The sequence below is a fragment of the Rhipicephalus sanguineus genome, chromosome 10 (genome assembly GCF_013339695.2).
Source record: "Rhipicephalus sanguineus isolate Rsan-2018 chromosome 10, BIME_Rsan_1.4, whole genome shotgun sequence".
Lineage (NCBI taxonomy): Eukaryota > Metazoa > Arthropoda > Arachnida > Ixodida > Ixodidae > Rhipicephalus > Rhipicephalus sanguineus.
In genome coordinates, this window is record NC_051185.1 from 22,934,485 (window position 1) to 23,006,573 (window position 72,089).

The 72,089-nt window shown below is 45.9% G+C and overlaps 2 protein-coding genes and 1 long non-coding RNA gene across 3 annotated transcripts; 2 read left to right on the plus strand and 1 right to left on the minus strand.

Moving 5' to 3' along the window:
• The first annotated feature begins 378 nt into the window (after window positions 1–378).
• Window positions 379–3,546, plus strand: LOC125760172 (uncharacterized). The gene is made up of 2 exons (XR_007417809.1): window positions 379–632; window positions 2,524–3,546. It is a non-coding gene; the product is annotated as an uncharacterized LOC125760172 (long non-coding RNA).
• A 5,137-nt stretch (window positions 3,547–8,683) lies between these two features.
• LOC125760171 (uncharacterized) lies at window positions 8,684–18,439 on the minus strand. The gene is made up of 3 exons (XM_049419926.1): window positions 18,147–18,439; window positions 17,894–18,078; window positions 8,684–9,052 (listed from the first exon to the last, which is right to left on the minus strand). The coding sequence occupies exons 1-3, from the start codon at window positions 18,160–18,162 to the stop codon at window positions 8,795–8,797; spliced, it is 459 nt and encodes a 152-aa protein (XP_049275883.1). The 5' UTR covers window positions 18,163–18,439; the 3' UTR covers window positions 8,684–8,794.
• A 1,925-nt stretch (window positions 18,440–20,364) lies between these two features.
• On the plus strand, window positions 20,365–52,786 carry LOC119407246 (transmembrane 9 superfamily member 4). The gene is made up of 11 exons (XM_049420017.1): window positions 20,365–20,454; window positions 28,721–28,792; window positions 29,935–30,032; window positions 40,326–40,567; window positions 42,381–42,451; window positions 42,815–42,947; window positions 43,149–43,230; window positions 44,485–44,548; window positions 47,826–47,975; window positions 50,988–51,199; window positions 52,675–52,786. Exons 1-11 carry the CDS (start codon window positions 20,365–20,367, stop codon window positions 52,784–52,786), a joined length of 1,326 nt encoding a protein of 441 aa, XP_049275974.1.
• Window positions 52,787–72,089: the final 19,303 nt, after the last annotated feature.

The window sequence follows — 72,089 nt, forward strand, 5'->3', positions numbered from 1 at the left end:
ATCACATTCCTTCGATTACGCTTTGCACCCCAACCAACGTTCCGTAGCGCAAAACTACATTGGGACAGCCCGTCGGCGTCTCTCACAGGCGCGCGCGTCGGCTAGAGACGCCGCTCGGCATAGCATGGTCCCTACGGCTATCGCCGTCTGGTGGCCGCCGGTGGAAGGCATCATTCTCCGTGCCACCGCGACGCCCGCGGTCGGCACACTAGTAAGTATATTCTAGGCACTATAGCCAAGCTGACACATGCGTTTCGCCGGAGTAAGGGCTCTCTCGCGAACAATAGATGACGTCACTGCTACGTCACTCACGTGTGACGTCACTTGAAGACTTTCTTTCCCTAAGTTAGTTTTGACTTTTCCCCGTGTCGCCACGGAGTGCCTAGTATGTCACGTGCTTGATGAATTTCGTCCCTAGTGTCCTAGTGTCATCTTCACCTCCGCCGGCGGTCTCCGCGCACGTGTCACGAAGTGTCGTCGGTGTCGTCAAGTAGCCGCAAAAGTCAATACTCCCATGAAATGCGACGTTTGTGGCGTTGGCCTGTCTTCACTGGAAAAATATGTGGAGCATCACATCGCAGCGCACAAATTCGCCGCCGACTACGTGCAGCAGGCGTTCCACAAAGATAAAGGTGAGTACCCATCCTGTTTTCAGTTTATAGTTGTTGGAAAAGACAGTGTCAGTGCATTTTTATCATCTTTTGTGGTGAGGCTGTACAGCACATGACCGCTTCCACGTGCATTTACTGTGCCAGCTAGTTATAATTCGCATGTGCTTGTCGCGTAGAAAAAAAAAAAAAGAAAACAAGTATGCACAGAGGCACTAATTTTCACAATTTGCTCGATCGCACTGCCGCTTGCGTCGCTTTTTTGTTTTCCCTCTAAAAACAAAGCAGAGCAAATATGTCCGGTGGATACATGATGTGTTGAAACAGGTGAGCGCACAAGACAGGGACAGTGAAAACGACACATAGAGCGCTACTTCCAACTAACATTTAATGCACTACACTCATCACGTGGTAACATCGAGTGCTTCAGAACAAGACTATAAAAAAAATGTATTTTTTTTTCTTCCTTACGCTTTTTTTTTCTCGCTAAAGATTACAGGCGGTAACGTGCCCATGGAAACAGGGCGACAAAGCGAAAAAACCCTTGATACCATACAGAAGTTTTTGACCGAGCTCATGAATGCGTTATCAGCGGCAAAAACGGCTGTGTGATAAATGCGACATGAGATGAACATGGGTTTTAACAAAAAGCGGGTCATCCAAATGAAGAAACAATGATGCGGCTGAACAAAGGAGGCTGTAAAAAGGTATTAAAAATGGCCTTGAAAAGGTTAACACTTAAAAAGTGAGAACAACAATAAAAGTTTTGCAAAAACGCAGACTCTTTCTTCGAGAGTGACGCAGCTGGGTCCGAGCTGTTACATGATGCATCATATATTTCTCGAGCTATGACAGCCTGGTCAAGAAAGGGGGTACAACCGCAAGCTGCACAGTGTAAGGCCATGTTGCCGTCAGACTTTTAAATTGTTGGCGTGTTCACGCAAGCGATCGTTAATACATTGGCCAGTTTGGCCGATGTAAACACATCCACAAGAGAGCGGAATCTTATACACGATGCCGCATTTGCAAGACAAAAACTGCGTGGTGTGCTTCTTGCAGCATGTCGGGCTTTTCACTGTTCACGTTTACACGCTTGCACATGCCTCCAAAGTTTGTTGTGGGCGGTAAACACTACACTGACTCCTGCGCACCCTGCAGCCTTCTTAATCCTATGTGACACTTGGTGCACATATGGGATAACAGCAGTTTTTGTCCCATCTCTGTTTTTTGGAGGCACATCACTGGTTTTATTGAGTCTGTGCAACAAGGTCTCCGCAAGGTCACACAAAACTCTGGAAAACGTGTGCTCTCGAAGAAAGATTTTGTGTTTTTGCAAAACCTGTTGACTTTTATTGTTCTTACTTTTTAAGTTTTAACCTTTTAAAGGCCTTTTTTAATACCTTTTGATGACCTCCGCTGTTAAGCCGTACACTTTGTTTCTTCATTTGTACGACCCATTTTTGTTAAAACCCATGTTCATCTCATGTCACATTATCACCCAGTCTTTTTTGCCGTTGATAACACATTCGTAAGCTCGGTCAAAAACTTATGCTTCAGAAGTTGTTCAGAAAGAATATCAGTGCACTGAATGAGATGAAGGGTAACTGAAGGACTTAATTTATTTTGTGAAGCAGAGAGAGTGAGGGAGCAAAATAAAACATTTGACATTAATCTATCAGGGGCGTAGCCAGAAATTTTTTTCGGGGGGGGTTCAACCATACTTTATGTATGTTCGTGCGTGCGTTTGTATGTGTGCGTGCCTATATACGCAAGCAAAATTGAAAAAAATGTCGGGGGGGGGGGGGGTTGAACCCCCCCCCCCTGGCTACGCCCCTGTAATCTATGTCTAAGGCCTTTGAACTATTTTCGTTGGTTTAATGTCTCTCTCTGATACTATGTTGTATTTGTATTACAGAATTCAGTGAATGGAAAGCTCAGGAAGAGGCGAACTGTTGGTTTGTTCTTCACACGGCTCCCAAAAAGCTGGCCAGTGGGGAAACGAGGAGCCACTACTACTCTAATAGATCAGGAGTGGCTAGGCCAAAGGAAGGTCATGGTAATCGTCGAGAAAAAAGTCAGGGTACCTGCAAGTCCGGTAAGATATGTCTTTCATTTATTACTGTGACGAAGAAGGAGAACACTCAGAGCCCGGCGCCTGAAGATATCACCATAAATGTAAGGTACCAAAGAAAGCATTATGGCCATAAAGCAGAAATTCAGCACTTGAGGATGAGTGACAAAGAAAAGGCCAACGGGGTTAACCAACGTAGCAGAGGACCTGGAGCGTGGTGTGCCCATGAAAACCATATTGAATAATATAAGAACATCTGTTGGGGGCATGTGAGCTGAGGCCAGCACATTTGGCAGAACGCATAACTCTGCATAACATCAAACGGTAGTTTCACATTGCTGCTCCTGAACAGTGTCACACCAATGATGCTGTCAGTGTAGATATGTGGGTGAAAGCAATGTAAGACAAAGGTGAAACACTTGTCTGTCTGTATAAGGCACAAGGTGCAGTGGACCCAACTGGTACTTTTGGTGCAACAGATTTTGCCCTTGCTTTGATGACAGAGCCACAAAAAGAGCTGTTAGAAGAATTGGGCACGGGCACTGTGTGTCTTGACTCAACACATGGAACTACAGGGTAACAGTTTGAGCTGACCACTCTTCTAGTGCTAGATGAAGTGGGATAAGGTATACCTATAGCCTATTTCATCTGCAACAGGATGAATGAGGAAAACTTGGCAGCTTTTTCAGGTCTCTTGAGTGTGCCATCAACGAAAAAGTGGCTGCTAAGACATTTATGTCTGATGACGCCTCACAATTTTACAAGGCATGGTCGTCAGTTATGGGTGTCCCTCAGCAGAAACTTCTCTGCACCTGGCATGTGGATAGGAATTGGCAGAAGAAGATACATGAGTTTGTAGAAAAACAACTGAGGCCAGACATGTACCACAACGTGCGACTCCTTTTAGAGTTCCTTGACCAGCAAGAATTTGAAAAGTATCTTCAATCATTCCTTGACACTGAGGAAGAAAAACTGAGGGATTTTCTGAAGTACTTCAAGGACAACTATGCAGTTAGACCTCAAGAGCGGGCCTACTGCTTTAGGACGAGGGCAGGTATCAACACCAACATGCACCTTGAGAGCATGCACAGGACGATGAAGCACAGCATGCTGGAAGGAAAGAATAAGCGTGTTGATAAACTAATTTCTGCACTCATGGACTTGACATATCATTTTTTGATGAAGAGGGCAATCCAGATGATCAAAGGGCAAGAAGTTGAGTGCAGTTGAAAGGTACCACAGATCTGGCACTGAAATGGCAGGTTGTGCCAAATTAAACGAAGACGGCACGTAGACTGTGCCATCTCAGTCTACTAAAGGGCACTCTTATACAGTGACAAAAGTCGGGGATGCTGCTTGCTGTCCCTTGAGATGCAATGAATGTGCAGTGTGTGCGCACCAGATACACTTCAAAGTGTGCAAGCACATTCACTGTGTGGTCATTGCTAACACATTGTCAAGCACTGACAATGACGACTATCAGAGCCCACCTGAAACTGTAACTGAAACGAGTCGGGCATTGCACATAGTGCAAAGCATTGCAAAGCTGGAGGCGGCCACAACAGTGCCGAGCCAAAAGTCATGGATCGATCTCGGCCGCGGCGGTCACATTTCGATGGAGGCGAAATGGTAGAAGCCCGGGTACGTACGATGGCAGTGCACGTTAAAGAACACCAGATGGTCAAAATTTCCGGAGCCCTCGACTACAGCGTGCCTTTACCTACCTCATGGTTTTGGCACGTAAAACCCCAGAAATTATTATTATTATTATTGCCAATGATGACCACATGCCTCAACAAATATGAAAAGTACTATGTGTTGATGTTGGCACTGGACCGAGGTTTCCACTAAATATAAAATTTAAGTCACTCATATGTCTCATCTGCTCTATCTGACACAACTGCTGCTGTAATTAATAATTGACTGGAATGCAAAGTGTTCGATTGGTGAACGTGCTGACCTGCCCATTTCTCACTTATGATTTCTCATTTCAGATATTGTATTACTGATTGTAGAGGTGTTAAATGACATTGATTTCCCAAAGCTATGGAGGAACCAAACCAGCATTTTAATAAAGCCTTATTGTCAAAGCTTAACCTGGTTGTGTCTTCCTGTGTTGATAATGCATACTTGTGCATGCGGTTCCTGCACTACATTCATTACAGTAATGCAATGCAGTTTCCTTTCAAGCCACGAGGACAGAGTCAGAATCGATTTAGATCTGTTTCTTTCTTTATGAATGCTTAGATTGTTGTTGTTATTATTATTATTATTATTATTATTATTATTATTATTATTATTATTATTATTATTATTATATTATTATTATTGCAGCGGTATTTGCACACGTTTTCTGGCTACGGCACGAATCCTTTATTACAGAGGAGAGCTCGATCAACATCGACATCGTCTGCAATGGCGGATTGTTTATTTGCAATTTGCAGCGTTTGCGCGATGTAAATTGTTCTTTCGCTAGTTTCTTGTACGTGGTAATGTTAACATTAACGCTCGCTATCGAGTTTAGGGTATGTTTTCTCACACGTGAAGGTGTGGTGCCTTTTTCACCCGTGGATATTCGTACTCGACTCCGCTCGCCCACCACAGCAGGTGAGGTCATTGGTAAGATACACGTTCCGATGCAACTTCCAATTCAACATTGTGCTTTGTATGAGTGTCATGCTCTGTGCTTTCGATAGGTATCGAGCTCTTTGATCGTTAACTTGCGCTAGATGTGGTATCGAGCCAGTCGAGCTCTGAAAATTCGTTTCCGATGATCTGGACACGATCGTGAACGTGCATGAACGCGCGGGTACCACACAAAATATAAGCTAAAGCTGTGCAGCAAATTCAGATGTACTAGGTATTGCCGCGAACAAATATTGCTTTGCTAATGGGCGTCGATGACTGCCCAGCCCCCCACCCCCTCTTTTTTTTTGTACATACATGTAAACCGTGATTTCAATTTGACAGCTTTGCTTTGAAGGCGCTTTTAGTGCTATAATGGAAGCGATAGCTTGCTTTTGATGACCTCTGCGCTGTCAGTGCATCAGGACATTGCATTATTGATAAGACAGAATTGTTCACGTCCAGCACCCCTCGCAACGTAAAGCTTTTGAAGATTCTTGCGCTACACTTGCTCATTTTCACGAAAGGGGGTGTTTTTGGAAGAGTTCAAGCACCCTTGACCTAAAGACGCTAATTTCTTCTTATCAGTGCTAGAGTTACTGACTACGCTACCTAAAGGTAGCATATGCAGTAACTAATCAGTGCCTGCCAGCAGCGCACCAATTGAGGGTGTGTTCTGTATAAATTCGTGCAAGAAAAAAAATCAGAACTAAACGCACAGTAGAACTTGCTACAACTGAGCTGCAAGTCGGGTTGAACTTTCGATTCAAGTGCGAGCTTTCATTCGACTACATTAAACCCTTTCAGACGCGATCTATGAAGAACTGCCTGTAATTCGTCAGAGTTGCACATTATCTCAAGGGACTCGACGTTGCAACAAAAATATTGTCATGTATGTGCTTTATAGTAACTAATCTTGATTAAACTGCAATTGCATTGAACCTGAAGTCATTCATGTTCTGCTTTTTGCAAAAATAGAATGAAATCTCAGGCTAGAAAATAGTACTAATTTTTCTTTTTTTGGTTATGATCATTTCGAGCAAAGATAAATTATACTTTTTAGGTGACTTGGAAAAAGCGGAACATGAAACATGGTAGTGCCTTCTGCTAATTGACTATATTTAACGGTACACTGCAAAATGAAGTTGAAAACAGATCTATTACACAGGAGGTTCAATTTATCCACTCTTAAATGTATCTTGTTCTTTCTTAGCCACTAGTCAACACGACTAGCAAAAACATGTGATGTAGACAGTTGTATACAAAGCGTCTCAAACAGTTATAGAAAGAATGGTGTGCTAAAAGCTGCAGCAAGACAGAGTACGACTTTGCGAAACTGCAGTCGTAAGTGCCGCCGCTTTAGGTTTACAGGTTGATCCATCCACGGCTTGGATGTAGACCATACTTAGAAACTAACTCGGATGATACCGTTGTCACATGGTGCACTGCTGATCGCAATTAAGCCCAATCAGGGTCAAATTTCTCAACAGTGACTCGTTTCTGCAACTTGCATACAGTAAATAATCACAGTAGAGAAATTCTACCCAGTCAGGTCCCATCGTGATCAAAATTGACAGTATGACACCCATAATACATATTTGTCTGGGAGGCCAACTTTTGGATATACAGGTCTTACTCGAAAAGAAAAACTAGATACATTGTTCGATAGCAGCCTATTAACATGTTGGCTCACGCACTTTTTCAAGCACATTCAAGATGTGGCATGAAACTCTTGCTAAACTCTTCTCACTCAGTTTGTACCAATCAGCTTATTTGCCATGTTATATACAAACAGATGCGGTCTCACCTATAGTGCACACTATGGGCTCACTTTTTTGAGCTAAATTTTCGTGACGTACAGCCTGACACTTAGAAACACCATGTGGCCCTCTTGTTTGCAGTTCATCCGCCTTGGTGCAGTTGGCCTGCCTTGCAAACTCATAAACGGCATTGTGTGTTGCTGCCATGTCTTCCGTTACTTTCTCTCAGTAGCATGAACGAACTATCCGCACCCGTTTTGTCTGCACTACAACGGAGATGCCTCAACTTCAGCCTATGTTAACCCCCACTGCCTTTCAAGGAACTATGTCAACAATGCCAGCACTATGTGCTGCTGGGCCTCATAACATAAGCTTGCTCAGTGGCACAAACTGTCCATATACTTTTGCCCCACAATGCAACTGTGCCATTCTCAGTGGTCCGTATTGGGAAGCACTCCAGATCTACAAACACTATGATGTGCTGTTGGCTGCTAGAAAATGACTCGTTTATAACAGCGGAGTTCTGCACAACATAGAAACGGTTATGAATGTAAAAATAGCCATCCACTCCCATTTGTTGCACAAAGCTACGATAAAATTCATATGGATTTCTCGTAAAGAACAGCATTTTAGTTGGCGAAAAATTTGACATGGTCCACAGTTTAAACTCGAGAACGACTTTTTTTCGGGGTGGTCGCTCTACCATTTAAGCTAACCAGTATGCTAGTAATCAAAGTGCGAGGGCAAATTCAGTTTGAAGCGCATGGACACTGAATATGACAAATGAGTTCTGTGGAAAGCACAGTAGGTATAAGTAGCTTATAACCAGCTGCAAGTAATGTTTTTTCTTTCAAGTTTGATTTTCATAAATAGATATTAACGCAGAATCTTCTGCTAAAAGCTGCTGCACGTTTCCACAGGACCCATTTGCCACATTCTGTGTGCTTTGACTTTTCAACTAATTGGCCCTTACACTGCCCATTGCTAGCCTACTGGCTATCTCAGTTGTAGAGAAACAGCCCTGGAAAGGTGTTGGTTCCAGGCTTGAGCCCAGGAACAGTACGAATTTTTTGTCTTCCTTTCTGAGAAATCAGTATGGATTTCCTGGTAGCCTTGTACAAAACAGGTGGATGGCCATTTTTCAATCCAAAATAACTTGTTCTCTACACAGATGATGTATGCGAACACAACTGTGATGCCTTGAATCATGTCTGGACGAGCTGGGCTTGGAGCATGCAGCCAAATGTGATGGTAGGAGCTCCAAGTGAATGTTCTCAAATGTTCATTGTTCCAGTGCTCCCAGAACGAGGAAAAAGCTGGGACACAGCACTGTGTGCCTTGGCTTCTTTCCTCGCACTGTGACATAATGAAGTAGTACCAACTAGCCCAGTTCATTGCGCTCTAAAATGTGTTTAGCTACTTGTGATGCCGTTCAGACCAATCTGCTTGGCACATTCACAGGTAGCAATAGAACTTAGGGCTGCCAAGATAGCAAAGCCATAAATGCAAGGCCTGCGCGTGCACATCTGAGCTTGCAGAGATAGTGTCCTGCATAGGTCACTTGCTTGATGAATGTGCAATAAATGCAATTTTTTGGGCAATAAAGGTGTGATGACATATGCAATTTCTACATTTATTTGCTGCAATACAGAAACGTTCTCGATTTGTTCGAGTAGTGATTAGCATTTATGAAAGATAATTAATGCAAGGTCATGCTATATGTATTACTTTCAATTGAAAGACCCTGGGGCACAATCTTGCACTCGCAGGACTTCGCGGCCTTTTGTGTTGCAGTGGCTGCACTTCAGCAGCCTGTAGCAGATACCCAGCTCGCTGTGTCCATGTGACTTCACTCCAGGTCTGAAATCACGGGCAAGAGAACTGACGATTTTGGCCAGCTGATCGATCCCTTGGCCTCTGTGCACATGGTACCCATCAATTGCTAAGGGCGCACGTCGTGGCTCTTTCGAGGAATTGAGAAACCGATGCTGTAGGAACAAAAAAAATTAGTGCAATTAGGAAAAATGTGATGCATTGAGACAAGAAAGAACTTGCAGATCAACTGAAGTCACTAAACAAAAAGAAAGGGAAGTGAACAACATGGGACCACAGCCTACAGTTTCATAAGATAATGGAAAAATTTGGCAACATAACGTGTTGCTAGTATGCTGCAATGTGAAAATTTTTCACTGCTAGATGGGGCTCAGCCGGAACTTTTGAAATCAATACACGCTCCTTTGAATGTTTGCATTGCCCCTGTATATGTGGCTTGCACCAATATCACAGCTTGAAATTACATAGCCATTCACCCCGTGTGTCGGAACGGAACTAAAAACAAAAAGATATTTTTGGCTGGAACGAAAATAACAAACGTTATCTATTATTTCGTTCCAGAGTGAAACCGAAATATTTTTTATCAGTTTTCAGTTCCCGGGAAAACTTGGTGACCTGGAACAACCGAGGTCATGCAATGTGAGCAATAATACATATGTCAGGGTATAGTGTTAGCGCTTATCTCATGCAAGAATTCCAAAGTAAAGATGTTCAAATTTTATGAAAAATGAAAAGAGTGGCAACCAGAGCTGTTTATATTAATGCAAGTGGACTTTCGTGTGCCAGTCACACTAGTGTGGAGAGGGCATTCTCGGTGCCGAAGTTTGTTTTATCAGAACAGCGGTCTTGCACCCTCGAGGACGGGCTGCTTCTGAGAAAATGCTCACTCCCTTGACACAAAACATAGGACCTGCTCAGAAAATTCATAATTCACTTTTGAGAAATTTAAATACAGTAACTTGGAAGGGTGCTAGTTTTGGGGTTTTGTGTGGCTGGCCCAGAAGCCCCTCAGGGACGAGACCAAGACAGACCAGCAACCATCTTTACTCTGCCGAGCCTCGGCCGCAACTGCCCGCTGCCAGTGGCTGCTGAGTGCGAGCTGCGAGCGCACCATCGCTCATCATTCTCTTCTTCTACGGCCAGCACGCCCGCAGCCACCGCTTCTATACTGCCCCCTTCCCTCCGGTGAAACTGGGGAGGAGGGCGCAGTAGCCACTATCCTTGGCCACAGCGGACAGCACGTGGCGTGCACGACCACACGTCGGCACGGTTCGTCCACCACGTAACCAAGGTCCCGGTGTTGTCCGTGGCAACTGGGGGCTCCGCATCCATTTTCGGGTTAGCAGTCGTCGTGGCAGCCGCCTTGCTGCCACCGTTTGTGGTTGCCTGCTCTTTCCTGTTGCTGACCTCTGGTTCTTCCTTCCTATAAGTGTATAGAAGCGTATAGACAAGTATAAAAGCGGCGGCTGCAAGCGCGTCGTCCGTAGAAGAAGAAAACGAACGATGGCACGCTCGCAGCTCGCAGTTGTGGCCGAGACTCGGCGGAGTAAAGATGGTTGCTGGTTTGTCTTGGTCTCCTCCCTGACAGGTTTCTGGGCCAGCCACAGCCACGACACCCCACATAGCTCGCGCTAGTCTGTAGCAATTCGTCGTACAGTTACTTGCGCTCCTCTGAAGAATGCGGGAAGAACGTGTTTTACCTGTCCCACGTTCTTAAGAGGAGCGCAAGTTTACCACAAATCCTATGTTTTTATCGTTACTTTACCTTCAAATTTTCGCATAAAAATAAGAACCGTTACAAAACATTATTTTCTTTAGTTCCGGAACAGAAACGGAACTTTTTTCGGTGGAACGAAACTAAAACCGAAACGAAAAACATTTCGTTCCGACACCCTGCATCCACCATTGCGATGAATCACTACTGAAAGCTCACCAACCACCACTGAAGCTATAGAGACAGTACTAGAATATGTACCGTACTTACTCGAACCTAGGCCGACACTCGAAATTCGCAAGGCCAGAAAAAAAAAAACTTAATCTTGGTACTCGAATCTAAGCCAACCCCCCACTTTCGCACATTGTTTTTTATAAAAAAACATCAGCTTAGATTCGAGTAAATACGGCACATGCATTTCAGATTCAATTAATGGTTGCCTGCACATTTGTATAATGCCCCAACTGCTTTGACACTAACGCAAGGAAGCAGCAGCCAACGAAAATAAATATGAATATTTCAGCCTGCCATACATGGAGAACACGTGCAAGCATCTAATGTTCATATGTGAAAGACAACAGTGTTAGAGGAGAGAGCCTGGTGCGGATAATAGAAGAATTTTGACACAGCAAGCCTGTGATGTACACTTCACTACATAGTCAAAAGTCTGATAAAAACTTGTCAGATGGGGAAGGTACCAGATTAACATATTAGAACGCGCCTCAAATTTTTTAAAAGTACGTAAAATTGATGCTTTGGGACCACTATGGCCCCATTGCTCACACTAAAAAAAGCATCAGTGGGGCGCCTATGTATAGCCTATGTGCCACAGCGTGCAGGTAGGGCAAATTACCAAATGTACAGCTAGTTCCACATTTTTCCGATTTCATAAAGATTCCATGAGCAAACATGAAGATTACTACTTTGTAGCAGATAGAGTGTATTCAGATAACATCGGTGCATGTCTGTGGACCCCTTTAATATCGCTGAAAAAGAAAAATATTTTGCTGTATGAGTCCCCATGGCCACGAAACCAATGTTAGTTTTGCGAAAAAAAAAAATTTGCCTAAGTAAAAAAAATTTGGACGGAAGTCTTCACTCAGCAGAACTGCTTTTCGCGAATTTCCCGAAAATACGATTTTGACAAGATCCTACAAAGAAATTATTGCAGCTGCGAGTCAATTTTTCTTGGCTTACTGTGAGTAACGTGCATTTATGAAATGTTATGTTGCAGTTCCGTTGCCCATAACTTATGCAAAAGAAGTTGCAAATACGGCACCCATTGCTCAATAATGCTCTAATTTCAGATTTTTTGACTCCGCGTCTATAATACTCGAAATTTCCCAAATTTTCCAGAGATTTGCCACGCATTAGGTTAACCATTGTGCTAAGTATGATTGCCGAGGATGATGTCAGATGCAAACCATAAATGCATATGGTAAGAAACGTCTCTAAAAATAAAATACTTCGACATTCAGTTTAAAAAAAAGGCCATCTTCAATTTTCTTTAAACTCCCCAGAATTAAAGCCAAGCACGTGCTCTAACTTAATCTCTAAAAACATGTTGCATTATTTTTGTTAGATAGGAGTTACAAAGCCACCAAAGTGTCCAAATTGACGTCAAGTTCACACACAACCACTTAAAGGGGTGGTGCCATCAAATTTGTGGCTTGTGCATTCTTTGTTGCTAACATTTCTTATTGATCTAGGAAGCATGAGACACACTCCCAAATTCATGTATTCTCTCGAAACTATTTCACATCGCCTTATTTGTATGAACGACTTTCGGTTTCGGTTTCTGGGCGACAAGTTGGACACCGACATCACCGTGTAGGAAGCAAGAACAAGTGCACCCACAAAGTTGTGACACATGCAGTGCTGCATTGTCTGCTCTCGCACACAGATGCAAGCAACCGTCCGGACGCCTTCAAAACTTGCTAAAATCCTCCATCATCCGCAGATGGTCGGCGAGCTTTCAACAATGACTGGTAAAACCAGTTTTGTCTACGTAACCCAACAGCAGCACCACATTAGTGAAAAGATGTTGCGTGGAGTTTTGCACAAAACTCTCCACAGAATGGTACTGCACTGTTAAACGGAACGTCTCAAACAAAGGTGAAAACCACCTAACATTATGGAAATTGCAAGCAGTATTGAATCCATTGCAAGAGACTCTTGTCTGCTGAGACAGTCATTTCATAACAACTGACCTACCTTCATTTTAGAGACTAAAAACATGAATTCACTTCACAAGTGCAACCAGTACTTGCTGGAAGCAATCCACACTAACCAGCTGCTGAACTCACTGAATATTGGCATGACTCTGCTGCTCACTACCCGAGGCCAGCAAATGCTGCAATGACATTGCTGTGCCTATAGTCGGGTACAACTTTAGAAGACAGGAGAGGCCCCGCCCAGATGACCGAAGCGCAGCAGCCAATTGCCTCCGCGACTAAAGAAATAGTCCCGCTAGGCATGTTAGGCATGTTCTCCGTCGGCGGGGTCACCGGCCGTCCGGCTCATGACGTCACCTGAAGTGCGCGCCTATTGGTGGAGGCTCGTATGCATCCGCATTTGAGGGGAAAATGCCGCTGCCTTCTAAAGTTGTACCCGACTATAGCTAATGAAAGCTGTGATGTTGAGAGGGTTCTTTCAGCTGAGGTACAGAGTCGTCCACTTCCACCTTGAACACCGCACCGTGCGGCCAGCACTCCGCGGAGCGCCTCTCTTGGTTGCTTGGGTAACTAGCGCGTATGCGCAGTGACAGCTCTAGGCGGAGCCTTCGTCGCGTCGTCTGCTAAAGCGCAGCAGGTCTGCCGAATTGTACTTGCTTTGCGGTGAAGCTAACTTCGCTCTTGCTATGCGCATGCAAATCCAGCATCCAGCACGGTTCAGAAGAAGCGAAGCGACTGCACCTTGTTCCGTCTAGCTTTTGCTGCTAGTGTTTTCTTTCATTTCTGGATGCGATCTCACAACCAGTAAACCTCGGTCCGTGCATGAGTAAACTTTCACAGCCGCGCTTGAACTCCTACAACTAAGCAACTCAGCTCCTTTGAGCCCAGTAGCCAGAATGTTCCCGCTGCTCACGCAAATGTTTTTGATCAGCTTCAAAGCTAGGCGCCGCAAAATTGGCGATAAATGCATGGTAAGGTCTGACATAACAGCTTTAAATGTGCGAAAGTTTGGATTGTTACTCGCCTGAAAACAAAAGGATGTGAGCAATTTGCCAATTTCAGAGAAGTTACATTACATTCAGGTGTTATCAGCACTGCTGCCTTCATGCGCTAGCGAATTTAACTCGCCAATACGCCGCCCTAATTTGCTACTCATTTGCAACCATGCTTATTCGTGCCATTCATGCAGAAAAATGAAGCATTCTAATAGAGTTTTCAGCTGAAGTCATATCACGCGATCAGTTCACCAAAGAAGCGCCGCTGACAAATGATTACTTCTGTAAGCAGGCGCTGAATAAAGCTTGACTCCCTTTTTATTGCTAGGTGACCCAAAGCACCGCGTATCGCTTTATATATTTCTTGGCTCAAAACTTTAGCACGAAGCAAAAAGTTTTCCGTGAGCCTTCAATTCACAGCGCAAACTTATATTTTTTTATTGTCGACTTTGTGTCACCAAACTTTCAGCTGATGAAAACAACCGTGTGAGTAGCGGGAATATTCTAACTGTACGGCACAAAGCATCTGAGTAGCTTAGTTGCGGGAGTGCCAGCCCGGCTTGGCGATCTTACTCATGCACGGGCCAAGGTTTATTACTTTTAGGATCGCATGCAGAAAAAGAAAACAGTAGGTAAAAAAGCAGTGCGGAACGAGGCGCAGTCGCTGCGCTTCTCGATTTCCATGAGATTAAGTTACCTTCATCGAAGAGCAAGCGCGATTAGGCGGAGCCACTGCGCTTTAGCAGACGACGCGGCGAAGGCACCACCTACAGTTGTCACTGCGCTTGCGTGCCCCAGCCGCCCGCGAGAGACGCTCCGCGGAGCGTTGGCTGCACGGTGCGGTGCTCAAGGTGGAAGTGGATGCCTCTGTACATCCAAAGGTGAGACAGCTCTCGAATGAAGACCAACATGCTGCACATGCAAATGGCAATGTACGTTAACAAGGACGCGTAAAAAATCGGTGATCAGCTTTTTGTGAATTAAATGTGTCTTTTCCTAGATGTTATCAAGGCTCTTTACCTTTTGACTTATCAATTTGTGTAAATGTATTTCATGTAGCATTTCTAAACTAAACCCCCCCAAAAACATGCAGTTCAATGATGGTTCCACGAAAAATGTGAGTTCTCTCAAATTATCAGCTTGAAAAATAGCACCCAATTTTTACCCTCTAATTTGAAAAAATATAAAACACAAAAACAAACCACCGTAGTTATGCAATTTGTGTTAGAATGCTTTGGCTTCCTGTGCGACACAATTTGTACAAACCTCACCACCAGACAGGCATAGATGAGACTCTGGCTAAGAACATGTGCAAGGTTGTAACCAAGCTGATCATTGCGCATCATAGCAACAATAAGGCCATCGTCATCACCATGACCAAAAAATAATGAGCCACCGATCAAGACAACAAATGTGTGTGTGTGTACCTTTCATCACATTTACCACCAATCATAACAAGAAACGAGTTCATACATTTGTTCATATTTGTGTGTTATGTGCTAGACAGCTTCACTGGTAACCTGCCTTCACAAAATGGAATGGCTCGAAATTTTTATCACAATTTTACGCACCAATTCAGTCATACACACAACACATTGTAAACAGTGGTAGTTTAGCACAATAGCAATAATACGCCAGCAAACGAGCAAGGCCTTATCTATAAGAAAGCAACATTGTGCTTATAAAGCCCCTGTTGCTGTGGTTCGTGTTTGTGCACTCAGCATGTATACGTACTGCGCATAAGCACCACGGCTTGACACAGGTTGCCAGTTCCCTTAGTCACAGTGATGGCAAAGCCGCCTCTCAGCAATCACTCCTTTTGCCTTATAAATAGCATAGAATAAAGTGGGGATGCCTAATAATATAGATTGTAATATCAAGCACGAATTATGGTGCATGTAAAGAACAGAAGCTGTACAGCAATACGAATGGCTCCTTTGCACAGTATGAAGGCCTGTCCACCAGGCTGCACAACAAACCGGTTTTTGCAACATTGAAACACATTTTAAAAATGCAAATCCTGTTGAAACTGCAAGTGTGCTAGATTCTATCACTATAATTTACGGTCCTTCCATTTCCACTAGGATATGATAGCACGTTCTAGCCAGTTAGTTGTCTGTGTTTCTAACTTAGAATTATTATGTTTAAGCTGTTGCATTAACGTAGACAGAACTTTCAATGGCAAACTTGTAAGGCATATTGGGAAACACCCAATGGCTCTCTATTGATGAATAAAAGGCTTTTACAGGGCTCTAAAATTGCCAAAGCTCCGAACGAGTGTGACTATTGGTGTTGAATCCTTCGTCTGAGGCAAGCTTTGAGATTGGGCTAGTTGCTAATCCATCTTCAACAAAAAGGGTAGGAGTGGACAACAGACAAAGAAGGGAACAAAGACAACCGTTCCCTTCTTTGTCTATTGTACACTGCTGCACTGTTTGTTGACGATGAACTTCGTTTGAGGTTTCTAGTCTCACTGATATGTCGTATCAAAGTTCATCCGTGGAATTTTGTAGATTACCCCTGGTAACTTTTATTGCTCCAAGAGGTCTTTAACGTGTGTGAGCTGTCATGTTACCTAGTTTTTTGGCATCTGGGAAATTCTCACACAATTAGTGTAAAAAAATCTTGCAAGTGACTCGCTTATTCCCTGCACCATGGGATGCCCACATACTTTTGCTGTTCCCGTTTGTCCTCCCAAAGAATCAAAGTTCTCCTTAGACAAATAGTTTCCAGGAGGTTACCCACAAAATGCGTGAACTGTGACACATCCTACATTAGTGGAACGAAAAGTTCAAACAAACAACAAAACACCATAAAAAATGCCTTGAGAAAGGCAAGACATGCTCAAACACTGGTGGATAATTATTCATTACTAACCAAGCGATTAATTTGGACACCACTGCTCTAATCGCAATGAAGAAAATCTTTATACATCTGATCTCAAATGTGGTATGTGTGCAACTTACTTTAGCTGTACATGTGTTGACCTACCCAGGATATACACCAGCACTGGCACCTAGGCCATAAATAATCACCCTCTTCGCATTATTTATTGTGAACAAGGGGCCCATAGTGGTTCTGAAACGTTAATTTTAATTGTTGCCTTTTCAAAAGGTACCTCACATACATGAACCCATTTAGTCGACAGGTTTTCATTCGTCCACTGAAACAGATCGAGATAGCAGTGACTTGTGGGCTTTCATTTATTCAAGGGTAACAAAAGTTACCTAACAACGTCATAGTGAGTTGGTTGTCACTGAGAAGATGCGGACACTGGCGGTTTTCTGATCACCACATACTGATGTTTCAGTCAAACATTTCTTTTCCCATGCCTTGAAAACACTGTCTTACTCTATTAGTGGCCTTCCGTGAGAAAGGCTAGGATGCTTGTGTCACTACCACTGCCATTGTTGATGAACCATTCCACGGACATTGGAATGCTTTATCAAAATTGTCTCTAACATACGAGCCAGCTCATGTGACGGCACATGCAAGCCATGTATTCTCAAATGCCTCTACTAAAAATGGCACCACGTTGCCTCACTCTGCTAAATCTAAATAAGCATCCTCACTGTCCATGTATGTCACCGTCTTAAAGAAAGGGCATTAAATTTCAAGGCCTTGTTTTCCACTGTGTATAATGGCCACATGCAAGATCACTAAAAGGTGTGCACGTAAAAGGTGTGCACGTGCTTAACGTGCATTGTCACCTTCATTTCAGTATTTTCCCTGTATCTCAACATCGTGTGAACGCCTTGTCAATAACAACAGTCAGGTATTTCAGATGAACGCATATACACGGGAGAAAATTGCTAGGAGCACTTACAACTAAGTTTTAAAATTCGTTAGAATGCGGTGCGGACGGTACGCATCTACATACCGCTTTAATCGAGTCTGTTGGCAGTGCAGGTTTACCGTGCAGCAATACGGATATGCCATATCGTCGTGGTCGGCATGTCAGTATTTTAACCCGCAAGACCTCTACCGCATCACTTTACCGCAAGCAATGAGCAACTAGCGCGGCTAAAAAGTTCTTTAAAAAATCTGCGTGCCGACCACGACGGTACGGCATTTCCCTCAGCGGCGCGCACCAGTATGTCGGCGTAAACTTACCTCGGCGTTCAAGATTCGAACACACGGCAGGCGTTTCAGCGTAGCCGTCAGCTTGCGGTTCAGCAAGCGCGTTTTCTTGATCTGGCGCTCCGCATCGGCGTCTTCAGAGCTGGAGCAACGTGGCAGCACTTTGAAGACGTATACACCACGGGGGCCACATCGTGCTGCAGTTGCAGAACTAACTTCTAAAATATAAAGAAAATACAACCTTCAGTGACTGATGCCAAGCATCTCACAATTTCAGAATACGTACCCCTATATTGTCGCATATATCTTGAGGGTCCGCGTTGGCACTACTGCAAACGTCGTTACCACCAACGTACTACAAAACGACAGTCTACGCGCTGAAAGTGCATCGCAGAGACGGCCTCAGCCATTCGCACAGCGTCAGAACCACCAAAACTAAATGTGCAGGTCTCGACGGATGTTTTCAAGTGAAGGCGACTCCTGCACATGAATTTAACCTGGCTGTCGCCTATCAGCACACCGCGCAAAGAAGGCATAACTCAAACAAGGCCGGCGACTGCGGTGAGGGTACCGAGTAGAACATAGGCAAGTAAAGGCTGGGGACAAGGCCGAGGAATCGCCGGATCTTTCCCTAGCTACAACAGTACCTGTCTAGGGGCAGGGAGTACCTCCCTATGGGAACGTCAGATCCGGTTTCGCGCCAAACCGGGAGAGCCCCGACTCCGGGGATACGCTTTCAAGCTGACCGCGTCTCGGCAAGACGCGCTCGTCAAAAACGCGAAATGGAAATGTACGCAGTGCCATTGCACTGTTGGGACGCTACATCTGCGCGGGGCTAAGTAATTAAGCGACGCTCAGCTAAATAGTATCTTATCGAATTTGTGTGTTACTGTACGAGCTGCATATTAATAAAAATAAAAGAATCAATTTAACGTTGTGTACTCATCTTCTTGCGGGCGCCGCGCTCCAAGATGGGGCGATGAAGTATGACACTGAGTGCGCTACGTAGGCAAAGGGGCAGGGTTCCGTTTGGTGTTGCAGAACTCTGTTGCATTATTCGAAGGTCGCAGGTTCGGTCCCTGTCGGCGGCAAGTTATCTTTTTGTCCACTTTACTTTCTTTCCATTTATATCCCAATTATTACAAATAACATCTCCTATACTATTTTTGGTTTTATTGTCTCATTAATATTGTGTCTAACAAAGAAAAATGAGCCCTTAAAAGCCATCTTCTTTCCTTCATTCATAGCAAGGGTCTCATTCTGGCAGGCTTGATGCCTTTAGGTAGTATGCGAGGGATTATTGGTCAGCTGCCAGCTCGTAAAAAGATCACGTGCTGCGTGACACCAAAAAGGCAGAAAAAGAGTGTTCCACACTCACCACCATGGCTGCGATTGGCGCTGACTAAAACTCCTAGGTTTAAATGCACATATATACCCTATAAAATGGACGGGGGGGATGACTGCCGCCGTAGCACAGTGGTAGAGAATCGGACGCGTTATTCGAAGGTCGCAGGTTCGGTCCCTGCCTGCGGCAAGTTATCTTTTCGTCCAGTTTATTTTCTTCCCATTTATATCCCAATTATTACATATAACATCTCCTATACTTTCCTTGGCATTATTGTCTGTTAGTTCTCATTAATATTGTGTCTAACAAAGAAAAACGAGCCCTTAAAAGCAGTCTTCTTTCCTTCATGCATGTGCAACATGTGATCCTCCAGCATAAGTACAGGAGTTCGGCTGTAGCTGCTCGTCACTGAGTTTTGCTGTCGAGGAGCTTCTCTTGAAGTTTCGCTGTCATGGAGCCGCTCATCACCATGGACTACACTTAAAAACGCACAGGTAGCGAGGGTGCGAAGCTCACCTCCTCACATCATAGTTGTGCTCCACTTCAAAATATTTTTTACCTCTGCTCGTGATGAACCAGAATAAAGAATTGTGTCCCTTGTAAAGGTAGCATTTCAATTAAAATCCTATTCAGACTTAGTTTTTAATCATCCTATTTCATTGCATATGTTAATGTCTAAGAAAGAAACATGGAGAGTTTCGTTGTAAAGTATATTGATTTATTAGAAAGTTATGACATTTTTTACTTGCGAAAAAGAACTGAAAATCGTGTTTTGTGGAAGTGAGAAGAGTTCAGTTTGAACAGAGCCAGATATATAGGCATAATTGTTTCTGCACCACAATTCTGTATGCATGTACGTTCTTACGATGTCAAAAGTAAAAATTCCCTTCTTTTGGGAAAAACGAAGTTGTTTTAAAGAGTGGTGACAGACCTTAATCTTGTTTCACATTTTCTACTCCATGTGCACAACAAACGTGCGCATCTTGCAGGCTTCTAGGGTGGCTAGAGCCGAGGAGTCCAAGATCTATGGCTTCCCGAGCCGGAAGGGCACCGGGTAGGAAGTCTGAGCCTGCCACCATCGTGGAAGTCTGGGAGTGGTCTAGAGTCGAGGAGCTGCTCGTCGCTGTGGACTGCTGCATTTAAATGCCACAAGAGGTCCATGGTCGCCGTGGACTACACGGCCTTCCTAATGTGTGGCAAGGATGCATCCACCATGATGTCACTGCTTGGCTGGGCCCGAAGTTCCAAGGTGTGCTGCACCTGAGCAGTGACGAGTTCAGGCAGGAGCTTCATAGCCGTGGATCGGGCAGCACTTTCGTCAACTACAAAGGCACGCCTGTTCTCACTCACTTTTCTCTTTCTGTTCGTAATTGCTACAGTGCAGAATACAGCCGCGTCATTGCAGGATGGGGATTTCATTTAAAGAAGGTGTTAATTCCTTTTCTGGCTGTTTGTATTCACTCTGTAGGTGTTCACCTGCAAACTCTTATGATCAATCCTATTCTTTCGGAAAAATGTTCTGTACTTACGTTTGCAGTGCTCGTGTTCAGGTTCAATGCATTCAGTTTTAAATAGTGGTTCTCAGTCTTGTTTACTTAAAGGCTTTCATTGATATTGCGCGAACAATCTTAAATATTTTCCTGGTATCCGATCGATGCTCTGTATTGCGGCGGAACTTGGCATACACATATCGGCCACCGTTTCTTTTTTTCTTTTCTCCTTACCATTGGTTGGTATATATGTTAATGGAATGGCTTTGCGCTTGTGTTCAGGCAATGGAAATGGAACAAGTCAAAATCTCCAACTTGACGTGAAATTGTCCAATGTTCAACGCAAGCTTGTTGGCTGATTTCTGCGACTCGTACACCAGAGCATGGTGTAGCGTCAGGGTAGATTGTGGAGGGGAGCCTGTCGCATGGCTCAAAGCGTCGACATAGGGATGACTCTCACTGGATACCAGGCTATGAGCGCGTAAGAATTGATAGTTGGGCCAATTTGTAGGAATTCATACTCTAGCTAGTAGCGCAAAAGGCAAGGGTAGCGCTCATCCAGCCTTCCTGTTCTTTCTTGTATCCTTGTCGTTTGCACTTTTTGTTCGAGCAGGAGGGCATTGCTGGCAATGAGAGGGCCCCGAGGTTGCGTGTGTAGAGATCAAGAACCGGGCATTTGCGCCTTTTTCCCTCTCAATTGCACTAGATGCATGCGACCAGTACTACCCTCGTCACTGCAATGTATGTAGCTCCGTAGAAGGCTCTCTGCATGCCGGCATTCTGTTCGACCCGAACTGACTGCCAGAGAGCATCATAACGGCCGGTCAGATACTCCCATATCTGCCGACGTCCAGTTTCGTGCTGATGGCAGTTGGCCTGAAACAATGGTGGGACTGCCCCAATCAACCATGGAGCTTCGATGTAGTTGTTGTCCCACTTCTTAATAGGGGTCGGGCGTCGGCAGTCCCCAGCTGCCTAGAATACGAATCTGGCTCGCTTGTCTGTTCTGAGACTGCGACACCCGTTGGTCAGCCCAGATGTACCACGAGACGTACCACGGACCCACCGTTCACGAACTACAATGCCTGGATAAACGCTGCCCACAGTTAGAGCTCGATCAAAGAAGTTCTACAAGACGCTCATCGTGCACGTGCTGTAGAGGCTGGGCTCTAGGTTAGCTGGAACCTTTGGTCCTAAACCCCCCTCCTTTTTTTGCAATAGCTTGAACCTTTGACCCTAAAACACCCCTCTTTTGTTTTTTGGATGGGCCTCTGACCTTCTGTTCAGTGAACATTTAATCTGTCAGTCATTCATCAGTCAAACATTTATTCGAAATAAACTGCATAAGAATGGAAGCTTGAGCAGCGCCTGTCCTGTGCCTTCTTTTATTTCGTCGTCGTCTCGTGAGCGCTGTTTCAACAAAGATTTATTCGAAAGATCAGGTGCCAAGCTTACTATCGAGCGTCCTCGCCAACATACATATAGAAAAACACTGGTGTGAAATAATCAAAGCCTGGCTATGTCACTTATATATCTCCGAGAGTGAGTTCAATGTCCATTGTTTCTAAAAAATTGCATTGACAATCATATTTATTACCTCTTGCGCACCTCACTGTGAGATGGCTAGGTTTGACTTGTGCCGGTGTGTTTTGATGACAAAAGAACAAAGTAAGTAGCATACTGGCCCTCTTTTCAGATCCTCTTCCTCATCGTCCTCACAGCATATTGAGGGTCTTGCATTTGGCAGAGCTTGACGTCGTGAGATGCATAGCGTGAGGGTTTTATGGAAACCTGTTTTCTATCTCCCACAGCCACGTTATGCGCATGATGCGATGCCTGCAGCTAAAAGCAGCGTGCCGTCTTGGCCATGAGCTCCACTAACATTCTCTGGTCTCAACCAAATGAATCCAACTGACAGTTAGTCTAACGATAGCATAGGGGACAATAATTTGTGTATTTAAGTGTAGTGAAGTAATTATGATCTAAAATTAATTAAACTAGACGAGGGTGCACCCTTTCTGTTGGTGGCATCTGAGCCCACAACCTTCGAATAACACTTCTGTTGCTCTACCGACTGAGCCGTGACGGAAAGGGCTTCCCCGTCCACTTCGTTGGGTACTTCTGTACGTTTAATCCCAGGGAGTACTAGCCAGAGCCACTCATAGCCAAGGCGGCGAGTGTTGAGCACTCTTTTTGCCAGTGGGCGTCACGGGGCGCGTGATCTTTGTGCGAGGTGGTAACTGACCAATCTTGTACGTTAACTCTCTCGAGATACTGGGCAGCCACGACTGAAGAGTAGATTAATTTATATGGCAATGTACCAAACAAGTAATGTGGAGCAGGTTTGTTTCGATCTGTGGCAAATCATGTTTCTTCTAATCTCCGTTTCTGTTCTGTTCACCTCTGCTTTCTTGGTTGAATATAAGTCGGCTTCCACTACGCTTCCTTTGGCCTCCTCTTTTTCTTTGTGTGGTTGTAAGTAACGAAAATTCAAGCTCTTGAAATCCCTTTACTCACCTTGTGCAAGATTTCGGAACGTGACCCTGCTTAAATGTCTGCATCATTTTTTTTTCTTTGTTTGAACACTGGCCATTGAATACCTATGGGTGAAAAATGGGAAATATAGGTGCCAGCTCAGCTTGACTTGTGGCTTGTCAAGTAGTTCCGGGTGTACCTGGCGAAGTGTGCAGCTGCTCTTGGATATTTTTTTTACAACAGAGCAGTTCTGGCGAATGTTTGAGTGTGTAGTAGATAGAAAATTATTGTCATCACGAACCGGAATATGCTCAACCACCGGCCAAGCACTCAGTACAGATGGTTAAGAAAAGCTGAAACTTGATGCCCCTAGGGTTTGCCGCCCACTCCATGTATGAACAACATAAATGACGGGGCACAACATGAAAATCATGACGCGACGGTCAGATCTAGTCGCCTACGTGTCTGTGCTCTCGTGGTCGTGTAGTTGGCTTCATATATGCCACAATTTGCATAGCACGACATGAGTTTGTGAGGAGCATGAATGACACGTCGTGACAAGAATATCTTTACTTGCTTCTCTTGCACACCGCCTGCTTCGTGTGAAGTCTACTTTCACAGTGCGTGAGAGCAGTGGTGGTCCAACTGCGCCACTTGCGCCGTTATGCTACAATTTCTTATTCCTGCGCCTTGCTGCGCACATTCGAGTACAGCTTGCGACAACTGCACCAAAGTTCACTATTCCACCTTTTTTCCCAGAATCAGACCGTTTATGGCCCAATAATATTCTTGGTCGCAACAAACACTACTAGAGCTTTTCCATATTGCCGCCGATATCCTCTACTTGGTCTATTCTAGCGATGCGCTTTGTGTTATTATATTCAGCCTAACCAAAGTCTCAGCCCCACCGCATGTGTCTCCATTGTTGAAAGTTTAGCATGCCGTCGATAGTCACTGTTATTTGTTGGGGAACTTGCAATAACACGTAGAAAACATTTTTTTTTTTTTTTTTTCGTTCGCGGGTCACTTCGCGTACCGTAATGCAGCCGCCGCGGCAAAGCGGCCACAGCTATCGGCAGCCGTAAACGGCATCCTCACGCAAAGGAAGATTCAGCCGTGCCAAAGTTTGTTTGATATTTTTCGCAATAAAAGTATGTGCTTCTTAATCGCGCTGCGGACGTCCTTCGGTATGCCGACCGTAAAGCGCAGCCTAAATGTCCACGTTGAGCGCGTCTCGCATGATGCGGTGCAACTGCTCCTCGCGCATGTCCAAGCGCTGGTCGCACGTCTTGATTGCAGAACGGACGTAATGCGGTGGCAAGCCAGCATACGTAGGAACTGAGCCACGCAGTCGGCTACAAATAAAGAACAAGTGCTCTCACATGTCGTAAACGCCGTTCGAATAATCAATGTTGTCGTCAATCGACAAAAAAGGTCAAAAAAGGCGCCCCAGCTTGCAAATCTTCCCAACTGATTCCCTCCCAGGCCACAGTTTGTTCGCAAATGGCACGTTGACGAGCATTGAGCGGCGCGGCCGCGGGGATTTCTCGCTCTTCACACACTACCTAACTAGTCGTGCGGTGGCTTTGTTAAATCTAAACTGCAAAGCAAAACTGTATATTAAATGTACTCGCATTAGTCCTCAGTACTTCCTGAACTCTAAAACATCCTTCTCCGACCCAATCTTAGGACCCATGACATGGCAGATCCAAGGGGTGGTGATTGCGCGGGAGGGCGGAATGTGTTCGGCTGTTCACCCCATTTTCTTCCCCCCCCCCCTCCCACACACACACACGCACACACAAAGAAGAAAACCGGCGGCACTCCTCCCACCTAACCAGTCGGTTGTTCTCTGCCATCTGGCCTGTTCGCGGGAAGCCATAGTTATTGCCCAACCCTGTGAGTAGCACGGGGACTCATATCCACCAATCATACCCTGACAGCATATTAAGGTGAAAATTCGTGAATACGGGGTGTCGCTAAAGCCAACGTTTCGACAAGCGGACTTGTCTTCTTCAAGGCAGCCTTGAAGAAGAGCATCCCTCCCCTTTATGCCTGGATTGATCACTGACCCCGCCCCGTTCATACCAGTTTACATCGTATCAGTTTTATTTTAGAAGACTTTTTCTGAATATTTGGAAAACCGGAAGTAAGTGCTCTACCCAAAGTCCTTGAAAGTGAAAGGAGAATGCTGTTCGGTGCTCACGCCTCTAAAAATTATTGAGTACAATGGAACATCATCCATAATGAGGTGTGGCGATTATTGAATTCACTATCTACGTAGGCAATTTCAAACAGTATGTTTTTATTTGCAACGAGTTTTCTTAGCCTTCTTTCTTTGTTTGACTGCTGGTTTTCTGGTTAGGATTTTTTTTCTTTTTGTAATGACCTTATTACATCTGTCATTCGTAGAAACCGTATGCGCATGCTTGCCTTGTCACTAATGTTTCACGCAACACACATCTTGTGCAGTGCAGTGAAGCCAGAATGTGACACTCTTTCATGCTAAGACCTTGATTAATGGCTGGTCTCTGGATGTTGGCCTTTTCTGCTTGTTTAAAACGCAGCAGCATTTTCAGTACGCACACAAATAAGAATAGTCCTTGAAAATTTAGGCATGTTCTGCTCTAAGTGATCCTAAATTCCTTTTTGTGTGCTCCAAACCTGCTCCAAAACACAGTTCTCCCTGCTCCGAATCTGCTTCAAAACGGACTTTTTCTTGCTCCAAAAATTTATCCAAATCCTAAACTGGCTGGACAACCACTGGTGAGAGCTAGCGGCCTGGAGGTACGTGTTGTTTTAACGTTAGGCACGTGGAGCCTCCAATCGGTGTTTTCTGCCGTGTGGTGGCATATTAGACGCATTAATTTATTCGTCCGGCATTTTACGTAGCGAGTGGGTGCAGAAAGGGGCCACTTTATCGTGTGCGTCTCAAGGGAGCGTTGGCTGCACGTTACGTCAGTTACTTGCCTCAACCAGCACTCGAGAGCTCAGGTCAAATGTTGACCTGGAAATTTCCCTTTTGCACGGTCTGTTTTGCGTTCCAGCAGGCAATACATGCTGAAATAGGGGCACATTGAGACAGTATAGCCATTGCTCTAAAACATCCTGTTATGTTCCTTTATAAGGGGAACTGAAAGCTGGGGTATAAACTGCCAAAACTATGTTGTCATGAAGGGCATAGTAGATTCCGCTATGGATCAATTTTGGCCACCTGTGGTTCATTAGCGTGCACCTTTAAAGCGCGGTACCTAGTGTTAGTGTGTTTCACTGCCGTAATAATGAAGCCACCCTGGACAGGACAGAACCCACAGTCCTGCTCTCAGTCGTGTGGTGTCACAGCTGCCCAGCAACTGCAGCGGGTGTTACACGACGTTAGTACCTGGCATCTCGTAGTTAGGAAAGCGGGAAGGGAGGTAGATTAAAGGACACTGAAGAAGGTCTTGCTAGTAACTGAAAGGTTCTCAATAGAACTGTTACATGGATCGATGAACAGAGGTGCATGCATGTGGGGGCTAATATGCATATATCTACACTTAACCCTTTGGCGCCCGTGCCCTCCGCGGTCACTCCTGCCTGGTATTCCATGGTAAGAGCTTCACGCCTGCAGGCGGCATGAGTCGATATATATAAATCACAATGAAGTCTGCAAAAGACGTCACAGAAGATTAAATCTTCCTTTATTCTGTTCACAATGCTTCACTGCATCATCTCTTCTGTGTAAAGCGACTGCAGCAGCTGTTTTGTGTTCAGAATGTGTGTTCAGCGTGCCGTGAACACACCTTCTCCTCTTCATCACTACCATTTTCATCATTTTGGTAGTGCCCCTCGTCTAACAGAACATTGTCATCATAACAGATGTCACGTTAGCGTCACTGTCAAGCATAAGTTTAAAAATTAATTCTTCCGTCGAACCACGTTTATTTCGTGCAACACCACGTTTCGTATAAGAAGGGAACGCGAACCCTTCGTCATTAAAAAAAAAAAACATGCACACGAGCAGCTCCAACAGTGGACAACTATAACCATCTAGCGGATAACATATCAAGCAAATGTCAAACACTAATTTTTCACTAAAACATAGCGAAAAACAACAATTTTCTAAGCGGCCGGCGCAGCGAGTAGTTTGCCCGTCAAAGCGCTTTTGGCCTCGGCCGTTATGCACGGCGGATCACCGGCCACGGAAGCCAATGGGTTAAGTGCTTGTTCTGCATTCTTCGGTCATCGCTGTCCGTTTCGTTTCCGTTCACCTAACCGGGAATGTACATCGTCTCACCCATCTTGCCATTTTGTCATTGTGACACGTGCGCCTGCCATTATGACCTTTGCACTTTTTTGCTCATTCTGTCCACAGAGAAACCCTGTAACCCTGTGGTAGTTGCTGCAACGCTTGGACTGCCCCTACAGACAGAAGTCTACTAGCCACCTCTACGATCATCACTAACTACATGCACCTGGCCGCAGGCAGAAACGTACAGGCCACCTCCACAGCGTCAAGTTGCAGACACTCCGCCACAGACACCCGGCCTGAAAGAAGCGCACTGGTCACGTCCTCACTCGTCACTCGATGCAGGCACCAGTGCACTGGTACATGTGGGCTGTGAATGTGCACTGTGAAGGATTTCATTTTCACTTGTAGACCTAATAGTGATTTGCGTGTGGTGATAACTGAGTGTTCGCACTGCTTTCTTTTTTTTTTTTAATGTGACAGTTTGACTGTGATAGGGCAGCATTTTGTTGGTTATGTTGTGACAAGACTAAACGGTAAAACTGTGACGGCTACTACATGTTTGGCAACATTCATGGGAAGGCCAAAATGCATTGCTGACAAGTCTTTTGCAGAATGGTCTGGTGCCACTGTTCAACGGAACCACTGGAAAGCTTGTCAGCACGGTAGGATGAGTTCTAGAAAGGTCTAACGCATTTTCTCCAACTGTTTGGTTGTTAGCATGTAAACTTATCTGAATGCAATTGCATTTTTGCTCTTCAGAAACCATAGTGCACTAAATGAACACTAAACAAGAGGAAGAGTGTTATGTTATGCCATATTGTTGTGGGTGATGGGTGCACTACAAAACTTTATGCACCATCCCATGCAAGTTTGTAGAGGAGGAGGAAATCACTGGAGGAGGAGCAAGCGTCGAGTTCTGACGGAGTGTGAGGGTCGCATGAAACACTGCACCATCTCTGAATTCGCGTAACATCCTTTCTTTATTTTAGTCGGTCCTTCAATCTGCACAAAAATCCTTGAGCCTTTCTGGAAGCTGAAGTTTGAATTAGGACCTACCGGAATTGACAGCTAAAGATATGGAACAAGAGTGGGGTCAAGGTCCTACGTCATTCTTGTCAACGGTAGGCTTTTTACTGGCGCGCATGCCATTCCTTTGTGACATGATACAGGAATGGCGGACAGAAAACGCTGCTGTTCTTCAAGCTGCACCCTATCAAGACCTTCTAGATTGCATATGCACAGCAGATTGTGATTCCGTGGCTACACAACAGCAATATTTTAATACGCTTGCATCTCTCCTTGCAAAGTACTTACCACAGGTTGTGTCTGTACGATTACGTGACCAAGAGCCCCGAGACCCTGTTCAGATCCTGGATGAGATTCTCGGCCTGGTACATGCAGGAACGAGAACTACCAAAGGCTGGTACCAACATATCTTTAGAAAGACTGTGACACTGTGCCTCTACTCATTGGCAGCGAGGCCGAGATATGCCAGATCTTTCGCAGCACAGGAAGGGTTGAAAGACTGGTACTCGTACAGCAATAACAACATGTCCTTTGTAACGCAAACAGTAGCCTACTGTGACACCTTTGTCTCTAGATGCAGGTCTTGCTTCTATGCAGCTGCACTTTCTAAGGCCGCCATTATACTCCCTTTGCCCATACCGGATACTTCAAATGCAGCCACAGTGCAGCAATTGTTTGACGATATCTACCTCTCAGTCTCGAATATCAATGACCTATCATCTGATCAGAAGTGCAGTAACTATTGCAAAGGTCCCTTTGAATACAGCAAGGCATTGACCCACTCGCCTTATTTTATGTTTTTAAAGCTAGACAGGTTGGCTAGAAGGACAGCTGTAAAGCCAAGCGAGTTTCTGGTGGTGCGTTTCCAGGAGGCTGGCAACAGCGTATTACATTATTACCTGGTAGCTTTCATAACGTCTAAAAATACAATCAGTCCGTCGCAAGGAGAAAGTGGTTGTGGAGTTTTGAATCTGTATTTGAACAGGTGGACCTTCGTCAGCAGTAGCACTAGGGCCATCTACACATTTGCTGACTTGGAAAATAGTGAGGATCTGCATAAAGACCTGCTCGCTGTTGTATACAAAAGAGCGTCAGAGAAGACACCTCTAAAACGTGTTCTGAGCAAAGATGCAGCGTCATCATCGAAGTAGAGCGTGAAATTGGCCATTCGCCTTATTGACCTTGTACAATTCTCTGTTTTGTTAAGTGTTAAAAAGAGCAATAGAGATGATAGCAGGTTGTTTATGGCCCTCATTTCATCGTGATGTCAATATATGCTGCCACATATGACCCAACCACCAGAGATGTCAGCAGTGTTAAAGCGGTCACTAAGTGCTGCGCCTTTAATGAACTGCACCACGACATCGCCGTCACCCCGAACTGCAAGAACTGTAATGTCATCCATATTGACTGCAGGGTCGGCACCATTAGTGGGAAGGATATGGTGTGTTGCTGTGCTGTATTGCTGTGTTGCTGTGTTGTGTGTTGCTGTGTTGTTGTATGCCAGTGTAAGTGTGCTTCATGTGAGTGGCTGACAAGACCTGTGGAGTTTGGTGTGATGCCGCAGCTCAAGGCAACCACTGACAAGCTTGTCAACGCTGTAGGGTGAGTTCTGAAAAGGTTTAATGCATTTGCTCGAACTGTGTGGTTGTTAGCATTTAAACTTCTCTGAATGCAATTACATTTTTGTTCTTCAGAAACTAAAGCGCACTAAGTGAACACGAGACAACAGGAAGACAGTGTTTTGTTATGTCATATTGTAGTGGGTGATAAAAGTGTTATAGAGGCAGGGGTGGGGGGGGGGGGGCATCAGATGGAAGTTCATAGAGAAGGAGGAAATCAGTGGAGAAGGAGAAAGCAGAGAGTTTCGACGGAGCGCGAGGCTTGCGGGAAACACTGTACAGGATAGTTTCACCATCTCTGAATCCTTCCGAACTTTTATTTCGCATCTATACACAGTACAGATAACAGGCACGCAGACGAAAAGCCACATAATGGCTTGACTAGGTCTGTGTCCCTTTTTCTGACAACAAGCAGGAAAAACAAAACAATACAATGCATGAACAGGTGCAGGTATAGAGAAAAAAGGATTATATATGGCAATTAATGAAGAGAGTCAAGTAAAGATGGCAAGGCATGATACAGCAGTTGGTTTCCATAATTTGTTCTAGAATGTGGAACGTACCAGGTTTCTCTGTGACATGTACCGAACGTGCTCGAACTTAATCTGAGCCTTGACAGATGCTCTAGAAAACTCAAGCTATTTTTTCTTTCTGTTAAAAACCGTTTTTGCAAAATTGTATGGTACAGTGACTTTATTGGCATGACACCTAACTTGTCGAAAATGGGATCAGTATGTTCATCGAATGGAGCATTCGAAATCGTACGAACGGCTTTCTTTTGCAAGAGGAATAGAATGTTGATGTTTGAGCTGGTTGTGTTGCCCCATACGAGATGACAATAATTAATAGGGGATAGAAAAAGAGAATTATAAATTATTAGCTTCACCCTTAATGGTAACAGGAGACGTAATTTTATTAGTATTCCTGTAACTCGAGCAAGTTTGTTGGCAATAATGTTTTCCTGAAAAATGACACCTAAACTTTTGACTGAAGGTACTGTCTCTATCACGAAAGTTCCTATTTGAAGATGTTCATGGATGATCTGTTTTTTGTTCTTTGGCTGAAAAAGCACGCCTTTTGTTTTGGCAGCATTAATAGTTACGGAGTTTAATGAGCTCCACTTATTTATTTGTTCTAGTGTATCATTGGAAGTACTGAGTAGTTCTACAGCGTTTCTAGCAGCCATAAATAAACTAGTGTCGTTGGCATCAATAACAAACAGCACCATGGTACTGATAATAATTAAATCATTTATATAAATGTTAAACAATAGTGGTCCTAGTATGCTTCCTTGGGGAACCCCAGCATGTATCGGTAAATTTTTCGAATAGTGGTTGCTGATAGCAACCGTTTGATACCTATACTGCAAATAACGTCTGATTAAATTCAGAAATGTTCCCCTAAAGCCGTAATTGGCAAGTTTTGTTAGTAAGATGTTGTGATTAATGGTATCGAAGGCCTTTGAAAAATTGATGAATATGCCAAGAGTAACCTAATTTTCTTCAAAGCCTCGCAGAATTTCTTTTTGAGTCAATAATGCTAATTCTGTTGAGCGACCTTTTCTAAATCCAAATTGGAAATCTGTAAGCACTTTGAGTTTGTTACATAATGAGGTTATCCTTATATTTGTCAACTTTTAAAGACATTTAGAAAAAATAGGCAGGATTGATATTGGCCTATAGTTGGAGAATTTGTTTCTGTCACCAGATTTGAAAAGTGCCGTTAGCTTTGCGATTTGCATGCGCCTTGGAAACACGCCGTTCGCCAACGAAAGATTGTACAAATGCTCTAAAACAGGACTGATGAGATCTAGTACATGCTTTGCTGGGCGAATCTGCAGGTCATCGATATTGCAGCTTTTACTAGTATTTCGAATACTGCGAAACATGCTGTGTATCTCTTTGAGTGTCAGTTGGGTTTAGAAATGACTTTCAACAATTTTCGGTTTTAAATATTTCATGCAACAGGGATCATAGGAGCAAAATAGTTATTAAAAGCGTCAGCCAACGCCATGCCTGATAGGAGCTCAATATTTACTGTTAATTCCTCTAGGTTATCTGGCCATTGATTTGCATGCAGTAAGCTATTTAGCTTTTTCCAGGTGACATCGGTTCTCATTATCATTTCGGCAAGGAATAGTTTCTCGAAGTACCGTGTTTTTGCTGCCCTTAGAAACCCATTAACTTTATTCCGGAATTGTTTAAACACTGCTAAGTCTGCAGGGTCTCTTGTGCTTAATTAAGAAGTGTTTGAAAAGAGAATCTTTTTGTTTTATCAGTTTCAATGCACTGTCATATATCTATGGTTTTCTTGCTTTTCTGCCTTTTTTTTGTTTTATGTTTCAATGATTTTTGCATAAGCAACCTTAAAAGCGGATAAAAATAATTCATATGCTTTGTCGCAGTCCCTTTCGGTACACGTCTTGCCAGCTTATCCGCGACATTTTGTTGTGGAATTTATCAAGCGTGAATGGGTTAATATCTTGAAATGTGAAGTGCTGATCTATGGAAGGATGCGAGGGCAACACAGATGAATTTGCAATAATATGGGCAAGTGGTCACTGATCTGAGCCGTGATGACGCCCGATTCAATGCCTTGGGCATCACTATTTGTGATGAAAATGTCTAGTAAGCTTTCGCAGTTACCTTGAATACAAGTGGGTGCATTTGATTCAAGCACACGTAATGTGCGTTTGCGAAGTGAGCTGTCACGCAACATGTTAATATTTATATCGCTACCCATAACTAGGCTGTAATCGTTATCATTAACCCAGGACAATTGACTATCAATGTAATCAAGAAAATTGACCGCGTTTCCTCCAGGTGGGCGATATACTACGGAAAATATGCAACGACCATGATGAACAGTCAAATTTCAAAGTCGGAAGTAGTTTGAGTAAAATCTTTCAACACCTCGCAATGCAAGTTACTGTTAGTTAGCAATAGAACACCGCTGCCTTTTTTATTGCGTCGATTCATATAATGGGGAACGTAACCAGGTATTTGTAGTACTTCGTCGTTGCGATATCACGTTTCACACAACATTACGATGTCAAATTCAAAACCAAAAGAGGACAGCAGCTTGCTCAGATGATCGTCCTTATTGCGTGCCGACTGCGTGTTCAAATGCAAGAAGGATGTGCATTTATTTTTCTTCAAAGAAAGTACTTTGCTAACGTCACCAGGTGTGAATAGTCTATTGGCCATGTTTAAGGGCCGCGGTAAGGAAGTGAGATTCACAAGTGAGATAACTCCATTTTTTCAAGGTCTTGAACAACAGATATGTGTAGAACACGTGAGGGAGGCGTCACTTTTCCGCGCAAAATGTTTGCCCTCCCATGTCCACAGATACTTCCACTGCTTTTCTTTCTTTCGTGCTACAGCCTGTCCGAGGAGCTTCTTTAGTGCTGGGCATAGGTGCTCATTTATGAAAACGGAAGTGTGACCAGAGTGACCCAGATCAGTGGCAGATATGCGCTTTTTCCGCGCCTTCTCAATGAACCCATCTCGTTTCGTACGCGAACGAAACTGAACGACAATGTTCGGACATCCACCATCATGCCGTGGTACGCAGTGGCAAACATCAACATCGCTGCCACAGACGGGTTCACCTACAAAACTGCCAAGCTTCCCTAAACCGACTCCTTCCTTCCTTTAACATCCTTCCTTTATTGGAGTCTGTCATCAAACCTACAAAGAAATTTTGGAGCCTTTTTTGGAAGCTTTATAGTTCTGTGAGGTCCGGAAGAAGTTTGAATCAGCTTCGGTTAAGCTGTCGCTCTAGTTGGCTGATTGACTTCAGTGTGTTTTTCAGAGAAAAGGTTTGGCCTTATCAGTGATTCCACTCCTGCGCCAACTGCGCCAAAGTGCGCCAAATTGTATTTACTGCGCCATCCTGATAATATCGACGAAATTTGCGCCAAACTGCGCCAAAGTCTCGGGCTTGGGGGCGTCTATCACCGGCAATCGCACCGCCGGCGCGTCAGAACATGTGCAGCTCGATCTTGGGGCTGCCAATGAATAATTCATGGACCAAGAATTATTCCGCTGAATAAATAGCGCTCGCGCGTGCGTTCCGAGTAAGCCACGATGCCATGCACGGTGCCGACGCAGCTTCTGTTCTGTAAGTCGGCTCGACAGCAAAACGTGCTCTCCGCAGAGGCTCGACGTCTAGGCCTATTGGTAGCGAGAAAGTGCGACGGCGATTCATCGGCGGACGTCGTCTGTTCCAGAAACGCTGCTGATAGCTCGTTTCAAGCGTCGCACGGCACGTAAGGAAAGCAATGTTCAGTAATAACTACATGCGTGCCGCTAAAATGCCTGTCACTTCTGTTTCCGGACATCGCGGAATGAAATCTGGGAACGCTCGCAGTGGATATATGGGAGAATATCGAATTTTAATTGCTTAGCGTTTATGGAAGAGCACGCGAACGGTTGAAACGCGTTGACACTTTTCCTCAGATATACTTTATCCATGGATCTTCATCCAGAACAGCTTTTTCGTAATTCTTTCCGCCAGCACGTCCGAGTTTGTAATCACTCTGCGGTAAATATCCCCTAAAAGGCCCTGCTCTTCCGAGCTCACGTGCTAGGGTTCCAATTCGAATTTTTGCTTGCTTTTTTAAAAATTTCACCTCATTAGTAAAATCATATCTCCTGGTCGGAGCAGCCGCAAATGCGCAGCTGTCAGTAGGGAGCCCGTCGCTGACGGCCCACAGTGAAGCGGCTACGCCATGTTACACGTCCGCCCTTTCGGGGGTCAATAGCTAACGGTTAAAAAAACTCATTTTCGCTTAAGAGCGAAGCATGTGAATGCGATACCAAAAAATTGTATTGTTAAACGAAGTAAGGCTAGCAGCTAACTCTTTTGGATCCGATCTCGCGTAACTCAACAAAACGCTGGTTTAAGGGAATATGGCCGCTCCAGGAACCGAAGCGTTTTCTTGCTCTGAGTTCTCTAAACGCGAAGTAAGCGTTGAGAGCACAGCAAGTTTACGAGTCGTCTCCTGATGCCTCGAGATAGCGAGCGCGCAAGCGACTACGCCCTTCGAACGATGCCCCCCCCCCCCCCTTCCGCTCCCCTGGCGTCCCGCCATGCTCCTTACGAAAGACGGGCGGGGCGTTTCCTCTCTGTTTGATGAGCAATCGACGGCAGGCCCGCACGCGGGAAGATGTTATCTCATGCGGTGTCCGTGCGACGGAGACTGACGGCCGGCTAGTTTAATCTCCGCTTCAGTCGCGTTCGTCGCCAGCGCTCGCGAGCTTTTACCCGCGGCTAGAATGCGCGTGGTGATGTTATTAATTTGGACTTTATACGGAAAATTACGGCAACGGCGACGGCAAAAATCCGCCGAGAGTGTCCGTATAATTGCTATCGCAATAAAAATTTTTAAAAAGTTGAGGAGCCATTTCGCTCTTGAATTGGATGATAAGTGAAGCTGTTTCGCGCATGGCACACAGGTGACATGGTGGAGGACAGTTTGGTATGTAGGGCCAGGCTGTTAACGTTCAAGACGCAATATTAATGCGAAAGCCTTAGATGCTTTATCAAACACGAAAATTGACCGTCGGCGGCGTCAGTCGATTGATGCTAAAAATAATCATCATGTGATGGCGTCATCATTGCGTTATAAATCGTCAAAACTTGTGACGTCATCATGGCGTAATATATCGTCATGTCACGTGATTACGCCATCACATGACATCGTCACTTTACACTGCTTCCGTGATCGGTGCGCTGATCATGGAGCTAGCGCAAAACCAGCTGAGGTGCAGAAAGCTTGCAGAGAGAGAGGGGGAGGATCAACCCATCGATCGAGAAGAAAAAGAACCTGGCTTTCGCCTTGGGGTTGTCTTAGGGGAATGCATCAGGGACAGTGTGGCTCTTTGGCATTGAGGCACTGCTGTACATCACGGCGTTTCTCTACCATGTCTGCTGATAACCACATAGATGTATTTAGAGTGTTATTTCGTAAAGTGCAATTATCTTGATCCGATATTTTGTTTATTTGCTAGTGTCGAAAATAATCGCCGAAGAGGTTAATCCAGAACACTCAACTGCATGAGCCCTTATTTTTTCGTTAGCGAGTGAAATATGGAGTTCTCCCGAGCATAGGCGTGCGCAGGGTTCCCCATCAGGGGGGGCGAAGGTTCATCGCAGCGCCCCCCCCCACCCCACTATGTCAATGTATGGGGCAGATTTGGTGCCCCCCCCCCCTCTTAGGTGACTAGAAGGGTCAATGTACGGGGCAGATTTTGCGCCCCCCCTCTTAGGTGATTAGGAGGAGGGGCGCCCCCCCCCTCCCCCCTGTGCGCACGCCTATGCTTCTGAGATGATTTTTTCCATGAGATTTGCAATGAATCGAAATATTTCTAGCCTTCATAAGAGCCCCATAATAATACTCAGGTGCTTGAATGTTAATGCAAAATTATCTGCTCTAAAGTGCTCCAAGATGAAAACTTTGCTGCTCCGAAGTGCTCCAAAACGGAAATTTTGGTGCTCCAAAGTGCTCCAAGATGAAAATTTTGCTGCTCCAAAGTGCTCCAAAACGGAAATTTTGCTGCTCCAAAAATTGCTCCAAATCAGAAGTCCTCGGTAGCATCACTGCCTTATGAATCCTCAGTTTCTTCTAAGGATGCTGTCTTCCATCTGAACTTATACGACTGTTGTCTGTTCTCTTGGTTGTGGTGCCTCTGACCCACGCTCCAGGTTTCGTTGGTTGAACTGCGACATCCTGGCCTTCTTTTAGGCTCGGTAAATCTTAGCTTGTCTGTCGTGGTAGCGTGTGATTTTTTGCCTCTTCTGCTTTTTTGGCTCGTTCACATTTACCGTTTCGGTTTGTAGTAGCTCTCGAGCTGTTGCTACAGTCCTTTCTGGTATGGGGACTCATTAACAGTTGCTCTGGGCAGGCATTCAGTTTTTGCAGAGGAGTGTTTCTGTAGTCAAGAAATGCATTTGTGTGTCTGAATGGCTTTCATTTGCTTCTTTGAGCTGCATTTTTGCCGTCTTGACGGCTGTTTGAGCCATTGCATGGGAGTGCTGGCATCTCTGGTTCTTGATTGAGACAGGAAGAGCAGGATGGTACTGAGGAAAGCAGAACTTAAGGTTATGCCTAATGATAAAAATTGGAAAAATTGAAGAGCCAATACCCTGTGTGGAGTCGTATGATTGCCCTATGACGCAGAAGTGACACGCATTTCAAACCATAGCCGACAGCGCTACCTGCAAGTGAATCTGAAATGTCTGTCCAGAAAGTCACGTTTTCAATTGAGCATATGCTACTAGTTTTTGAGCAGTATGCGTCTTTTTGCCATGTTCTCTGTTTTTCTGAGTGAAAACTAGGTCCCTTTCACCTTCTAGTCGCTTTAGGTGAATGCCTGAGTGGTGCTTTTCGTATTGCAGAAGTGTAACTTACCAATAGTAAAGAAGTTATGCTTAAAGGGACACTAAAGGCAAATAACAATTTATGTCAGAGTGAAAGCCCAATGTATGACAACTTCTAAAACGGCAATATTATCAACAGCAGTGCCCTACTTACCGAGAAATTGAGCTAAATGTATCACATGATGAGCGCCACGAGTGCGACATTTTCGAAGTGATCCCGATGACGTAGGGAAGTCGGCCTACAATAAATCACTAGTAATCGAACTAGCAGCAGTAAAAAAAGAACATTCCGAGCATCAAAAGACGTAATAAAATGCTGTTTGTTCGTTTCCGCTTGATTCATGGAAAACAAAACCTCCGTGGCGTTGCCATGGGGAACGGCGCGCGTGGTTCAAAGGTTCCGTTTTCGCCGAACTGTGCCTCGCCCGTCTTAGTGGTAGTTTCGGGATCGCGTACTGCCGTGTGTGTTTTGCGCGCTCGTGAAAGTCGCTCTGACAGAAAGTTCGACAAAATGCCGCAGGCGTGTGATATTGCCGGATGCCCGAATGGTGCACAACGCCAGTGCTGCAGCAAGGAAACCGGTGTGTCTTTTCACTGGGTGCCGCGGAATGAACCCTTACGCTCGAAGTGGCTTAGTGTCATGCCATTGCGCCAGTGTGCTAAACAGTCAAAACCTCTGCGTGTGTGCTCGCTGCACTTTCGTACTGAGGATTACGAGACCAACCGCAACTTGGTGACGGCTTTGAATGTGCCCATCCGAGCAAGTCTTTGCCGCAGCGCCGTTGTTGCTACTGTGGGTCCCGCTACTTCCGCTCGGCTGCTACTAGTGTCGGCGGCCGCGCAGTAAAAGCGGGCAACGTTGGGCACGGCAGCTGTGACGTATGAGAGTCGTATTTTCAGGCGGGAGATTTGAAGCGCGCTAACGCGATGCGGACCACTAAAAACGTGATTTTATTTCAAAATAAGCACTTCCTTGGCACAAAAGCAGCGCTACGAGGTTTCTGGACCGCTATTTCAACAATCAACGTCGACTTAATATTTGCCTTTAGTGTCCCTTTAAGTGGCCCATTTAGGTAAATCGTCACCTATTTTGAAATATGTCTAGATTTTGGCCCATAATTGATTACTTTGTGTCTGCAGATAGGGAGCCAGTTTAAAAAGACGCTCTAGTGTCCTAAGCAAAAAAAAAATAACTATATACCATAATTACCAAAACTACCCATAAATATACATCAATCACGTCAACAGTGATAGTGACAATGATAGTGGCGAACGCAGCTATCACTCATTCGTGCCTGATCGACGGGAGAACAACATAAACTATTTATGCATGCTACATTGTACAGTACTCACGGATTTAAACACACAATTTTCTTTCTTTAAGTATAACAACTGCTACGAGCAAGTGCTCATGATAAACGCGTCGTGACGCTGCAAATCTGGCCGATAAGAACATTGGCTCTGATGTAAGTCTTGGAGTCAAAATTATGCTGGTATGACACGAACTGTAGACGCTGGAAACAAAAGTGCGAGCATTACATAGCCCTGAATCCTCGTGTTTTAGTCTGCGATTATGTATATTTCAGTGTAATAGCAGGGGGCTCACTTCTTGGCGATATCAGTTTAGTAGAGCTGTGCGAATAACAAATTGTGGGTGCGAAGCGAACTCGAATATTGAAGTGTGAGTGCGAATCGAATAGAATATTTTTCGAATATTTCTAGGATGTTTTTCAAATACTTCGAAGCGAAATTGCAAGGAAAAAAAAAGAGGATTCCTAAGCATATTCTTATGAGATAACAACATGAAAGTGTTTCTTTTCGCTAGTTTGATGAAGCACTGGCAGGGTGGTGTTTCATAGTTGTCTTATGAAGAATGAGGCAATGTAGATGCCAAATTCTATTTATGTACATGATTTGTTGCAACCAAAGTGTTGCCAACAACACTTTACACGTGCTAGGCAAAGATGTCATTTTCTCAGCCTCTCCTCCTCTTTCAACTTCTGTGGAAGCCCAAATGATGTGGCGGACAAGGTGTGTTCCCTTCAAGTCCAGAGTTCCAAATCTGCCTCGTAGACGTCGATATATAAGAACACCTGAAATTTTGGATGCTAAAAAGCTTCCGCGCCTGATTTTTCGGACTTCCTGCCAGAATTTCAGGTCCAAAACAGCATTAATTGAGCCCCCACCTCTGCCACATCTTTCATCTCCATGTTGGAACCGGCGTTTTCTTGAGTGAGTACATTTGCGACCGTAGCAGGGCTTGAAAGGCAGCTTTGCCGTAATACCGGGGTGTGATGAGGTGAGGCATATTGAAACTCTAGGGACCACTTCCAATCGGACGTTGACTGCGTCTTTAAGTTCGACCGTAACGGAGCTTGAAAAGCAGCCTTTCCGCAATACCGGAGTGTGATGAGGTGAAGCATATTAAAAATCTAGGGACCACTTCCAATCGGACGTTGTGTCTTGGCCAAATTCGACCGTAACGGAGCTTGAAAGGCAGCTTTGCCGCTATACGAGAATGTAATGAGGTGAAGCATATTAAAAATCATAAGTGGTCACTTTCAATCGGATGTTGACTGTAGTTGTTTTTGGGAAGTTCGAATAGTAAAATTCCAGTGCGAATCAAATCGAATGGCAAACACTATTCGAAAAATATTTGAAAATTTCGAATATTCGCACACCCCTACAGTTTAGTTTTTCGTGTAATTGCTTACAAAATATGCAGGATATAATTCATGCGCTCGTTTATTGATATCTGTTGACCATCAGCACGCGTGCTTCTAAGAAATGATGTATGTAACAAAGGTATCTTCGTGCCGAATGCAACTTTGTCGTAACGAGGTTTGGCTGTAGGGGTTTTCAAGGCTGTCTCGCGGCCTCTTGTTACACACAGCGTGCACAAGGAGTCGATGAAGTTCTTGAAGGGTGGCTTCTGCGAGTTTGACCCGAGCCAGGCCAAGAAGCAGGAGGTGAACGAGAACGGCATCACGGACCTGTACTTCAGCTACGAGGTGGAGTGGAAACAGAGCAGCATCAGGTGGGCCTCCCGATGGGACACCTACCTGGCTGTGACCAACGTCCAGGTCCACTGGTTCTCCATCGTCAACTCGGTCGCCGTTGTCTTCTTCCTCTCGGGTGAGGAGTCCAGATCCTGTTGTGTTAAAGGGGCCATGACACCCAATTTTTTAACACGATCTGTGCTATGTGGGTTAATCCTCATGCGTTCACAAACAAACTCGCGAAATTTTAGTGCATTTGTTCGGGCACTTAGTTTATAACTGAATATTTTAGATGCGAAGTATCTTAAGGCGGAGCTCAATCCAGTGGTGGAGTGCGGCATGACCACCCTTACTGCGCATGCGCATACCCTCTCCACTCACCCTCTCCCCTTCACCTCTCCACTTTCCCTCTCCCCTCCCCTCTCCCATACCCCTTTCCACTCTTCCTCTGAAACGCGGGCTAGACATGCCGAAATTCTCTCCTGCGCAATGCCGCGATGAGCTCGAGCGCATGCGCGTCCCCTTCCCTTTTCTCTCCTCTCCTACGCTGCCCCCCTCTCGCCCGCCTGTCGACTGCGTTCCCAGCTCGCCCTGTGAGAATTAACGGCCAGGCTAGATGGAAGATACGACGCGCGTAGCGTCGCTCTTAGCGTTCCACGACGCGAGCTCGGTAGCACGCCCAACGAACGCCAACGAAACGTGATCGTGCAAGTGCTCCGGCTTCGCATCTACTCATGGTCCCCTTTAGCGGGAGATGGTGTAATTTTTTATAACGTGAGATTCGGGTAATGCTGGCACACTTGCGAGCCTTGACGTAACAAGCTGCTTGGTGTGCAAGCGTCTGCATTCCGCCGAACGATTTTGTTTCGCGCTCAGCTGCACGTGCAATCGAGCTATGCCATATTTGTTCAGCTCGGCATTGAAAATTGAATGATTTGCAACAGGTGAAACTTTGATGGAAGGCAACGGTTCGACTCCATGTAGCACATGACGTCACACATGCCGTGGTGGGTATGGTTTATAGCCGGTGACTGCTAGGGCTTATTTTGCACTGAAATATTCTTTTACAGTCCCTCTTTCACATATGTATAGGCACAATAAACCCTCTATTTTATTTTTCACTGAAAACCACAAATTCCTGGGTACTGTGTTATGACACCTTTAAAATGTCGACTTCAAAGGAATTTGACATATAATCGGTTATTCACTCAGATTGAAATGGTCTTCCATTGATTTAATTGACAAAGCAATTACCATCTGTGCAATATTTTGTTTGGGAAACAGCCGGTTCACAATGTCAAAGTTGGGACAAATTTTCACCAAATCTGTATGGAGTGGAACCTTGTTAATATGCATTCTGGTAGTGGGACCGGAAATTTCTTTCAATTAAGAAGGAGTTCATGCTAAAGAGAGCTCCTTTGAACATAGTGCAGAGACTCCTGCGTGGTACCTCGCACTAGTGCAGGATTTTTCGTGCATGGTAATCTATAACAGGTGCAGAAGCTCGGCAAGCTGTGACAGCTGGTCATTTCATGTGTGCAGTCTTCTCATGCACATAGTGGTGGCAGTTGCATTACCATCTAAAATTTTTCAGAGAAACATAGAAGCGAGAGGCAAATCTGTCTAACTGGCAGGAGTGAGAGATCTCATTTGAAATAACCATTGAGTGGTTCTTGGAGTTCAAATTAACTAGTGTTCATCCCTAATCAAGTACAGAAGACATTGTCAGTGCCAGCTGTTCAGTTTGAATTATCCATCAATTCAAATGATGAGATTTCGGATTGTCGGGATTCTGCTTTGCTATTCACCATTGCTCATGCTGGTTTAACGGGCACGCTTGACACTTATTTTGTAGACACTAGTGCCAGAGTTCTTTACTGTGTGTTGAACGGGGCTCACTAGTTGTTCCGATTGTAGACACACTTGTTTCTATTTCTCTTTTGCTTCAGGCATGCTGACCATGGTCATTGTTCCGACACTTCGTAGGGACATTGCACGCTACAATAAGGATGAAGAGTCGGTGAGTGCTTGCATGCTTTTCATTCATACGTAGCACAGTGGCGACTGAATTCCGTATTTCGGTGCTCACCACGTGTGAAGGATAGAAATTCTGATAAATATAGGAAAGACAAAGGCGGTGAAACCTAAACTTCAAAGGTGAAAAAAAAAAACTGCAAACGAAAAGTGTCGAAGTACAGTGATAACGCTTTTTTTTTAGCTTTGTCTCATCAACACAAAATGGCGTCAGATCACAGATGTCTCGCACTCGAAGCCATCTTCTTAGCATGACTGTTGTCACTACTTGCCAGGACTGGAATGGGCCCTCAATGTCTTTTCAGTACGTGAATTTGACCGACTTCTTTAGTTTCTTTGTTTTGCACAGGAAGACGCGATGGAGGAGACTGGCTGGAAACTGGTCCACGGTGATGTGTTCCGTCCTTCGCAGTACCCCAAGCTCTTCGTTGCCGTGGTTGGCAGAGGGATTCAGGTCTTCTTCTTGATGTTTATCACAATCGGTGAGTGGTGATAAATCATGACCTGCCCTGCTTCCCATTTCGCTAAGCATTGCAAATGACATGCTGTGTATGCTAAAGGAGGCTGTGGTTCAAAGCGGTTGGCCCAGCTTAACACCGTGGGAGCTTTGTGAGCAGTTTATCCCAGAAATATAAACATGGCTTGTCCTTTTGTCCATTGCCGTCTTTCTCTTTTATTTCCAGTCTTCGCCGTGCTGGGGATGCTGTCTCCAGCCTCTCGGGGAGCCCTCATGACGGCTGCCATCTTCCTCTATGTCTTCATGGGGTGAGTTTGGGAGGATGGGTCTATGTGGATGCTAGGAACACGAACTAATAGGCTGTGTCTTACCATTTATCTCATGAAATCCAAACCTCGCGTGCAGTTTTAATTCAACGAATTTTTTAATCAATGATGGAACCAGCCTACGAATACAGTCACCGACCGTTTATTCGGACTCTGAAAGTTTGGAAATGCCCTTTTATTTGGACACTTTCGCGGCACTGCCACTCGTCCCGTTGTAGTAACTAAACTTGCAACTGAAAATTCAGATGCCCCTCGGAGTGTCGTTCGATTTTTCAGACTCTGGCTGGCTGATCGCGTGCAACTTTGGAATAGTTTACCTATTGAATTTAAAACTGTACCCTCATTTTCACATTTCAAAGCATCAATAAAATCTTTCCTTTTAACTGCTGATTGCTCACCTTAGTTAATGTATGTATTTTTGTTGGACTTGCCCCATTCCTTTTATTTGCATTTTTTTTTCTATAAGTTTTCATTTCTTTTCATTTTTATTTCTTAAATTTTATTTTATTTTTGTGCCTTTTTTTACTCTCATTTCGTGTTTATTTTTGCATTGTATTGTATTTGACATTGCATTGCATTCCTTTGTATATTGCATTTCGCATTTGGCTTTTTATTTTGTCGTCTTCCTGTCACTTTACCTTGTATTTCAACTGTTCTTACCTGTTTCTATTTTTTGCCCTGTATATTATTATTAATATTATCGCTTTCTATATTGTATTTTTTGCTTTCTATATTGTATTTAGCATTTTGCATTCTATGTTATTGGTTTCCTGTTATTTCATCTCCTATTTTAACAGTTATCGCTGGTTTACCACCGGCTAATATTCTGCTAATTTTTAAAATCCCCTTCTGATGTAGTTTTTAACTTAGGGTCCCGTTTTCAGTATTTATACTCTGGGACCCTCATCTGTATACAAGTATTTTGTAACTAATGCTTATGTCACCAATAAACTCAAACGTCGAACGCCAGGATAAGCTATGTAGCATTTAGTGTGGACAACCCTGTACATGCACCTGCAAAGTCTGGCAGTGTCCTGCTCCACTCATTCGTTTTGTATGTCGCAAGGTTCAATCATGCTGTAGCTTGGAAACTTTGTTATTATTCTCTTGCTCTTCTTGACAGAAATAAGATAGATTCATCCATTCATTCATTGAACTTTGGTTGTGTTATGCTATCTTACGAAGCACAAGTTGACTGTCCTACTATTCCATAACTTGTGACTTTCTGCCCGACAGTTTGTTTGCCGGCTACTTCTCGGCCCGCTTGTACAAGACCTTGTGGAGGAAAGCAGCCTTCCTGGTACGACATTTTGCTTCTTCTCTGTGTTGCTGCTTGTTTTGGAAGGACTGTACCAAAAGTGTTGTTATTGGCAAGGTATCATTTTTCTCATCTGCAGTCAACCACAGCCGTTAAAAAGCCGCGGTGTCCGGGCGCATTTGTCATTGAGCATGAACTTTGCATTAATTGAAACCTTCAAAGGAAAGTTAGGCCTACTGCTGCCACTGTATGTACAGGGGCGGGGGAAGTAAAAATTACCCAGGCCGCTATGCCATGTATTCCAGTGGCAGCAAGGCCTGCAAACTTTTGGCCGCCACTGTACATGTTCCTGTGTTCATATTAACCATTTGGAGCATACATAATGCAATTATTGGGATAATTGCATTGCAGTAATCAATGTAATTGCATTCTATTATTGTCATATAGTGTGCAATTTTATAGATGTCGTAGTAGTTTGATATCAACTATCGTTATGTCCCGTGGAGCACGTGCAAGAGGCAGTGCCCCTCTGTGTCAATGTTCTATTGTCGTCGTAAACTTTGAATTCTGGCTTCGGTCGCTGCATTTTAATGGAGGCAAAGTGCGAAAACGGCCTTGTGCTCGGATTTAGGTGCGTGTTTTAAAGTCAAAGTGATTGAATCTAATTCAGAGTCCCTCATAATTATAATCAGGTTGTTGTTTTGCCTCGCAAAGCTACAGAAATCAATTTTTTTTTATTGGCATTACACTCAAAGCTCATTTTAACGAAGTTACATCTTACACGAAAATAACTTCGTTATATCCGAAAATTCGTTATAGACGTACATTCCTAACACTGTATGTATTGCCAGACTGTTCTTCATTTACTTCGTTATAACCCATATTTCATTAACATCTGTGTTCGTTATATCGAGGTTTCAATGTACTCAGTTAATGCATTTTCACAAAGTACTGTTTGGGTTTCACATCAAGCGAGGTAGCGGTGTCGCCTTACTGCATTTCTAAACAAACGTGACACCATGAGTCATGACACCAGGTGCCAGACCACTCAGGCATTCACTGAGTAAATGAGTATCAAGCACCACACATAGGCACCAGCCTTTCCTTATGCACATTTAATTTTAAAAAATTAACATTTTTATTCAGAGAGAACGGGACCACTACCGACAGTAATGTCAATTCCCATTTCATATGCCTATTTTGCCTTCAGCTGGCTTTAAACCTGTTGATATGGCTTGTTTCGTTTTAAGTCACTCTCAACTTGCACAATATTTATGCAACCTTTTTCCTTTCACGCAGACAGCCCTGTATCCAGGCATAGTGTTTGGAACGTGATTTTTGCTCAATTTCTTCACTGGGGGAAGCACTCGTCAGGAGAGGTGTTTGATTTCTGAATTTTCGCTGAGGCTCTTGTGTGTCTTGCGTTGGCCTCTAGTGCTTGATTTACAGGTTTCTATGACAATTTTTCTTTCTTTAGGTTAGTGACTTGCTTTTATGCTAGCTGAGGCTGTTTTTCTAAGCTGTCGTATTGAAGTAGGCACGTGGAAGTGTTAGCTGACGCACCAGATCGAAAAGTAATGTAGAGTTCACCACTCGGCGAGCTTTGTAATGTCATCGTTTTCGTGTTTAGAGGCCCATAATGTAAGTTATTAATGTGTATGATTTCATAGGAAGTAAACTGGGATTTTTTTAGACCACTTTTCAATCAGAATAAAGAAAACATAATTTTTCTAGCTGAACTTGTGAGAAAACCTCCAGTGATGTAAAGTGGGATTTAAGAACTATCATAAAAGCTATAATGAAGACTGAACTTACTGTACAATATTAATTAGTTTTGAAGAAGAACTCTATTAAGAAGCCGTTATGGCAATAAAAAGGCTTACACAGGTGTGCAACTGAGTTACACTAGTACTGCGTTATTGTTGACAACGCTTACTCTCTGGGGAGTTGCTACTTGACAAGATAGCAGAAACTTGTGCGCTTGTCTCGTCTTCTTCTTAGTCCATGTGTTTTATTAGGAGCAAAGCGCCTTAGGCCCGCACCATCAAAGCATCGCTTTAGGTTGCAGTGGCCAGTGATTTAAGAGGAAATGCTTAGGCCTTGAGCGGTTTGGTTCTAGCGCACCAGAAATTCGAGGTTAAAAGTAAGCTCTGTGCACAACTGGTTATAATGGTCGTCTTCACTTTCACCACCTTTATCGTGGATTGTGAAATGACAACCATCATTCTAGCGCACTACGGGCGCTTTGTCGAAGGTAGTAGCAGACGGTCTCCAAACCCGGCGCATCACCGCTTCTACCCCTCTCCCACCTGTCTCCCTCTCCCTGCGCTGCGCACGCCGCACACTTACTCTCTGTCGCTCCCGCCACAGAGCGCAGCAGATGCTCTCCCCACCCGCTCCCCACCCTACCGCCTTCATGAAAGCCAGCAGCAAGATCAGGTGCATAGTCGTCTGCGTCCCATTTCTAAGGAGCTTCGCTCATTGGTTGTATTCGTACATGGAACAACTGCTGATTTTTTTGCTCCTCTAGTAATTTCTGGTAACATTGAATACACTTGGCATTGTTTGCTCTCCACTCTTACAACAGTGTAATGATATTTTCAGTGCCCTGCTATACCCTGGCCTCATTCCTTAAATGACAGTATGACAGTTATACCCCTTGTGAAGTTCACCGCCGCTTTTAGTTAGCTGTGGTTTTATTAACAGCGAAGTTAAAGCTGAGGTAAATATCTGGGGATTCGTCGTCCGTGCTTTCTAGCCCAGCTGCAATACACCCAAACCTCATTATAACAAAGTGACATCTGCCATGAAAATAACTTCGTTATATCTGAAAATTCATTATAAACGTTTATTTGTAACACTGTATCTCTGACAAGACTATTCTTCGTTTACTTCGTTATAACCGATAATTCGTTATATCCGTGTTCCTTATGTCGAGGTTTGAGCTGACGAGAGGGAGAGCATATGTAAAGCTAAGTGGGTGAGAGCGAGGCCCTGTGTTGCGAGTTGAGCCTGGTAGGGAAAGGGTAGCAACGTGGGGAGGGTGAAGCTGGGCTGAGTGGGAGAGAGCAGAGGTGAAGCTATGGCGGAAGTGAAGCAGGGGGTGTGGCGAGGAGAAGAGAGCAGGAGTGCGATTGGCTGTGCCGGTGAAAGGAGTCGACCAATGGTGGCGTGTGCTCGAGGACAGGTAGTACGTGAGAGAAGAGGAAAGGTGTGCTGATGGCACTAGCTGCACGGTTTAGTCAGCCTTCGCGACATAAGTCAGTTGAAGCTGCGCATAATTTTTTAATGAATTTTCTAATCTGTGGTTACGGTGCAGGTTCCTTTTGCCACCATGGTAGCGTTGCTGTGCCTCAGGTTCGGCATCTCGGTGCCACTGGTGTTCCTTGGGTACTTCCTCGGGTACCGCAAGAAGCCCTACGAGCACCCCGTGCGCACTAACCAGATCCTCCGGCAGGTGCCCGAGCAGGTCTGGTACACGAACCCAGTCCTCTGGTGAGCCTCACTTGTCACACCCATTCGCACCATTTCTTCCCGTCCAAGCCATTAGTTTCTGAACTGGCTTGTGAAATGACTGAAGCCTCTCATGTGTCATATGTACCTCGGAGGTGTGTGCCCACAGCAAATATTACTTGTGATGACAAGCTTGCCCAGTGCCTGTACAGTAAAACCCCGTTAATTCGGATTTCATGGAACCAGAGAGAATGTCCACCGAGGGTTCGAATGACAGTCAACTGCCGATTTTTTGGACGCCCGATTTTCCGGACATGCTCGAAAGTTCGGACACTTTCGCGGCACCGTCACCAGCCCCATAGACGTCAATGTAATAGAACGTCCAAAATTTCGGACGCTGAAAGTCTTCCGCGTCCGATTTTTCGGACTTTCTGCCCAAATTGCAGTCCGAAAGGCATTATAAGCCCCCACCTCTGCCGCGTCTATCATCTCGTAGGTTCGAACCAGCGCTTTCGTGAGTCGATCTGTTTACGACAGTAGCAGAGTCCTATACTCAGCTTTGCCACAATGCCAAAGCGTTAAGGGGTGAAGCAGACCAGAAATTCAAAGGGGCCGCTATCACGGCGTCGTGCGGCGTATTTACGGATAAGCAGCGGAAATGCACGGAGGGCGTGATGGCGGCAGCTGGCAAACGCGCCAGTACGGCTTAATCGCTGACAACCCTTACGATAAGCATCTTCAGTTAACTGCTCGGTAGTGCATGTGGCCTGCGTAGTTGCGTGCATACTGCACGTATTTAATAGGCGAGAACCCAAACGCGCCGCGCTGACATTGATAGTGCCTCTTTGTGCAAGACCGCTAAGTGCGCCGCACAGACACATTGCCTTCACGGACGAAACTAGCTCGCCATTGCCGCGCTCGTGTGCGGTCAGGAACAAAGTGCGCATCACGAACCCTTTCCTGGTAAATGCGTGCGTACGATAGAGAAACAGTACAGTGACGGCGTCAGCTTAGTTGGCAATGTGCTGCACACAACTAGAAACGATTGGTTTCACACGGCAGCAAATGCTGCGTATCGGCGGAGATTCGGCGATGTGTGTAAGCATCGTTTACATGCGCACACGCATTGGGGAAAGCCGGACGAGTCGTCCACTCTTCCGCCACAGTCTTTGTGTTCCGCGTCATCGTTTCCAAACGCTCCATGCGAGAGAGCCGTAATCTATCCCGCGCTTTGCTGGTATCAGTGGCGCTCATCACGAGATGCAACCTTGCAAGTGGCGGATGGCACGAAGTTAAGCGGGTTCGCGGCAGGTACCGAATGTATTTGCGAGAGCCTGGGCGCACACCAAAATGCATGATAATTGTACTGGGAGGCATTAAAACTACTTTGGACGTGGCTGTGGCGACTTGACCGCTTGAGCGGAATAAAAAAAGCATGAATTCGTTTTTTCGGACGATTTTGCGGTCCCTAGGGAGTCCGAAAAATCGGACGTTAACTGTATCACGAGTATGATGAAGACACTTGAAAAATGTTTCCACCACCACCAGACTTTTATTTATTAAAGAAGTCTGTGATCACGGTTTGCTTCGCGGAGACATTGTACGAGGAAATCACAGTTTTGCGAAGTTGAAGATGGCTCCGTCCGCGCACACTGTCCGAGGAAACCATGCAGATATCCTCCAAAAGCGCCAACACATGCGCAGCCTCTGTCATTGTGTGGCGTGTACGTTCGTCTTGATTGCTTGGGTCCTCGTCAGCCGATTCCCCTTCGCCATCCAAGACCTCGGCAACAATGTCGCTGTCTGTCACTCTGCCGGCAATGGCAACATCGTTGTCTATTGCGAAGTAATCGCACTGGGGCACATAAGCTGGCATGACGTTAACAAAGTGCCTGTCTTGCTCTTTGTCGCTTTCAACATCGGCAACCACATCCGGGTCAGCAGCTTCGTGCACGAAGCTAGCAACGCCGCTAGCAACCAAGTGTTGCGGAGAAGCTGACGCTCGGATCAGTTCTTCTATTTCTCAATCGCGCCGCTGCAGCGAACTGTATTGACACTAGACATTCACAGTAAAGTTAATCACCGGTCTTTGACACGCCAGACTTGCCGATCGGTGACCCGGTAGGCACATCGCCTGCAAAAACGGAGTGCGTCTTCGCCGCATAGCTGTGGTTGCTAGCCAGACCTATGCGCAACTCTGCTACCTAAAAAAAAAAAAAAAAAGAGGGTGACATTATTTTTAGGTCTGGCGGTCCCATGCCGCCAATTTCCCACAGGGTGGGTGCCCTCCCAAGCGACATTGAACTTCGTTCTGCTGAGCACCAGGCCGGAAGTGCGCTTGTCCCTATTTTACCGGTAGGCACCCGGCGGCAGCAATTCTCTGCCTCCCACAGCAGAGGCGGATGTTCAACTATTTCACCAAGGCTGTGGTGGGTTAAGGTGTGCCCAGGGGTCTTTGCAGAACCTTACGGGGCCACCTTTCAAGATGAGTACCCATTAGCATATACAGTAACATATACAGTAACTCTAGCGGAGCGCTCGTCTATCGTCTTTCGACGGCATTTGCAGCGAAGCACGCAGATACGCGGCCAATTTTTTCTTTTGTTTTCTTCGAATGCATGGCTTAATTTCAGTGGGATCACGCGCGCGCGCTCGGGCATGTGGTGGCCACAGTCACTACGCAGCTCACGATGCTCAAATCAGCCAAAGGCAGTGAATTTGGGTGTATGGCACGGTCATTTGGGTATATGGCAGCATTTGTCAAAAAAAGAGGGAACGATATCTAGCTGACTGAGAATTAATTGTAAATTTCAGGCCACGTGCTGCGCTATATTGTTTGGCTCGCGTGTTCTCAGGAGCCTCGACTACTGGTCTGCAGCGTTTTCTGACCAGTTGAAGAAGTGTTGCAGGGCCCCTTTAAGAAGCGATTAGAGAGATATTCACTGTGACTCACGTGATTGGAAGTATTGAGTAATGCTGGTTTCATACTTTCCACGAGAAGTGAATCCCTCCGTTGCCTCTCTTGCAGCTCGTGATCACCGAGTTCATTCCGACTCTTCTGTACTTCGGCTACACGTGCATCATGGTGCTGACTTTCTGGCTTCTGACGGGAACCATCGGTTTCCACGCCACGTACTTCCTCTGCAAGATCTATGCCGCCGTCAAAATCGAGAGAGCTGCGCGGTTTACGTGCCTTGCCCGTCGCCAGTGCTGCGCGGCTGCAGCCACCGGTGGCATCGTGTGGGGCGCATCGACCGACCGACCGAATCCTTCACTTTTCTTGAGAAACGGATGGAGGAGGTGCAGAAGATGCAAAAGAAAGTGCTCTTGGACTGGGAAAGGTGTAGTGCGTGTGTGCCTGTGTGTGTGTGTGTGTACATGTGAAGGACAAGAAATGCCGAGAAAGTTTGACTACAGTTTAGTGTAAAGCAGTAAGAAGAATGTGTATAGTGTGACAAGCACTTCGTACGGGTGAGGGAAGTGTGCAGTTTTTCTCTTTCTTTCCAGATTTCAGTGTGAGAACGCGACAAAGACAAAAGTGTGGCTTATTTCGTACTGCCACCTGCCCGTTCCTTCTCCACTCCTTCATTCTGTTTTCCTTTTAACGGAATGGCTCCAGTTTTGTGGGATTTACAGTGCATGATTTTTCTTTGTCTAGCCGTCGGCCATCTCTTCCAGCTGCTAGCCACTAGTCAGCAAAGATTGCGAGAAACTCTTGACTTTGTGTACTTCTGATGGCTTGTTCTGGATTTGTGCTCCGCGTCGAGTTGCAGAGTACATTCTCGGGGTGATGTGAGTTGACCGTAAAGCAGCACCAGCGAGTGTAGCATTTCTCACTGCTGTCTGTCTTTGCTATTACTATATTGTTTTGCTTTTTCAGAGGAAATATGTCTTGTAACGAATGCGCTAGTGTTTGTACTTGCAGCACGAGTTGTTTCACATATTTTTCAACCTTGATGAAACTGATTAGTGTTCTGTTTTGGCGAAGATGCACATGCTTGTATTGATAGATCTTGCTGTGACGGCCGTGATGTCCGTGATGGAGCTTGCAGCTTTATCGATTCCTTCGCACATCTGGGAGAGCAGCACTGTGTCTACGGCATTTGCACCAAAATACTTTTGTGCACAACCACGCTTAGTCTGCTAGCATCTCTTTTTCAGTACACTGTCTGCGGTGCCCTAACGCTTGAATCTGAATGTTTGTACTGTGAGTGGCAAGGACAGATGCGTCATAAGCTAGGCACTTAGGTAATGTTCACTCTCAAGTGCCTATCCGTTGTGCAAGTGATTGTGTACCCGAACGTCTTCAGATGGCTTGGCATGGCTTTAGAAATGGGAATGTAGTGCTGAGAAGTTAACTCGAGTAGCTTCCTAGGCCAAAAAAAGTGTTTTGTGCTGAGACTGTCAGAGGACTTAAGGTGTAGCACAACACTTAGATTTGACTGCCAGAGTTTGTAGTTTCGGTGTACTTTCGGCGAGACGGCAAAGTGTTTGGAGCTATATCCAGCAGACTATATTGGTGAGGGACTATGTTGGTGAGTGACCTAGGTTCCTGAACTAAATCCTAGGTACAATAAGCAACATTTACTACTATCGCATCATCTTGTCCAGAGGACCTGCAATGCACTGTTGAGATATTTTCCACTTGTCTTATTATGTTGCACGATGAGTCAGCGTGTCTGTTTTGTGCTTATATGGTGCTGTTTATTTTGCAGAACCTCATTACCATTCACGCGCATCAACTTCTTCTGCCGTGCCCTAACGCTTGAATCTGAATGTTTGTACTGCGAGTTGCAAGGACAGATGCGTCATAAGCTAGGCACTTAGGTAATGTTCGCTCTCAAGTGCCTATCTGTTGTGGAAGTGATTGTGTACCTGAACGTCTTCAGATGGCTTGGCATGGCTTTAGAAATGGGAATGTAGTGCTGAGAAGTTAACTCGAGTAGCTTCCTGGGCCAAAAAAAGTGTTTTGTGCCGAGACTGTCAGAGGACTTAAGGTGTAGCACAACACTTAGATTTGACTGCCAGAGTTTGTAGTTTCGGTGTACTTTCGGCGAGACGGCAAAGTGTTTGGAGCTATATCCAGCAGACTATATTGGTGAGGGACTATGTTGGTGAGTGACCTAGGTTCCTGAACTAAATCCTAGGTACAATAAGCAACATTTACTACTATCGCATCATCTTGTCCAGACGACCTGCAATGCACTGTTGAGATATTTTCCACTTGTCTTATTATGTTGCACGATGAGTCAGCGTGTCTGTTTTGTGCTTATATGGTGCTGTTTATTTTGCAGAACCTCATTACCATTCACGTGCATCAACTTCTTCTGCCGTGCCCTAACGCTTGAATCTGAATGTTTGTACTGCGAGTTGCAAGGACAGATGCGCCATAAGCTAGGCACTTAGGTAATGTTCGCTCTCAAGTGCCTATCTGTTGTGCAAGTGATTGTGTACTCGAACGTCTTCAGATGGCTTGGCATGGCTTTAGAAATGGGAATGTAGTGCTGAGAAGTTAACTCGAGTAGCTTCCTGGGCCAAAAAAAGTGTTTTGTGCCGAGACTGTCAGAGGACTTAAGGTGTAGCACAACACTTAGATTTGACTGCCAGAGTTTGTAGTTTCGGTGTACTTTCGGCGAGACGGCAAAGTGTTTGGAGCTATATCCAGCAGACTATATTGGTGAGGGACTATGTTGGTGAGTGACCTAGGTTCCTGAACTAAATCCTAGGTACAATAAGCAACATTTACTACTATCGCATCATCTTGTCCAGAGGACCTGCAATGCACTCTTGAGATATTTTCCACTTGTCTTATTATGTTGCACGATGAGTCAGCGTGTCTGTTTTGTGCTTATATGGTGCTGTTTATTTTGCAAAACCTCATTACCATTCACGCGCATCAACTTCAGTTTGTATCAAGGAAAACTTCTCGATTCCCTTTACGTCTTTTGTTGCTTGCCTGAACCACAGAGCAGACCACATTTTGTTTAAAATGGGAAAATAAATTGCCTCAATGGTGTGGCCACGTGCACTTGTCAAAAGTTTAGAAGCTAAAGTGATCATGACCAGACCTTGCATTTGTCTGCCTCACGCAAGGAGGTTCTAAAAAAATGCCGGAGTAGAAGCATCTCTTCACTGGATAATAAGATTGTTGTTCCTGATGAAAGTAAAATATCGAGATCAGTATATTGATGAACTGAACAATAAAGTTTGCCTAGAATTTGTGGTTTCTTTTGCAAAACTTGAACATCGGTATCAGTCTGGATAAATTTGCCATATCAAACACTTAGCCTGCCCCCTACTAAGATGGCAGTCACTGCTGCCATGGCTTTACTCCTGAGGCATAATTTCCACTCCAGCAATTAAAATCTTCGCCACATGGGATCTCGTTGGAAGTCTTGTGGCTTTAAACGCACGAGGCTGGGACAGATGGTGATACACAGCTTTAGAGCACTAGCTGTGTGACGGGTGGCCAGAAACTAAAACCTTACAGGCACTCGCGAAGTGGCATTAAATCTTTCGACAAAAACTTTATTCTTTTTTATTTTGCTTGCTCCAGCTGAGTAAGTTGTAGCACCTATGTTGGGTTAACACAGGAGTTTGTGCAATGTGGAACTCTTGAATACAACCAAAGCATCAACGGAATTCAAGGCAACTATGACGCGTCTCCTGCCTGAAACCACATTCACTTGCTATATGCTCAGCAATGTCGCGTTATCTCGATAAAATCATGTATTTTTTTATGAACGATATCTATAGGCGTGCGCCCCCCCCCCCTAATCACCTAAGAGGGGGGGCGCAAAATCTGCCCCATACAATGACTTAGTAGGATGCGGGGGGGGCGCTGCGATGAACCTTTGCCCCCCCCCCCCTGATGGGCAACCCTGCGCACGCCTATGACGATATCAATTCTGTGCGGACATAGCAAGAAAACTAGTTTCACATTTTTGCGCTCACCATGGAAAGAACGAGTCTTGAGGCTCGGGTTTGGTCTATCCTTTAGGTCGGGGGTCTCAAACACGCAGCCCAGGCCGCGCATGACTGTCTTTGCCCACGTTTTTTTTTTTTTTTTTAACACGAAGGTGTTTTATGCCGGGGTCCATCCGTTACGGATATGACTTTGATAAAATGGACGCCAACGGGTGAGAAAGAAAAAATTAAGACAAATATCCGCTGCTGGGAATCGAATCTACGACCTTGCGGCCGCGACGGTAAGCGCCCGACGCTCACTTTGCGAACGCGCTTTATATCTTTCACACATTCTCGCAATGTGCTCTCTGCTGGCGGTGTAGGTAGGTGGGGCGGTGCCGCCGTCTGTGAGAGGTGAAAAGAAGTAACGCATCAAGATCGACATTTACTAGCGCTTACTCTGATTACGCGTGATATCGGAGGTCATGGTTAAAGCGTCTCGATACAAGTGAGTGACACTGGCCGCGTGGCGTCGCCGAGGCACCCTATAGACGCAGTTACGTTCTTTGCCTTTCGCTTCGTGTTAGCGTGTGCCGGCTCATCGGAGTACTGCAGCTTCCACATGCACCAACGGCATTTCTCCGCCGCCGACTGCTTTGATTGCGGAAAGGACACGATTTCGACGGGCGAGTGTCGTGCCAATTGGTGGAGCGAGACAGAGGCCATCGGGACGCACGCGTTTGCGGCTCAAGCTACGGACCTCTGCCTCCCGCGTTGCGGATTCGCACTGTGGTAGTGTGTGCATGAGCACAGGCGTCGGTCACCCATTACTAGAAAGCGCACACCGTGCTGTTTCTCTGCTTAATTGACAACGTTTTGAAGAAATGCATATCGGGTACCAGTGTTGATTATGAGCTTATTGATGTCATCTTTACGCGGGATTCACGATTCGCTGTGTCCAAATATATGTTCACAACTTTATAGCTACTACATGGTTTCACTTGCATGTTATACCGATTCCTATGACGAAAGGATCAGCCATGATTTTTTTTAATTTTCTAAGTATCTTCATGAGCTACACAGACGTGACTGGTCTCAAACTTGTAACTTGATTCATGGCTGCGCTAAAAACACAAACAGAAGAGACGTACACACGACGGGCGCAAACGTCTCTTCTGTTCGTGTTTTTAGCGCAGCCATGAAATAGCGCGGGGGGGGGGGGGGGGGCTAAGAGGGGGAGTGCAAAGTCAGTCCCACACATTGACATAATTGTGAGGGGGGCGCTGAGACGAACCTTCGCCCCCCCCCCCCCCCCCCCCCCCCCCCCCGAAGGGGAACCCTGTGCGCGCCTATGCCGACAGGGCTAGCTTGCAGTTGAATTCTCGAGGCGCGCGCGTCCGCTGGCTCTCGCCGACCGACAGAGAGGGGTGCGCGGGAGAGAACTGACACTGCGCATGTCCGTTGCTATGATGACGCACATGCGAGGAGGAATAAATTACGTTGGCTGAACCTCAAGGTCAAAAGCATACGCAAGATCGTTTTCTTGGTTTTTAGCGTGAGGAATAGAGCTGTTACTGTAAAAGCAGATTCTGGTCCTTGACATCCACTAGCAATTATTTCTGCAGATGTTTCTAACAGCTAAGCTGTTTAAACCGTCGTAAAAACTTCGGTGTGTGCGAAATTGTGTTACAAAAGCTAGAACGAGTAAATGCCACAGAAATTGGGCAAATCCCACTACTCGCCGCTGGTCCACTGAAATTGAAGTAGGCGACGGCAAACACCAATTAAGATTTTTAGACAGACGTAACCAGTAATTGAGAAAAAGCTTTAATAAACCTTCGGGATTAACCCAGTGATAAAAAACGTGGTAGCACGTTTCAGCTTCGCTGAATGTACGGAGCATAGGCGTGCGCAGGGTTTCCCATCAGGGGGGGGGGGGGGTGAAGGTTCATCGCAGCGCCCCCTCCACCCTACTAAGTCAATGTATGGGGCAGATTTTGCGCCCCCCCCCCCCCCCCTCTTAGGTGACTAGAAGGGTCAACGTACCGGGCAGATTTTGCGACCCCCTCTTAGGTTATTAGGGGAGGTCGCAAAAGGCTCACATAAAGGCTCACAATGCCGCGAAGTCAGCTTGTGCAATCGTTTTTATTGTTACGTGCGTGCAGACACCTTCCAAACCTCGTTGACGTTGGCGTATTGCCGCCTATAAACCGCACAAGTTTATGCTCAAACAGTAGTGACATCCGATTTTTACAGCGAAGTTGTCTTAGTCTACCCTGTGACGTCACCGCAGTAGGCGTCACGCAGATCGCGCGACCGGAGGGGCGAGAGTGAGGCTCGGGGGAAAGGGCTGCGCCTCGTCGAGAGAGCGAGAGGCTCGCTCGAAGGTGGAGTGATAACGAATGGCGTTTGCGGAAAGAAGGTCAACTGGAAAGGAGTCGGCGCTCCTTTACATCTTAGTCCGTAGGTGTGACGCACGCAGTGTGGCATCGTCTGGTCTCGCACACGGCATTACGAGACTTGCGGCCGCGATGGAACGCTACCTGAGCGGCCATGTAGTGTGCACGGCCGCGAAGCCGGCAAAGCAACGTTCGCCACTAACGCTCAGTCAGATAAAAAAAAAAGATGGGTGGAAGGGGGGGGGGGAGCTGCGGAAACGCCGCAAAGATGTCAGCCTATGCCATCGCTCGCTCTCACCTGCTACCCTGCCCTGTGGAAGAGGGTTACTGTCGTCACTGGTGTGGACGTCTCATCGGTGGAGGACATAGCAGATGCATCTTCAGTCTCTGGTATTATCCGTCTCATCAGGAGGATCTGTTGATGAGGAGTAAAGATCGCTCAGTGGCAACTCGAAAGGCTTGTAGAAAGGCGATAGTCGCTCTTATAAACACGGCTGCGCTTTTGGCATCACAGAACCATTAGCAGTTCCACCACTTCGAGCACTTGCACTAACATGCCTCAGCGGCCGGGGTATTCAGCCTGCAAAGAATGGAGCCCATCAAACTGCTCGGAGCCCATCAATTTCTTTAGCATATTCTGGGGAAACGCTCGTGCGCTCGGTGACTGAAGACGTGCGCGTCTCGGCTCTGCAGACAACCTCACTTTCTTTCCGCAAACATCACCAGAGACCAATGTGACTCATCTCACTCGAAAGAACACGACGAGAGGATTGCGCCGATACCATCGCCAAGACCGTGAGTGCATTTTCCATTTCTCAACGGCTTCTTGAAGTATCGACGCGGCGGCGGCGGCGGCGGCGGCCTCGCCAAGCCAGACGCGCCATGCGTCCCGCCATAGGGAATGCATAGCCAGCGTCAAGCCTAGGCGTTGTCGACGATTCTGGCGACAGCAATGAGTTCAACTTCGCTTCCAGGACCTTCTAGTGGTCCCGAAAATCACCTTGTTCCCTCCGCTGGTGCCAGCGATGAACCCTCAATGGATGTTCAAGAAACTCAAGTGGATTTTACGACTCAACGCCACGAGACGCCGCTTGCGCACAAAGCGGCGCAAGACAACGACGGCAACTGGAACATAGTGATGCGGAAACGCAGTAAAAAACAGCTCAACAAGGAAAGTGTCAGCCTGCACCAAGCCAGCTGTCAAGAGAAGAACGCCAACAAACCTTTATGCAATAAGGAAGAAGCTTCGCAAGGCTTTCGCGCTAGAAATTCAGGCAAGCCTCCCATCCGACGGAAATTGCCGCCACTACCTAAGAGTGACATCAAAGTAATTATTAGACCCAAGAAAGGCCTACTCGTTAGCAACTATAACAACCATGATATTGCACGGTCAATAGTCGCTGCATGTGGAGATCCCCACAAATGCAAAGATGGAGACATCTTGACTAGACTTCGCCACGGATCCAACATTATTATAGTTAGCACGCCAAGTGAGCAGGCTGCTGATGCAATACGAAAGCTGGATAAAATAAACCTCCAAGGACAGATGCACGAGGTCAACGCCTACGTGGCTGCACCAGAAGGCGTGAGCAAAGGCGTCATACATGGAGTAGACAGAGGTACCACTTCAGAAGAACTCCTGGCTCATCTCAGAGTACGAACTCAAGGAGTTAAAATTCTGCATGCCAGAATGCTGGGACAAACAAAGACTGCAGTTATCACATTCGATGGAGACTTCGTTCCTCGATACGTGAACTACTACGGAGGCGAAGAACCATGCTACCCGTACAAACCAACCAAGCAAGTCTGCAAAGTCTGCAACAGGCTAGGTCACCGCTCCGACGTTTGCCCTCATCCAGAGAACCCTGCGTGCGAAAGATGTGGGACAGAAAACCCGGAACAAGACCACACCTGTGAGTTACAGTGCGCCTTGTGCGGGGAGGCACACCTAACTGGCGACACTCACTGCAAAAAGAAGCTCAAGCCAATTCGACGACACGTGCCGCGATCTGCGCAAAAACACACAGGTGCCGCCGGACGACGGAAATGGTTCAGCTCTGATAAGGACTTTGACTCATCTGGAAATGAACTTGAGGCCACAAAGCGTCAGCCCCGCTCTCTATCTCGCTCCCAGTCGGCAGGCAACGAATTCACCACTACCGAAGACGACACCTCCTCAACCAGTTCAGCACCGACAGCTAAGAAAATGAAGAAAAAGAAAACCAAGAAAGCCTCTAGGAAGACGGCTGATCACCAGAACCCTCCGCCCAGTCATGAGGTGAGGTGGGCAGATATCGCTTCTTCCGCTGCTCCGAAACACAAAAATCTATCACAGCTTGAACAGGAGAACAATTCGTTAAAAAAGGAACTTCAGAAACTCCAAAAACAACTGCAGACCGAACGACAGGACTCCCTTCGCAGAATAAGGGAACTAGAACTCAAACTAACTAACAAAATCAATCAATTAGAACATCTTGAACCATCTAAAACAGCACCGCTCTTAACCCAGCAACAAAAGCAAGTTGCTGCAGAAGCTATGGAAGTCGCAATACCAACGCTCGACAACCCATCCATAGGAAATAACCTGACCGCGAACGATATTAAAGACATTTTCTTTGAACATTTCCGCCATTTCGCCGAACAATTCAATGAACGACAGGAAAAACTACGCAGCGAACTAGAAACTCAGAGGCGCTACACCGAGGAAGCTTTGGGCTCCATGCAGCGACAACTCAACAAGAGAACCGGAACCACGCTAAAACTGAAAGGCGCAAAAGCTAGCCGTATAGACAATGATGAATCGCAAACCTCTGGCACCGATCTGCCAGCAGAGTTAAAGAAATAAATCACTTGTAGGAAACATGGCTAGCAGGACATTCCTTAGCAAGCAAAATACACCGGCCCAAAACATTGACATTTGGCAATGGAACTGCCGCTCGTTTCGAAACAAAGCGGCAGCACTCCACAACTTCATTCAAAACTCTATAACCCCTCCAGACGTAATTTGCTTACAAGAGGTGGGTACACAACCCGCTAAACTACGCAACTATTACGTCTTGGGGGAGCCCCAAAACACCAAAGTACAGACGCTGGTGCACAGGCAGGTCACGGCGATTCAAAAATCTATAGGCGTACCAGAACTCGACACTAATTTTCTTCTAATTGGCGTCCTACCGAACAAAAAAGCGAAAACCAGAACTTGGATCCTTAATATATATAGTTCGCCAAAGAGCAAAGGCTCTGACATTCCAGCAATTTTAACGGCAGCCAAACGTGTGGCGGGCGCCAGGGATACACTTGTGGTGGTGGGCGACTTCAATGCGCCCGCAATTTCGTGGGGTTATGCCACTGACTCCCCCAAAGGAAAACTGGTTGAACGCACTATAGAAGACCTAAACCTTTCTATCTTAAACCATCCAGATACCCCTACACGAACTGGCAATAGTGTCAGCAGAGACACGGCTCCTGACCTCTCTCTAACCAGCAATGCACAACATGCAACTTGGACAAACCTTGGTGAAAATCTGGGCAGTGATCACGACATCATCTGCACGGCCTTAAACTCACCGAAAATCCGCAAGGAATTGGGCAAAATAATCTTAACAGATTGGGATAAATTCCGTAAACATCAACGATCCCTCAACTCAAATGACGCACCCACAAGCATAACAGAATGGGTAGCAAAGATTAAAGAGGCTCATAAAAGCACCTCTAAAGAAATTACTCGCACAATGGAATACCCTGTGGTAGATCGCCACCTATTAAGGTTATGGGACGATAGGCGAAAATTAGCAAAACGCTGGAAACGCCAGAAGTTAAACAAAAAGTTGCAGCAGCGGCTCTCAGCCCTAGCACAGGAGTCTAACGAATATGCAAGAAAGCTGGAGCAAGATAACTGGGTTCAGTTTTGCAGTTCTTTGCGGAATACATTAAGCACCTCAAAAACCTGGACGATACTAAGAAGTATTCTTAACCCAGAACAAACCAAGACGGAAAATGAGCACCGGGTAAGGAAGATAATAGATTCATTTGAAGGCTCAGAACAAGAACTCATTCAGACACTTAAGGACACATACGCTAGTACGACCCCTGGTCTCCGCCAGTGCACAAGTCCTAGGAACTATCAGGGTCAACCAAACCATGAACTAGATGCCCCAATCACAAAGGCTGAAGTATTCGCCGCAGCTAGATCGGCGCGAAAAAACACAGCTCCAGGCCCAGACAAAATAACCAATAGTATACTGCGAAACTTAGATGGCTCTACTCTTGACGGTCTGACGGAGATGTTTAACTCTCAATATTGGGAAACGGGAGAAATGCCCAAAGAATGGAAAGAAGCACACATCATCCTAATCCCCAAACCAGGTAAAACCCCGTCACTAAGCAGCCTTCGCCCTATAGCTCTGACGTCCTGTCTGGGCAAATTGTTCGAACGAGTCATCCAACGCAGACTACAAACCTACATAGAAAAACACAACCTTTTCCCCCGCACAATGATAGGTTTTCGAGAAGGTCTATCCACTCAAGATGCCTTTTTGTTGCTGAGGGACGAAGTACTTAACAACGTAGCACCCGGAAATGAAAATCTAATTCTGGCGTTAGATCTGAAAGGCGCATTTGACAATGTGTCTCACGAGGCCATATTGCGAGGTCTGGAGGATATAAATTGTGGTAAACGAGTCTTCACCTACATCTACAACTTCCTCACAGGAAGGACCGCAACAATAGGCCTAGGTAGCATTCGATCAGAAAATTTTGAGATGCCCAGTAAAGGAACCCCTCAAGGCGCAATACTATCCCCTTTACTTTTCAACTTAGCAATGTTAGATCTCTGCAGACGCCTAGATCAAATACCAGACCTCGGCTACACCGTATATGCAGACGATATTACGCTATGGACCTCTAAAGGATCGCTCGGAAACAAAGAATGGACACTGCAACAGGCCGCTGACGCTGTGTCTACCTTCGCTCGGCAAAGTGGTCTGCAATGCGCACCCGAAAAGTCCGAATTCATTCGTATACTGCCACCACGCAGTGGCAACAAAAAAACACAAGAACTCGTGGAGCTTTTCGTTGACGGTCACCGCATACAGGAGGTAGTACCCAAACTTAGGATACTGGGCTTCTGGTTACAGCAGAATGGGCGGGCCACCCATACGATACGGGCTCTACGAACCACTACCAACAATGTAGCGAAAATGATTCGTCGAATTATACCTATCATAAACAAGGAATGAAAGAGACAGACACCATCACGCTGGTGCAAGCCTTAATAATTAGCAGAGTCACCTATAGCCTTCCTTATTATTCATTAAACAAAACTGAAGAATCACAGGTGGATTCAATAATTAGAACAGCTTACAAAACGGCACTCAGTCTTCCCCAAAGCACATCAACAGAGAAATTACTGGCGCTAGGCATCCACAATACTTACAGTGAACTCGCTGCGGCGACTATGATAACACAACGAGAGAGACTCAGCCAGACCGTAGCGGGCAGAGACATATTAAAGAGGGTTGGAATTCCACCCTACCCGCAGCATGTGGGCAAGGAGCTCGAGGAGCTTGATCCATCGGACAGGGACCACTTATACGTGGCCCCATTGCCGAGGAACATGCACCCAGAGCGCCATAAGGGGAGACGTAGGGCTCGCACAGCGTGGCTCCGCGCACTCCTGCGCCGCCTGAACAGGGAAGACGTCTACTATGTGGACGTCGCTTCCTACAGGCAACCACTTCCTCTAAAGAAACGTCATGACCATCAAAACTTTGTCGCGGTGGTGATTGACAAACATGGTGAAATAGTAAATGCGCTCTCGTTCAGAGACTCCTCAGTGGCGGAGGCGGAAACCAGGGCCATCGCGCTGGCCATACATACCGCTGAACGTAAAGGACATGACAGCACCATCGTCACGGACTCTCAGGCAGCCTGTCGTCTCTTATTACGAGGCAGAATTCCCAGTGGATGCCGTGGTTTAATAAAGCATCGCGTCCATAACGACCATACAATCTTCTGGTGCCCGGCTCACGCAGGGTTGGAGGGAAATGAGAGGGCGGATGCCGCGGCTCGTGCATTAACTTTCCGAGCACAGGCTCTGGCCCCCTCAGCAGATTTACGAACCCCCGCGCCTTCTGACACCTACAACCCCACAATCGCAAAAGACCTGCTTGCCCATCAGCGTTTTACCCGACAAGTATACGCCCCTCCCGACAAACGCCTAACAGGAGAGGAGGCAATAAATTGGAGAAAAATTCAAACTGGGGTTTATCCCCACTTAAAGAGATTACACGCCATGTTCCCTACGTGCTATCGAAGTTCCTGCCCCTGGTGCGGAGGAAGCCCTACACTCTACCACATTACCTGGGGCTGCTCTAAACACCCCCCACACCTGACACACACAGGCACGATACCAACACACACGTTGGAGCAGTGGGAGGCGCGACTGTCCAGCTCAGACCTGGCCGATCAGCAAGCGCTGATCGACCAGGTTGAACGGGCGGCCAAGGCCAGTGGGGCCCTCGACTAGGGTTCCCCCCAAAAGAATTTTTTATTGTAAATAAAGTTTATCTCTCTCTCTTAGCATATTCTTGGCGGCTGTCACGAACGAGCGCGTCAATAAAGCGCGCGCGCGGCCTCTTTCACTGGCTTTCAGATGACAGCGGGAAACCGCGGCGCCAGCCGTCCGCTCAACAAGCGCGCGCAACGAAAAAAAAAGTATTAAAAGACGCCGGCGCGCCGATGCTCCTCCTCACCCACTCGAAACAGCCGCAGACAGCCAGATCAAATGTCCGGCAAAGCCTGGAACCATCTATAAGGAAAGCATGACGCGACGCCGAGTCAAGCCATCGCGAGCGGAACCGACGAGAAAATCTCGCCCTTTCCCTAGCTCCAGAAGCGTCGGGAGAACACTCCCGACGCTTCTCGAACCCGGGGTAGAAGGAATATAAGCGTACACCGACGACCAGCGAGCAGTCAGTCGGTCCGGAGATGGTGAAGTTATGTTGAGTGTGGTTCTGCCGGCCAAAGAAGACGTGTTTTATGATGTTGTGCGGTCAGTCGATCGTCGATCTCGAAGAATCGGATGATGACACCGTGTGACCAGTGAAAAGTTACGGGAGTGTTTCCTGGAAGCGAGACATTCGGGGCCGACGACGGAAGGGAGCAACGACGATCAGCGTTGGATTTTAATTTCGTGTTTCCTGGAAGAGAAGCATTCAAGTTACGTCCAAGAATTGTGGACTGGACACGTTGTTGAATATTCAGGACTTTACCTGTTCTTGAATAGGGTGTAATGCATGAGATTGCATTTGTAGCGCGTGATCTGTTAGTTTAGTTCCCGTTGTGTTAGTGAAGTTGTAACTGGTACCAGCCGAGTGTGCATGTTTATGTGATGTACTGCCTTAACTGAGAATACATTTTGTTTGTGTTATCAACTCTTGGCTCTGACTCGGTTTTGGACCACAACCGGCGTTCGCTGGCGCACTAAAAGGACCAACTCTAAATTGTCCGCGCTTTTGTGGTGCGTTTCGGGGGGCCGATACGTCCGCCCTTGGAATCTTCCCGGCGATTGCCAACCCGATTAACGGGACAAGTGACAGCGGCAGTACGCATTATCAATGTTTTCTTGCGCTCCAAGAGCCCCGATAACGGGGATAAACTATGGGTTGTCCAGAGGGCCCACGATGCAGCGGTTGGGATTGGCTCGACTGTCTCAACATGGGAGCGGCCCGCTGCGCGCTCAGTCGCGCACATCGGAATTTTCAATCCATCCATTCATCCATCCATCCATCCATCCATCCATCCATCCATCCATCCATCCATCCATCCACCATCCATCCATCCATCTATCCATCGCGTGAAGCAGTGCTATCGGATAGGAGCGTGCACGCGTATCTGGATGGTAACGATGTAACCATATACGGGCGCACAGAGGAGCGGGGGGGGGGGGGGGGGGGGGGGGAGGACAAAAATCTTTAATCGGAATTTTCTGAACTGCGACCAACTTTGTTTAATTTTGAGAAAATATCTCTCTGTGTCCCCAGATTTCTGTCTTACTTGTTCAAGATATATTAGTTTCATTCCGAAACAACTCAGCTTCACATGAGACTTCTTTATACGCTGCGCTGTCAATGGTTCTTGTTTGACACTTTTGTAACCAATGGGTGCCGCTTCTCTAGATGCCGACCAGCTAGCGGGTTGCCATCTGAATACGAGAACGTCAATAAGAAGGCTCCGCACGATGGCGCAAATACCGCTGTGCAGTTCTACCTTGTCCGTAAGCGTATTACCATTTTCGCAATACCGGATAACCCTAAATGCTGCAACAACGCTGGTAGCGATATTTTTTCGTGACGCATCATGGGCTTATAACTGCAATGATTTTTATATTGTACTTATCTGCTGGTGTAAAACATTCGTTAGCAACATATTCACTAACGTGCAATCTTTTGAAATTTCTTATCCGAGAGAACTAGTGCCGTCGGTAATTGTCTCAGGCGTATTGTAGTGGCACAAAGCATCGCAGGATACCACTGCTATTGCCACTTATGGCTCCGACTATCTCGTGATTTCCAGCAGCGAAGAATTTTACGGTGACCTCAAAAAAGAAAACCAATATATCTTAGTCAAATAGCAAGGTATCAATCATAGTGAATACGTTTACAGGTTGTTTCACGTAACTGCAGAATCAAATATCTAAAAAAGTGGTTAAAGGGACACAAAAAAGCAAAATATTTTTCTCGTATTAGTAAACTACTCTTTCACCATACCAAAAACATCACGCTTGCTGCTAGAAGACGCTTAGTAAGCGAGAAATCGCGCAAAAAGAAAATGTGGGTGGCGAAGCCACGTTGAAGTTTCCGCACCATTCGCCGTGACGTCACATATTTTGACGGCGCCTACTAGAGCCTTCGTAGTTCCTAAACGGTAAAAATGAAATACACTGTTCTCTGAGGGGGCGATAGAGTTAACATACCAAGTTTGAGGAAATTTTGTTGAGCCAATGGCGCCAAAATACGATAAGTGCACTTTGAAATCGTCACGCGTGGAGATTATGGCGCGATATTTAAAAATGGAACTCTGAACTTCATTTTCTCCTTTAATAATGCACATACGATGGTGAAATTAACAACATTATAGTTCTGAAATAACATTTAATCAATCTAAACCGATTCATTGTTTCTCTTTAGTGTCGCTTTAACCGCGACTGAATGAAACCAATGGAGTATGGTTTACCGTCATGTGGCGCTCCTTATAATATGCTTTATACTATTGCGCTTAATTGGTTGATTAACTGAGGTCAATCATGATTAACTGAGGTCAAAAAGTGATTTTTAATATTCATTTAGAACCAAGTGGGGGCCATCACATTGTAGAGGGCATTCGAAAAAGACCGGTCCAATTTTGGTGGCGACGTACATGCTGCGTGGTGATTTTTTTTCCGATTTTAAAAGAAAGCGCACGAAATATCAGATCGCTTCCAGCATAACAACCGGCGCGCGAACTGTCAGCATATCGAGGACGACGGCGTTTCTTTGCCGTGTGCGGTCGTCAGAAATGTTGACGCACTGTGAAGCCGATGCACAAAGCCGCGGCCGGTCATTTCGCCATGGTCCACGCGCCGGTTGTTTCACTCGAAGCGAGTTTGAGAGCGCTGCAGTACGGCAGCGCACGAGGGCAATCACGTGGTCATGTTTCGCGGGCTTTCTTTAAACGGGATGCAAACGGAGGACAAAAAGAAAATTGCACTCATGCGGACAATCAAATTATGATCAAAACAACCGCTTGAATAATTGAGCAGGAAGAACAAAGATACAGTACGCCAAGATATCTTATGTTACGTAAGTGCTTGTTCTACGGCATCTAGCACAAGCACCGGTGGAGCGAAAGTTTTTAGAATCTCATTTGTATTTAAGTCAATCTCATCGTATGTAAGTCAAACTTACATCCACGAGATCTTTTAAATCGCGGTCGTGTGAAAGCCACGAGACGCAGAGAAACCCCATTCTTGCATTCTTCAGACTTCGTAACGAAGCACCACGCAAGGGAGACTTCGATAACGACACTATAGGCGCATCGGAATTTTCGCGAAAGGTGCCGTACGGGTTAGAGTACGTAGAACAGTACAGTGTTTACGTGCAAGTGCCATGGTACTGACGCAAGTAAAAAGAAAGAAAAAAAATGGCCGCCAGCGCACCATGAGCGTGGCACGTAAGTCATGCTGTACATGACATGCGTGTCATGATTTTCATGTTAACTCGTGTTTTTATGTTCGCCACACAGTCACGTCACACAATACCAATTTCGGGATAAATCAAGCTAGCGAAACGGCCGCCAGCGCCCCATGAGCGTGGCACGTAAGTCATGCTGTACATGACATGCGTGTCACGATTTTCATGTTAACTCGTGTGTTATTTATGCTCGTTACAGTCACGTCGCAAGATACCAATTTTGGTTTATATAAAGCTAGCGAAACGGCCACCAGCGCACCATGAGCGTGGCACGTAAGTCATGCTGTACATGACATGCGTGTCATGATTTTCATGTTAACTCCTGTTATTTATATTCGTCACACAGTCCCGTCGGAAGATACCAATTTCGGTGTATATCAAGCTAGCGAAACGGCCGCCAGCGCCCCATGAGCGTGGCACGTAAGTCATGCTGTACATGACATGCGTGTCATGATTTTCATGTTAACTCGTGTTTTTATGTTCGTCACACACTCACGTCGCGCAATACCAATTCCGGGGTAGATCAAGCTAGCGAAACGGCCGCCAGCTCCCATGAGCGTGGCACGTAAGTCATGCTGTACATGACATGCGTGTCATGGTTTTCGTGTTAACTCGTGTCATTTATGTTCGTCACACAGTCACGTCGCAAGATACCAATTTTGGTGTATATCAAGCTAGCGAAACAGCCGCCAGCGCACCATGAGCGTGGCATGTAAATAATGCTGTACATGACATGCGTGTCATGATTTTCATGTTGTGACTCGTCATTTATGTTCGTCATAAAGTCATGTTACGCTATACCAATTATTGTGTACATTCGATTAACCAAGCGACCAGGCGGGCACAAAGTCGTAGGCGGCTAGATAGATAGATAGATAGATAGATAGATAGATAGATAGATAGATAGATAGATAGATAGATAGATAGATAGATAGATAGATAGATAGATAGATAGATAGATAGATAGATAGATAGATAGATAGATAGATAGATAGATAGATAGATAGATAGATAGATACGCTCAAAGTCGCAGAAGTTCGCTAAGAAATGCTTCGCATTTAAAATTGCGAGAAAGCGAAGTTCGACTATACTCGTAGACGTTCGCGGGCTTGTGTTTGTCGAGGTCGCGCGAGCGCTACCATCTGACTGTGCTCCACCTATAGGGACGTGCTGACCTCATCGCCTGCCCTCGCTGGAGAACTCTGGCAGATATATAAAAGAATGTCACTGTCGTTTGTTTTATTCAAGCAGCTTAGTAGCAGTAGTATCAGCTTGAGAGGCGTATTTCAGCCACCGTTAATTGTTTCGCTCGGTGTTGTTTCTATAGCAGTATCTTGCATCTTAAGATACACGATACATTATTGAATGTATCGGAAATACAGATACAGATACTCGTCTTGCGAGACGTATCGCGATGCAGATACAAGATACCCAAGGAGTATCTAAGATAGTATCTAAGATACATGTATCTTCAATACTGCCCAGCCCTGTAGTATACGGTTTAGGTCACGATGTGAAAGGTAGCACTCCCTGGATGTCTCTATAATTTGACTAAGACTGCTCAATAAAATATATGCATGCTTGCTATACTTAGCTGCTTTGAAATGGCTGTTTCCTCTACCGTTGCTTATGACTGTTTTTTTTTTAAATATTACCTTATTTGAGCAAAAGGCTTGTATTTCTAGTGTATTTATAGCGTCACATCAATAAAGACGTCATTTCCCGTCTTCAAACAAAAACATTCACACATAAATCAGAACGATTTACACTAACAATGTTTATTTATTAAAGTGAGCCTTCACAATTACAAACATGATCTGTTTAATCATCTGACGCACATTATGAACAACGGAAAGATGCACTTCATTAAAAAATTTCCCTAAGGTAAGCTTCCCCCTTCCACGTACATAGACGCATGCATTTAGTTCAGCACTTCCGCACGCAAGAAAAATTTAATCGCCGATATGTATGTCAACTGAAGTTATACAATGTAGACGAATGCAGATTTAACGATGCAGATAAGCTTAAAGGGACACTAAAGGCAAATAACAATTTATGTCAGAGTGAAATCCCAATGTATGACAACTTCTAAAACGGCAATATTATCAACAGCAGTGCCCTACTTACCGAGAAATTAAGCTAAATGTATCACATGATGAGCGCCACGAGTGGGACATTTTCGAAGTGATCCCGATGACGTAGGGAAGTCGGCCTACAATAAATCACTAGTAATCAAACTAGCAGCAGTAAAAAAAGAACATTCCGAGCATCAAAAGACGTAATAAAATGCTGTTTGTTCGTTTCCGCTTGATTCATGGAAAACAAAACCTCCGTGGCGTTGCGATGGGGAACGGCGCGCGTGGTTCAAAGGTTCCGTTTTCGCCGAGCTGTGCCTCGCCCGTCTCAGTGGTAGTTTCGGGATCGCGTACTGCCGTGCGTGTTTTGCGCGCTCGTGAAAGTCGCTCTGACAGAAAGTTCGACAAAATGCCGCATGCGTGTCATATTGCCGGATGCCCGAATGGTGCACAACGCCAGTGCTGCAGCAAGGAAACCGGTGTGTCTTTTCACTGGGTGCGGCGGAATGAACGCTTACGCTCGAAGTGGCTTAGTGTCATGCCATTGCGCCAGTGTGCTGAACAGTCTGCGTGTGTGCTCGCTGCACTTTCGTACTGAGGATTACGAGACCAACCGCAACTTGGTGACGGCTTTCAATGTGCCCATCCGAGCAAGTCTTTGCCGCAGCGCCGTTGTTGCTACTGTGGGTCCCGCTACTTCCGCTCGGCTGCTACTAGTGTCGGCGGCCGCGCAGTAAAAGCGGGCAACGTTGGGCACGGCAGCAGTGACGTATGAGAGTCGTATTTTCAGGCGGGAGATTTGAAGCGCGCTAACGCGATGCGGACCACTAAAAACGTGATTTTATTTCAAAATAAGCACTTCCTTGGCACAAAAGCAACGCTACGAGGTTTCTGGATCGCTATTTCAGCAATCAACGTCGACTTAATATTTGCCTTTAGTGTCCCTTTAAAGGGTACAAGTGCGAACAAATAAGATAATGTATGATGGACTCACAAATAGGTGTTGCACATCAGTAAAATTCTGTACGATGACATAGTGCATTACGGAAATGACAACAGCTAGAAATATGCAGAATAAGGAAGGAAACAAAAATACGTCTATATTGGACTGCTAATCAAATGCGCCGGTGCGTCGATTACAAACACAGGACACTCAGTACTCGACCATAACTGTGTTGCGAAAAAAAGAATTACCCCATCTCCCGCTAAAGGGAACCATGTGTGGATGCGAAGCAGCGGGGAGATGGTTAGCTTGAGCGGGAGATGGTGTAATTTTTTTAGCCCGGAGTTAAGGGTCCACTTGCCGCCGTTCACGTTTCCTTTCGGCTTCGCGAGCCCAAAGTTCGGGGAGGATCCACCGCTCGACGTTGACGTTTCGATTCGGCTTCGCATTGCCGCGCCGCCTCGAGATCCGCTGCTGGACATTGACGTTTTGATTGGGCTTCCCGAGCCCGGAGTTCAGGTCCGCTTGCCGCCGCTCACGTTTCCTTTCGGCTTCGCGAGCCCGAAGTTCGGGGAGGATCCACCGCTCGACGTTGACGTTTCGATTCGGCTTCGCATTGCCGCGCCGCCTCGAGATCCGCTGCTGGACATTGACGTTTTGATTGGGCTTCCCGAGCCCGGAGTTCAGGTCCGCTTGCCGCCGCTCACGTTTCCTTTCGGCTTCGCGAGCCCGAAGTTCGGGGAGGATCCACCGCTCGACGTTGACGTTTCGATTCGGCTTCGCATTGCCGCGCCGCCTCGAGATCCGCTGCTGGACATTGACGTTTTGATTGGGCTTCCCGAGCCCGGAGTTCAGGTCCGCTTGCCGCCGCTCACGTTTCCTTTCGGCTTCGCGAGCCCGAAGTTCGGGGAGGATCCACCGCTCGACGTTGACGTTTCGATTCGGCTTCGCATTGCCGCGCCGCCTCGAGATCCGCTGCTGGACATTGACGTTTTGATTGGGCTTCCCGAGCCCGGAGTTCAGGTCCGCTTGCCGCCGCTCACGTTTCCTTTCGGCTTCGCGAGCCCGAAGTTCGGGAACACCACGTCGCCGCTCCCGTCTCGCGGCAGCGGCCCGAGCTCTCATCGCGGCGCTGCACAGGAGAGAGAATGAGGCGCGCGCGCTCCGTCGTTTTCACACCGCGGAACTACCGTGGCTCCCCCAGCGGAGTATGCAGCTGTCGCACCACTAAAATCACTGGAACGGGAAAAGTACCGCGTTCATTTTCTCTTCGCCGCCGCGCCCTTTCGACGGCTTCGCCACATAAATGGTCTAGCTCGCTCGCCTCGCTAGTGTCTCCCGGCCGCCGACGCACGGCGCTTTGAAGGGCGATTGTTTTTATAGCCTCACAAAAGCGTGCAGGAACATTACGACATATACCGTATCGTTTTGACACTTCACCGCAAGCCTGTCGAGGCATCGAAGAAGGCTTGTGCGCTGCGCTTTTGGGTGCAGCAACCGGCGGGAAACGGGCAAAGCCCTCTTTGCTATTCTCAGCGGGAAAAAGGATGCCAAGCGACGGGCTTTGTGGCTTCATGC

Bases quoted from the DNA above. Each gene is read 5' to 3' on its own strand.
- LOC125760171 (XM_049419926.1), bottom strand. The intron at 9,053-17,893 runs GTAAGTTTACGC...TTGTTCCTACAG, and splicing joins TTCGAATCTTGAACGCCGAG to CATCGGTTTCTCAATTCCTC.
- LOC119407246 (XM_049420017.1), top strand. From the start codon at position 20,365: ATGGTCGCCGTGGACTACACGGCCTTCCTAATGTGTGGCAAGGATGCA. The intron at 20,455-28,720 runs GTGTGCTGCACC...TACTTACCACAG, and splicing joins GCTGGGCCCGAAGTTCCAAG to GTTGTGTCTGTACGATTACG. The intron at 40,568-42,380 runs GTGAGGAGTCCA...CTTTTGCTTCAG, and splicing joins CGTTGTCTTCTTCCTCTCGG to GCATGCTGACCATGGTCATT.